At 41.0% G+C, this 72,089-nt stretch overlaps 1 long non-coding RNA gene across 1 annotated transcript; it reads left to right on the top strand.

The window, feature by feature from the left end:
- Window positions 1–25,116: 25,116 nt before the first annotated feature.
- On the top strand, window positions 25,117–42,581 carry LOC122810875. The gene is made up of 3 exons (XR_006366138.1): window positions 25,117–25,126; window positions 38,258–38,264; window positions 42,438–42,581. It is a non-coding gene; the product is annotated as an uncharacterized LOC122810875 (long non-coding RNA).
- Window positions 42,582–72,089: the final 29,508 nt, after the last annotated feature.

The following is a 72,089-nucleotide window of genomic DNA, read 5'->3' as shown; positions in this document are numbered from 1 at the left end:
TATTTATTTATTTTTTGTATTATTTATATGTAGTACGTTTCAAGTGCAGCTATCTATATGTAGCACTTTTCTAGTGTAGCTATCTATATGTAGCACTTTTCTAGTGCAGCTATCTATATGTAGTACTTTTCTAGTGCAGCTATCTATATCTATATGTAGAATTAAAAGAAAGCTAACAGTACTTGTCATAATTAAGAGAGGAAAAAGTCATACCAAATTCAGGATTCATATTTGTTTTTCCAGAAACATGGAAAAGCAGTGTCCATGGACTTGGAGCCTTCAGAAGAATGCAGGAGCTTCCTCGAGAAATATGAGAACTAGAGATGGTAGTGGACTAGACGGTAGGCGAAATGGGCACAGCAGGCCTGAACAGGAGGCAGTAAGAGACCAGTAAGCAGGATGGGGTAGGCAAGGGTAGTGGTCAAGGGAGGCAAGAGAACTTGGACAGAATTTGTAAAAGAAATGTAGGTCACAAGTAATACAAGTAATAAGAAATATGGTGCTGTGTCACATGTAGGGGAGGGAAGCTTGGCATGCAGCCAAGAAAGTACAAGAGAGAAGCCAAAGCTAAAGAAAAACTGTAGACAACACTGACTAAAGATGAAGGGCAGACACAGCCAGAGAAGGTCATGCATAAAAATGAAAGCTGGAATGGGAGCACCCCACCACATGGGGGCACCAGAGATAAAAGTGAAAGAGCAGTGGAAGGACCTTATAAGGAAGGGTGCACTAAGGGGCCTGAAAGGGATTGCATGTATTACAGGTGAGGTAACCAGGACAAAAAGCAACGACAGACAGGTGTAGTGGAACTTTTGGGGGACTGCTGAAAAAAAGAGAACTAGGAGGGGAATATATCAAGAGGTCAACAAGACATTAAGTGAATGCTTATACTATGAAGTAAATTTGTTAAAACAGCTTTCAGGATCAGTGGAGGTTTCTCTTTTTTCCACTGTTTTGTTACTTCAGGGTAACTATACACAAGTTTTGGTGGTGTGAAGGCTTCACCCCTATATGAGATACAGGGAGACTTGCTCCAAGAAAAAAAAGTCTTGCGTTTAAGTTCACGGATAGTAGTTCCAGTGGCTTAGTTTTGGAAGATCAGCAGTTGCTTAAACTGCTGTCAGTCTAGTAATATGAATCTTTCTAGGTACAGGAGGCAGGAGATGTGATTTGAGAGAAGAGGGCTTTTCTGACTGCAGCGAATCACAAACATAGTTAAGGGCCTTGCATAGTGGAAACTATGTTACAATGAAACCACTTTAGAGGCTCAAACAGAAAGGCAGTGTACAGGTGACAAAGCTGGTCACCAAAATGGAGGAGTACACGTGATGTATATATATATATATATATATATATATATATATATATATATATATATATATATATATATATATATATATATATATATATATATATATATAGGTTCATAGGTAGGTACTAGGCTATCAGCCCAAGGGCCTAAGTAAGCCTAGCCAACAAGGCTCCATGGCTTATGCCACCCAAGAAAGTTAGCTTCCTGTGCCCCTGTCGAGCAGAGCCACAGAAGTGATCCCCGGGGTGTGTTTCCTATTTCCCATCCACTCATCAAGATTTTTCTTGAAGAGTGCTAATGAGGAACTTTGCTTGACATAGATAGGTAGCTTGTTCCAGAGTATAGGAAGTCTCTGGGACAGGAATCCACACCTCCAGCATGTGCTGTTTATTGTGGTGACAAGGTTTAGGTCCCTAGAGCATGTAGTTTGGAGGGAATGGGATTTCTTCAGGTGTAGCATCTCCAACAGCTCTGGGTTTAACATAGCTTTATATGTTAGGCAGAGATCTCCTCGGAGTAGGCGATATGCTACAGAGTAAAGCTGGGGGTTTTTGAGGCGGTCAGTGTAGGGCACCTGTTTGAGGCCAGTAATCCACTTTGTAAGGTACTTCTGTGGCCTTTCCAGCTGCTGCAGATGTCTTGTGAGGTATATTTCATAAAGGGGTATTGTACTCTATAATGGGTCTAATGAGTGCTGAGTAGAGGGGAGCAATGATCTCTTTTTTCCTGGATGAGAACCCTTTTGTGATGAGGTGTGCCACATAGAAGAATTTCCTGACTAATGTGGCGATGTGATTATCAAAGGAGAGACTACTGTCCACCTGGGTCCAAAGGTCTATCATCACACATTTGGCATTAAGTAGGCTGCCGTTTATGTGGTAATGCACAGGTAAAGAGTTTTTACAAAAGGGGATGACAATGCACTTTTTGGCATTGAGCTTGAGGCCATGCCTCTGACAACAGGCATCTGTCTCAGTGAAGCCCTTCTGTAGGATGTCCACATCATTTGAGGACTCGACTACGGCTCCTAGTTTGCAGTCATCTGCGAACTTCGTTAGCCAGAGGTCTTCTGTGTTAGCTTGTACTTCAGAGAAGTAGATACCAAACAGGAGAGGTCCCAGGACTGAACCCTGTGGTACTCCACTTGTCACTGGTTTGAAGTCAGATTTGGAGTCTGTAACTTGTACAGTGTGGGTTGGTCAGTGAGCCAGTTGGCAACTCATCTTATGACGTAGGGATTTATACTCAGTTTAGTGAGTTTAGCTATAATCCCAGAATATGGGATGGTGTCGAAAGCCCTGGCATGGTCAAGATAGGCTGTGTGAACCACCTTACCCTCGTCTATGGCTTTGGTGACTGCCTCAAAGAAGGTGATCAGGTTCATAAGGCATGATCTGCCTTTCACAAACCCGAACTGGGTGGGGTCCAGAGTCTGTAGGTTGCCAATGTCTTTGTTTATGAATTCCATGATGATAAGTTCCATGGCTTTGCAGACCAGGCTCGTCAGGCTAATAGGGCAATAGTTCCCAGGATCAGTGGTGGCTCCCCCTTTGTCTAGTGGGACAACGGTTGCTGTGCGCCATTCAGTGGGCACAAAGCCTGACATGAGACTATGATTGAACATGGTGCTTAGGTGGGGAGCCAGTTCGTTCTGAAGTTCATGTAAAACGCAGCCTGGGATGTTGTCTGGTCCCATGGATGCTGTGTTTTTAGTTTTAGGGAGTGCAGCGTTTACCTGCATAGATGTGATTACAGGGAAACTGCATTTTTTCTGTATAGATATGGGCCCTTTAGGGGGTGAGAGGGGGGTAAAGTTAGCACTGAACCTATCTGTTAGCATGTTGGCAATATCAGCTGGTTCTGTAATTTTCATGCCATTGTGCTGTAACTCAGAGCAGATCTAGCTGTTGTCATTGAGATTCTTGACATAGCTATAGAATGCTTTGTGGATGCCCTTAGAATCAGTGGCGATTTTGTTTTCATACCTAGCTTTGGAGGATCTTATAAGGGATCTCAGCTTCTTATTGAGGCTGACCAGGGAGCTCCTCCACTAATGGGATTTTACTCTCTTTTGCAACAGTTTCTACCTTCTGTTGTAGAGTTTGTTTATGGCAGAGGTCCACCAAATTGGCTTCCTTTTTTGGAGGATAGCTTCTTGGTTCTGTTTGGGATAGCACAATCCATGCACTTGTGTAAGTGCTTATAGAGTGCATTTATGTAGGATTCAGCAGTCGTAACTGTAATGTCCATCTGCATGAGTGTAATGAAGTTTGCCACTTCTATCTTAAAAAGCATGAAGTTGGCGTTGGAGACATTTTTTACCATGGTTTCCTTAATGGTGGGTGGGGCGGGATGCGGATATCTAGGGTGATTAGTTTATGGTCAGATCTGGCCAACGAGGAACTGACCAGGTGTGGAACACCGGTCACTCATGTTGGTAATGACTAGGTCTAGGATACTGTTGCTCCTGGTGGGGGTGTGGATAAGCTGATCTAGGGCACTGGAATTTATGTATTCCAGAAAGCATTGAGTGAATGAGTTGGTACAGGGGTAGTTTTCCCAGTTAATGGTGGGGTAGTTGAAATCGCCCATTATTAAGGTGTTTGGTTGAACCCTAATATTTTCCAGTATATCAAGAAAAGAGGAGTGGGAATCCTGGGGCATGGTGGGGGATCTGTAGCAAGCTACAATTTGGATTGCAGTTTTGCCCAGAGTTAGTTGAACTTGGATAACCTCGGATGCATTATGCTGCGCAACTAGCCTGGAGGTGTGGATATCCTTAATGAATATGGACACAATTCTGCCTTTGGTGTTCTGGTCCAAGTTAGATGGCCAAAAAGTGTGGTATGAGTTATAGCCTGATAATGCAGGGGTACTCTCTAGAGCCCTGTACCAGGTCTCAGTCACTGCACAGATATCGATGTTCACCATTTTAAGGAGTGCCTCGAGTAAGTGCATTTTGAGATTTACACTTCTAGCATTGAGTAGCATTACCCTAAGTTTTTGCTTGCCTGTTCCTGTTACAGTGGTGAATTTGTCATTTGAACCTTGCCTAAAAAAGGCACTATAGTGGTAGCAAGACCCTTAGTCAGTATCTGGAATCCCATGTGCAACAGGTGCAGGCCATCTCTGGCAAAGCATTGTGGTCTGTCGACCATGTCGTCCCAGGCAGACAGATACTGGATCCCTTTAGAATGACATCAGAAGCTTAGCTAATTGTTGAAGTCAACAATTGGCTAAGCTTCAACAATTGGCTAAGCCAATTGTTGAAGTCAATCATTCTGTCCTTGTATTGCGGTATCATTCTGGGCGATGGCAGGATGTTACTCAGGGCTAGGGTCATACCTGCCTGGGCTACAAGATCAGACAGCTCTTCCATGTTTCTTTTCATGTAGTCCAGGGAGGTACATCTCAGTTCATTCACACCAACATGAACAATGACAGAGTCACATTTGTACTTGTTGTGGAGTGACCTGAGTGCGTGGGTTATGTGGCGGATCCTGGCACCTGACAGGAACCTTCTCCTTGTTTAGCCTGGTGAGTGGGACATCAGTGTTCCTGACTATAGAGTCACCTCTGTGTAGTAAGTTGGGTACGTTGTTTTGCCTTATGGGCTGTGGTTTATTGGCACACCAAGTCTGTGGGCTATGTGTCATTTGGGTTGTGTTGGGGGGTGGAGGTTGCTTGCGTTTCTGCTTTGGAGGTCTGTGTTGCTTGAGCAGATTATTATTGAGAGCCTCTGCAAATGTTTTTGTGTTTCTATGTGTGGATTTTGATGGTGTAGGTTGAGAGGGACTATGTGATGAGTGTGGTGTGGTGCAAGTGTTTACCTTCTCCTCTTGACTGTCAAGTTCAGTCTTGGCTGGAGAGAGCTTTACCTCCAGTTTGGCTAGATAAGTGCATCTCTCACAGGTTGTGGTGTTGGGTGGTAGGAGGAGAGGGTTGTCTGTGTACATGAGGCAGTTGCTACATTGCCCCAAGATGCCCAGATTCATCAAATAGACAGGAGAGAACACAGGGAGCTGACCCTTGGACATGCCTGATTAAAAAACTATTTTCCTCTAGACAAGCGATTAAAATGAGTATAAGAGCTGTTTTTCTCTAAGCAAGTGAGGAAAGTAAGTACAAAAGCTGTTTTCCTCTAGGTAAAGAGGAATGTTGAGTGCTGTAGTAATTTGTAGCTTATTTAGTGCTAACAAGTTCTGAACAAGTGCTGAGCACGAATAAGCAAATTCAAGTGCTAAAACTAATAATACCTGGATCTTGTGGTAGATAGGCTACCTAGTGCTTACCACTCCCACTGATAAGCTAGAATGCTTCCCTCAAACAAAGAAAGGCTTGGGGGGGTGGGGGGGCTCAGAAGCTTACAAGCAGTCCTGGATACAGCAAATCTGTATCTGGACTAGACTATTTACAGGAAGGGTGGGAAGCAAACGCAGGCTTTTAAACCAGAAAGTTGAAAGAGATGGAAAACTCCCCAAACGGCCAATAAACTACCACTCTTGTGGTAGATAGGCTACCTAGTGCTTACCACTCCCACTGATAAGCTAGAAGGCTTCCCTCCAACACAGAAAGGCTTGGGGGGCTCAGAAGCTTACAAGCAGTCCTGGATACAGCAAATTTGTATCTGGACTAGACTAGTTACAGGAAAGGTGGGAAACAAGCGCAAACACAGGCTTTTAAACCAGAAGGTTGAAAGAGATGGAAAAACTGCCCAAATGGCCAATAAACTACAATTTCAGGGCCAGAAACCACGCTCGTGGTAGATAGGCTACCTAGTGCTTACCACTCCCACTGATAAGCTAGAAGGCTTCCCTCCAACACAGAAAGGCTTGTGGGGCTCAGAAGCCTACAAACAGTCCTGGAAACAGCAAATCTTTATCTGGACTAGAATAGTTACAGGAAAGGTGTGAAACAACTGCAAACGCGGGCTTTTAAACCAGGAAATTGAAAGAGACAGAAAAACTGCCAAATGGCCAATAAACTACAATTTCTGGGCCAGACAACACTCTTGAGGTAGATAGGCTACCTAGTGCTTACCACTCCCACTGATAAGGTAGAAGGCTTCCCTCCAACACAGAAAGGCTTGGGGGGGCTCAGAAGCTTGCAAACAGTCCTGGATACAGCAAATCTGTTATCTGGACTAGACTAATTACAGGAAAGGCAGGAAACAAGCTTAGAATTTATATATATTGGGCTGAAGGAGGGTCTCTGTGTTCATCAGTTGCAGTGACTAACATTGAGCAGCTTCCCTGCCCCCCGGAGAGGTGGTTACTGACTTGAAACTGTAGTTTTATTGGCCACTAGGGGTCATTTCCATAACTCCTTCATCTTCCTCTCTTAAAACCTAGTTGCCTCGTGGTTTGAGCGTCTTTTCAGGCTTGTTGGCTGTTGGTGAAGCACCCTCCAAGAGGAAAAAACGCTGAGAGAAGAAGGGAGCCACTTTTGAGATTTTAAGTATTTTTCTCTGTTTATTTGCTAAGTTTTTCTGCATAGCTGCCTAGCTTGAGCATTTTCTGGCTTGTTAAACTTGATTTCTGTATTAGTAGCTGTATTTAGAGCACAACCAAAAGCTGTTTGCTGAATTTCCTGTTTGCACTTAATTTTAAATCGTTTTTTCTTAAAACTTGCATATTTTCTGTCCTTGACCTAGCACTCTTGTGTGGGGTCATTTACTGCACTGTTATAACTTGATATTACTTGTGAACCTCTGCTATCTCTGTAAAAACAAAACAACAAAAAATCTTGCTTTTTTCCCACTTTTTCTGAGAGTTAAAAATGTTCAGTTACAGGCTTGCTGTTCCTGAACTGTTTGAAAGTTTCTGTGAGGCCATTTCTGCTTGGGCTGAAGGAGGGTCTCTGTGTTCATCAGTGGCAGTGACTAACATTGAGCAGCTTCCCTGCCCTCGGAGAGGTGGTTACTGACTTGAAACTGTAGTTTTATTGGCCACTAGGGGTCATTTCCATAACTCCTTCATCTTCCTCTCTTAAAACCTAGTTGCCTCGTGGTTTGAGCGTCTTTTCAGGCTTGTTGGCTGTTGGTGAAGCACCCTCCAAGAGGAAAAAACGCTGAGAGAAGAAGGGAGCCACTTTTGAGATTTTAAGTATCTTTTCTCTGTTTATTTGCTAAGTTTTTCTGCATAGCTGCCTAGCTTGAGAATTTTCTGGCTTGTTAAACTTGATTTCTGTATTAGTAGCTGTATTTAGAGCACAACCAAAAGCTGTTTGCTGAATTTCCTGTTTGCACTTAATTTTAAATCGTTTTTCTTAAAACTTGCATATTTTCTGTCCTTGACCTAGCACTCTTGTGTGGGGTCATTTACTGCACTGTTATAACTTGATATTACTTGTGAACCTCTGCTATCTCTGTAAAAACAAAACAACAAAAAAATCTTGCTTTTTCCCACTTTTCTGAGAGTTAAAAAGTTCAGTTACAGGCTTGCTGTTCCTGAACTGTTTGAAAGTTTCTGTGAGGCCATTTTGCTTGGGCTGAAGGAGGGTCTCTGTGTTCATCAGTGGCAGTGACTAACATTGAGCAGCTTCCCTGCCCCGGAGAGGTGGTTACTGACTTGAAACTGTAGTTTTATTGGCCACTAGGGTCATTTCCATAACTCCTTCATCTTCCTCTCTTAAAACCTAGTTGCCTCGTGGTTTGAGCGTCTTTTCAGGCTTGTTGGCTGTTGGTGAAGCACCCTCCAAGAGGAAAAACGCTGAGAGAAGAAGGAGCCACTTTTGAGATTTTAAGTATTTTTTCTCTGTTTATTTGCTAAGTTTTTCTGCATAGCTGCCTAGCTTGAGCATTTTCTGGCTTGTTAAACTTGATTTCTGTATTAGTAGCTGTATTTAGAGCACAACCAAAAGCTGTTTGCTGAATTTCCTGTTTGCACTTAATTTTAAATCGTTTTTTCTTAAAACTTGCATATTTTCTGTCCTTGACCTAGCACTCTTGTGTGGGGTCATTTACTGCACTGTTATAACTTGATATTACTTGTGAACCTCTGCTATCTCTGTAAAAAACAAAAACAACAACAAAAATCTTGCTTTTTCCCACTTTTCTGAGAGTTAAAAAAGTTCAGTTACAGGCTTGCTGTTCCTGAACTGTTTGAAAGTTTCTGTGAGGCCATTTTTGCTTGGGCTGAAGTAGGGTCTCTGTGTTCATCATTGGCAGTGACTAACATTGAGCAGCTTCCCTGCCCCGGAGAGGTGGTTACTGACTTGAAACTGTAGTTTTATTGGCCACTAGGGTCATTTCCATAACTCCTTCATTTGTCCTCAGAGGAGTGGTTTAAGGTTATAACTTGTAGTTTATTGGCCATTTTGGGTCATTTCCTGTCTTTTCCAGCCCCTGCTATAAAGCACGCTTTAGCGATTTAGCCGATTTAGCGCTGAGTTGCTACCGTTGCACACTAGGGCAGCAGCGCCAGAGGTTAAGCAGGTTTAAACTATTCGGGCTACCTAAAGTCCACTCTTCAAATTTTCCCTTAAAACTACCTTCCTCGAACTATACTACTGATCTAATCAGCTTATCCTATAATTAAAAAGATCATCTCTACTTGACTCCAAGTAGACTATTCTCTATCTGTTAAACGTAGCACTTGCTCCTACAGTACTTATTACCTTGATACGGCACTCTTGTCATAGATTGTACCCCACAAAGGCAACCCCCCATTTCTCGGTCACCCACGTCCCCGGAATCTTTTTAAAGTTTTTTGTCTATTCCTTCTAGCATGTCGAGGGATCAGTTGCTAGTGTCCTCTCCTGCTCAGCTGGTTAACCTGGGAATATTGAGGCAATGTTACAATTGCCTCATGTACACAGACAACCCTCTCCTCCTCCCACAAAACACAAATACATGCGAGAGATGCAACTATACGGCCAAACTGGAGGCTGAGCTCTCTCAACATAGGACTGGCAAGACCAGTCAGGAGGAGAAGGTTACCACACACACTATAGACCCAGTCTCACATAGTACCATTACAACCTCAAATCATACACATAAACACACAAAGACATACTCGGAGGCTCTGATCAAAAATCTACCAAAACAGCAGAGGCCACCAAAGCAGACACCCAAACAACCACCACCTCAGAACACAACACCTGCAACACATAGACCTCACAGTCAGAGTGTCAAACAGTCACAGCCCTTAAGGCCAAACACAATGCCAGACACACTAGTCATTGGTGACTCCATAGTCAGACACACTGACGTCCGCTCACCAGACTGAGTAAGGAGAAGGTCACAGTAAGCTGCCTGTCGGGCGCTAGAATCCGCCACATAACGCAAGCACTCAGGTCTCTCAACAGCAGGTACAAATATGACTCAGTCATTGTCCACGCTGGTGTAAACGACCTGAGACGCACCTCCTTGGACTACATGAAAAGAGACATTGAGGAGCTCTCTGATTATGTAGCCCAGGCAGGTATGACCCTGACCTTGAGCAGTATCCTACCTTCACCAAGAATTATGCCACAATACAGAGATAAGATGATCAGCTTTAACAATTGGCTTAAACACTGGTGTCATTCAAAGGGGATCCAGTGTCTGTCTGCCTGGGATGACATGCTGGACAAGCCACGCTGCTGCAAGGGACGGCTTGCACCTGTCACCCTGGGATTCCGGATATTGGCAAAGGCTCTTGCCACCCCATAGTGCCTTTTTAGGCAAGGCTCAAATTCTAAACCTACCACCCTAGAACACAAAAAGGAAAAAACTTAGGGTAATGCTGATCAATGCCAGAAGTCTAAATCTCAAAATGCACGCACTCGAGGCCCTTCTCAGTATGGAGAACATCGATGTCTGTGCTGTGACAGAAACCTGGTTCAAGGCTCCTGAGAGCACCCCAGCTATCAGGTTTTACCTCATATCATGCCCGCCCCAAAATCCGGACAATACCAAGAAAGGAGGGGGTATCCATATTCATCAAGGACACCCACACCTCAAGACTGGTGGCAACGCACGATGCATCGGAGACCATCCAGGTGCAATTAACCATAGGCAAGACTGCTCTGCAAATTGTAGCATGTTACAGGCCACCCTCACAAACTCAGGAACCTCACATGGCCTTCCTGAAAACACTAGAGGGATAAATGTATCACCAAACACCATCATACTAGGTGACTTCAATTACCCTAATATAGACTGGGAACACTACTCAAGCCCAAACACCCTAGCCCAAAAGTTCCTGGAATTCATAAACTCAAATGCCATGGAACAACTAGTCACCATCCCCACAAGAGGAGATAACATACTTGATCTCATCATCACGAACATGGGAGCACAATGTTCAACACCGGAGGTGTACCCCTCACTGGTGAGATCAGACCACAAACTAATCTCGCTGGAGGTCCTCATCCCACCCCCACCTGAAATAAAAAAGACCACAGTAAAGAACTTCTCAAAAGCCGACTTCACACTTCTAAAGACTAGTGTGGTCTCCTTTAAGGCCCCGAGCCGGCAGAAAACAGTACTCAAGCCGCTGAATCACTTACAAATGCCTTCTACCAGCACCTGCAGGACTGCATGGATACGGCAATCCCAAGCAAAACAAAGACTCTTTGTACCAAAGGCAAGTGTCCAGTCTGGTGGACCCCAGCCATAAACAAACTCTACAACAAAAGGAGGAAGCTACTACAAGATAGAGCAAAATCCTTAAAAGGTAAGACACCCTTGATCACTATAAGTAAAAACTAAGAGCTCTCATAAAATCATCCAAAGCAAATTTCGAGAGAAAAATAGCTAAAGACTCAAAAGACAATCATAAGGCCTTCTTTAGCTATGTTAGAAACCTGGGAGGAAACTCCCAGATATGCTCAGAGCTAGTTCAAAATGATGTGAAGATTACTGATCCTACAGACATTGCCAACATACTGGCTGACAGGTTCAGTGCAAACTTCTCCCCTCCCCAAAAAGGAGAGATATCTATACCAAACGATTGCTGTCCCCAAACATCTCCAACGCCCAAGTGAGAACTGCTCTCTCCAAAGCAAAAAACACAGCATCCATGGGACCTGATGGTGTCCCCGGCTGTGTGCTCCATGAACTCAATGAGGAATTAAACCCACAGCTAGGACAGCTGTTTAATCAAAGTCTTACCTCTGGATACGTGCCCAGGAGTGGCGCACTGCAACTGTGGTACCACTTCACAAAGGCGGTGCCTCCACCGACCCTGGAAATTACCGGCCCATTAGCTTGACAAGCCTTATCTGCAAAGCCATGGAGAGGATCATAATGGACCTCATAAATAAAGACATAGGGAATTTGCAGACTTTGGATCCAACCCAGTTTGGCTTTGTCAAAGGCAGATCATGCCTTTTAAACTTGGTTGACTTTTTGAAACAGTCACCAAAGCCATTGATGAGGGAAAGGCAGTCCATACAGCCTACCTCGATCTGGCTAAGGCCTTCGATACAATACCCCACTCGGGTATCATTGAAAAACTCATCAGCTTAAATGTCAACCCATACATCACAAAATGGGTTGCAAACTGGCTGAGTGACAGAACCCACAGGGTCAGAGTTGCTGGCGCCATGTCAGACTCAAAGCCTGTCACAAGTGGTGTCCCACAGGGCTCAGTCCTGGGCCCACTCTTGTTTGGCATCTACTTTTCCGAAGTACAAGCAAACACAGGAGGGTTATGGCTGACAAAGTTTGCAGATGACTGCAAACTGGGCGCCATAGTAGAAAACACATCTGATACAGATATCCTTCAGAAGGGTCTCACAGAAATGGATAACTGGTGCCAGAGCCACGGCCTAAAGTTAAATGCCAAAAAATGCATAGTCATACCCTTCGGGAAAAACAAGGTTACCCCTAGCTACCAAATAGGTGGCAATCCACTGAGCACAGAAGAAGTTATCAGGGACCTGGGGACCCAGGTTGATAGTAGTCTGTCATTCGACACCCATGTAGCTAAAGTAGTTAGGAAGACCTTCTACATTGCCCACCTTATCATGAAGGGATTCTCATTTAGATCAAGGGAGGTCATAGTCTCCTTTACTCATCACTCATCAGGCCAATGATTGAGTACAATGCCCCATTCGAATGTATCTGACCCGACACTTGCAGCAGCTGGAGAGGCCACAAAGTTCCTCACCAAAAGGATAAAGGGTCTCAAAATCTGTCCTATGCTGCCCGACTGAAAGAACTCCAGCTCTATTCAGTCGCTACGCTGCTCAGAGGTGACCTTTGCCTAACATACAAGGCCATGTCAAACCCAGATTTGATGAATATGCTTCACCTCAAAAATCTAGATCCATCAGAGCCACAAGGCGGAGACTTAAACCTTGACACGGCTATTAATAGGACGTGCTGGAGGGATAGATTCATCACCCAAAGACTCCCTATGCTGTGGAACAAAATCCCGGTACATGTGAGGCAGAGTACCTCGCTGGCCTTGTTCAAGAGAAATCTTGACCAATGGATGGGAGATCACAGATATACCCCAGGGATAACCTCAGTGTCACTGCTCGACAGAGGCACAGCAAAATAATGGGTATAGTTCCCCATACTAAAGGGGTGGCGTAAGCCACAAAACGATGGGCTAGGCTTGTAAATGCCCTCGGGCAGATAGCCTAGTATGAACCTATGAACCTATGAACCTATATATATATATATATATATATATATACATATACATATATACATATACACACACACACACACACACACACACACACATATACATGTGACTATATATATAGGTTCATAGGTTCATACTAGGCTATCTGCCCTAGGGCATTTATAAGCCTAGCCAGAGTGTGTTTGGCTTTCGCCACCCATTTTAAATTAATTTTGCTATGCCCTTTTTCGAGGTTAGTATACTGTGCCTCTGTCTAACAGTGACACAGAAGTGATACCCGGGGTAAACTTACGATCTCCCATCCACTCATCAAGATTCCTCTTGAAGAGAGTCAATGAGGGACTCTGCCTAACCTGGACTGGGATTTTATTCCAGAGTGAAGGGAGCCTCTGGGTTATGAATCTGTCCCTCCAGCATGTCCTATTTATTTCAGTGCTGAGGTTCAAGTCTCTCGAGCGCGTAGCTCGATGGGATTTGGATTTTCTGAGGTGCAGCATGTCCATTAATTCCGGGTTGGACATGGCTTTATACGTCAGGCGCAGATCGCCTCTGACCAGGTGGTATGCCACTGAGTAGAGCTGGAGTTTCTTTAACCGGGCAGCATATGGCATCTGTTTGAGCCCTTTGATCCTCTTGGTGACGTACTTTTGGGGTCTTTCCAGTTGCTGCAGGTGTCTGGTAAGGTACATCCCAAAAGGAGCATTGTACTCAATTATGGGCCTGATGAGGGATGAGTAAAGAGGCACGATGACCTCCCCTGATCTAGATGTGAATCCCTTCATGATTAGGTGGGCTATATAAAATGTTTTTCTAACCACTTTGGCCACGTGGTTGTCAAATGAGAGATTGCTATCAACTTGGGTCCCCAGGTCCCTAATTACTTCTTCTGTACTTAATGGATTACCACCTATGTGGTAATTTGTGGTCACTTTGTTTTTGCCAAAGGGGATGACTATACAGTTTTTGGCATTTAGCTTGAGGCCATGGCTCTGGCACCAGTTGTCTGTTTCTATGAGGCCCTATTGGAGGATGCTTGTGTCGGCTGGAGAGTCGATTATGGCGCCCAGTTTGCAGTCATCTGCAAACTTGGTCAGCCACAGTCCTTCCGTGTTGGCCTGTACCTCCGAGAAATATATACCGAACAAGAGAGGTCCCAGGACTGAGCCTTGTGGGACGCCACTTGTAACTGGTTTGGAGTCTGACATGGCTCCAGCAATTCTAACCATGTGTGTTCTGTCCTTGAGCCAGTTTGCAACCCATCTAGTGACATAGGGGTTTATATTTAAGCTGGTGAGCTTATCTATAATGCCCGAGTGGGGTATTGTATCGAAGGCTTTTGCGTTGTCCAGGTAGGCTGTGTGGACCACCTTCCCCTCGTCAATGGCCTTGGTGACTGTTTCAAAGAAATCGACCAACTTTAAGAGGCAGGATCTGCCCTTAACAAAGCCGAACTGGGTAGGATTCAGTGTCTGTAGGTCCCCAATATCTTTATTTATGAGGTCCATGATGATCCTTTCCATAGCTTTGCAGACCAAGCTAGTCAGGCTTATGGGGCGATAGTTTCCAGGATCCGCTGAGGCACCACCTTTCTGGAGAGGGACCACTGTTGCTGTATGCCACTCTTTGGGTACATATCCTGTAGTAAGGCTGAGACTGAACAGTAGTTTTATGTTTGGGTTTAGCTCTTCTTGGAGTTCATGTAGGACGCAGCCCGGGACACTGTCTGGTCCCATTGATGCTGTGTTTTTTGCTTTGGAGAGGGCGGTTCTTACCTGAGCATCTGAGATGTCAGGGGGGCAGCACTCTGCTGGGATAGATATTTGCCCTTTTTGGTGGGGAGGAGGGGAAGAAGTTTGAGCTGAACCTGTCAGCTAAGATGTTGGCAATGTCTGTGGGTTCGATGTATTTTTTGTCATTTTGGAGTAATTCTGAGCATATCTGGGAATTCCCACCCAGGTTCCTAACATAACTAAAGAAAGCCTTGTGATTATCCTTAGTGTCCTGTGCAATTTTTCTCTCGAAGCTGGCCTTAGACGATTTTATGAGTGCCCGTAGTTTTTTGCTAATACTGATCAGAGATTCCTTCCCTTTTTGGGATTTTGCTCTATCATGTAGTAGCTTCCTCCTTCTATTGTATACTTTGTTTATGGCTGGGGTCCACCAGACAGGACGTCTGCCTTTGGAGGATTGGGTCTTGGTTTTATTTGGGATAGCATGATCCATGCATTCCTGAAGGTGTTCATAGAATGCGTTTATAAAGGATTCTGCGGTCTGGGACGTATTTTCCACAGGCTCGGGGGCTTTGAAGGATTCCACCTCGATTTTAAGGAGTGTGAAATTTGCTTTAGAGAAGTTTTTCACTGTGGTTTTCTGGGCAGGGGGTGGGGTTGTGATGTGACTATCCAGTGAGATTAGTTTATGGTCTGATCTTACCAGTGAGGGATACACTTCTGGTCTGGAGCATAGAGTCCCCATGTTGGTGATGATCAGGTCCAGTACGTTTTCCCCTCTTGTGGGAGTGGTAACAAGTTGTTCCATAGCATTTGAGTTTATAAATTCTAGGAACCTTTGGGCTAGGGTGTTGGAGCTAGAATAATGCTCCCAGTCTATGTTAGGGTAGTTGAAGTCGCCCAATATAATGGTGTTTGGAGATACCTTCATATTTTCCAGTGTTCTCAGGAAGGCCGAGTGGGGTTCCTGGGTTTGGGAGGGTGGTCTGTAGCAGGCTATAAACTGGAAGGCAGTTTTACCCACTGTTAGTTGCACATGGATAGTCTCTGATGCTTCGTGCTGTGCCACCAACCTGGAGGTGTGGGTATCTTTTACGAATATTGATACTCCCCCTCCTTTTGTGGTTCGGTCCAAGTTTTGGGGCCGAAAAGCATGGTATGAGGTATAACCTGGTAGTGCTGGGGTGCTCTCGGGAGCCTTGAACCCGGTTTCTGTTACTGCACAGATATCGATGTTCTCCATGCTAAGGAGAGTTTCGAGTGCATGCATCTTGAGGTTTAGACTTCTGGCGTTGAGTAGCATTACTCTTAGTTTCTTATCCCTTGTGATACCTATGGAGGTGGGTTTGTCTTTTGAGCCTTGCTTAAAAAAGGCACTATGGGGGAAGCAAGAGCCTTTTCCAATACCCAAAAGCCCAGGGGTGACAGGTGCAAGCCGTCCCTAGCGAAGCATCGTGGCTTGTCGACCATGTCATCCCAGGCTGACAGGCATTGGATCCCCTTTGAATGACACCAATACTTAAGCCAATTGTTGAAATTGATCATCTTGTCTTCATATTGTGGCATCATTCTTGGTGAGGGTAAGATGCTACTCAAGGTCAGTGTCATACCGGCCTGGGCTACATGCTCAGAGAGTTCCTCTATGTCTCTTCATGTAGTCCAGGGAGGTACGTCTCAGGTCATTCACACCAGCATGGACAATGACCGAGTCATATTTGTACTTGCCTTGGAGTGACCTGAGTGCTTGTGTTATGTGGCGGATCCTAGCGCCCGACAGGCAGCTCACCGTGACCTTCTCCTTGTTCAGCCTGGTGAGCGGGACGTCAGTGTGCCTGACGATAGAGTCACCTATTACAAGTGTATCAGGTGTGTTGTTTAGCCTTAAGGGCTGTGACTGTTCGGCACACTGGCTTTGTGAGCTATGTGTTGCACATGTTTTGTTTTGGGGTAGCGGTTGCTTGGGTGTCTGCTTTGGAGGTCTCTGCTGCTTAGTCAGATTTTTATTTAGAGCCTCCGAGTATGTTTTTGTGTGTTTATGTGTTTGGTTTTCTGTCGTGGTAGGTCTATATGAGACTGGAATTGTAGTGAGTGTGGTTTCCTTCTCCTCCTGACTGGTTACGCCAGTACTGAGTTGAGAGAGCTTAGCCTCCAGTTTGGCTATATGGTTGCATCTCTCACATGTGTTGGAATTTGTTGGGAGGAGGAGAGGGTTGTCTGTGTACATGAGGCAGTTGTAACACTGCCTCAAGATTCCCAGATTCACCAGCTGGACCGGAGAGGAGATTGACAACTGACCTTTGGACATGCTAGAATAGTATTGGGAATTCCTTTATAATTGAAAAAGGGCCAGTGGGGAACAAGGTACTCAAGGGGAGTTTGTGAGGGTGTAGTGCTTTTAATTTTTTAGTGCTGACTTATATAATTGCTTTAGTGAGCAAGTGCCAGGTAACTTAAATGCAATGTGTTACAGGTAACTTAAAATGACAAACAGTAACTTTCTTTCAAGTGAAACAAGGAAATAAGTACAGTAAGCAATGCAGATATCACTAGGGATCCACAGAAGCGCTGAAAAGCTGTGTTTTAGGTGGAATTAGCGTTTCAGGGAAATAACAAGCAAACAAGCATACAAACAAAGCTAGATTCAGCAGGCCTGGATCTAGTCTATGCTACAGCAAACAAGGTGTACCAATTTCAGTAAGAAACAGTTCAAATATGCAGGCACTATAAGCCTTTAACCAGAAATTCCCAGCTCAGAAGGGCAGAGTCCAGCCTCTCCTCCCACAAGAGTGCAGACCACGAACCTTCTTAATGTAAAATAACTGGCCTGAAGCCCAAATGCTTAAACCAGAACTAATACACTTTTAGAATAACAGACACTGAGCCCTCAATCAGCAGTTCCCAACTTAGAAGGATGTAAACTACCTGTCCTGCCACCACAGTGCAGGCCACAAACCTTCCTAATGTAAAACAACTGGTCTGAAGCCCAAGTGCTTAATCCAAAAGACTTAGAATGATAGCTACACTTTAATCAAGTTACTACCAAGCAGTAATAAATACAATTGAATACTTTAAAGAATGCCTGGATTAGTGCTCAAGTTATACAAACAAAGCTAGATTCAGCAGGCCTGGATCTAGTCTATGCTACAGCAAGCAAGGTGTACCAATTTCAGTAAGAAGCAGTTCAAATATGCAGGCACTATGAGCCTTTAACCAGAAATTCCCAGCTCAGAAGGGCAGAGTCCAGCCTCTCCTCCCACAAGAGTGCAGACCACGAACCCTCAATGTAAAATAACTGGCCTGAAGCCCAAGTGCTTACACCAGAATTAATACACTTTTAGAATAACAGACACTGAGCCCTCAATCAGCAGTTCCCAACTTAGAAGGATGTAAGCTACCTGTTCTGCCACTACACTGCAGACCACAAACCTTCTTAATGTAAAAAAACTGGTTTGAAGCCCAAGTGCTTAAACTAAAAGGCTTAGAATGAGTTACACCAAGCAGTAATAAATACAATTGAGTACTATTAAGATGACGCAAAAGCAAAATAAAGTAGGAGGAAACACAAATACAGTAAAAGCAGATAAATTTTTTTTTTGAGTGAGCAAATGAGATGGGCCCAGGAGTTACAGGACAGAAACAAGTGCAAATGCAGGCCTTCAAATCAGAAAGTTGAGAGAGATGGAAGAACGCCCAAATGGCCAATAACTACAAATTCTGGGCCAGAACCACTCCTTATGTGGTAGACAGGTTACCTAAAGCTTACCACTCCCATTGATAAGCTAGAAGGCTTCCCTCCAACACAGAAAGGCCTGGGGGGCACAGAAGCTTACAAACAGTCCTGGATACAGCAAATCTGTATCTGGAACACTAATTACAGGAAAGGTAGGAAATAGGCTTACAATTTTTTTTTCAAAAAAGAAGCAAAAACAGTAGTAAAAACAATTCACATGCAGTGCAAGCTGGCACACGAGTATGTAGCAATATTAGTCCACACACAGTTTGATATAAACAAATGACCTTTCAGAAGACAGAATTAAAAGTATTAGCCATTAGGGCCTGGAGAGGTGGCAGAGATATGTCAGGAGAAGAGAGGAGGTTGAAAATTGCATTTTTACATGTGCCACCTGTGCCAGCAATCAGCACAGTAAAGACAGGGAAGATTAGGAAACAAAGTGAGAGGCTGTAACAGTGCACAAGGAAGAAGGGCTTAGGACTGTTAGGAATATGGGCCTGATGTCGAGCAGTATGATTAGGCAAATGGCAAGGAGAGATTCCATATTTACCTAGTAAGGATAGTGGTGCTTACAGCTGGATAAGAAAAATACAGCTGAATGACCATATCTTCAAAGTAATAGAAAAAGGAGCTGTGAGTGGTGTGGGAACTCAAGGAGAAAGGAAAAAACATCAGAGCAACCAAGATGGCTGACTCAGAGCATGGCTTGTATTACACAATGCAGGCAGTATGGTTAGGAAGATGGCTAAGCTGCAAGCCGTGATGGAGGTGGAGACTATACATTGCTCGTGTCAGTCACATGAGAGTTAGAAGAGCTGGGTGGACATTTTGGTGCGTAGGCACAGGTTGCTCAGGATGTCAGAGAAGGGCAGGATGGATGTAGAGTAGCAATAAATATAAAAGAGCAAATTAAATGAGGAAGAGAAGGGGAAGAACACTGCCACATGAAAGAAACATGGGGAACCCTGCCACATGAAAGAAACATGGGGAACCCTGCCACATGAAAGAAACATGGGGACATTCATAGGTAGAACTAGGGTAAGCATCGTGGTAGTGAAGTTACAGGAAGGAGCATGTTGATGGCTGATAAAGCATATTTGCCCCAGGTACATCAAAGTAAGAAGATGAGAGACTACAAGCAAGAATGAAGTATAGTATGAGGAAGAGGGGCACAGTCATGGTTAGTAAATGAATGTTTCAGGATTAGAGTGGAGATTCGGGACTTCATGGTAGATGGAGAACAGGAGCCATCTGTGACAAACTACTTATTGGCTAAACCAACTCATGCAGAGCTACAACAAAAAGGACAGAATTCTGGATGAAGCCTTATTTAAGGCAGAGGGTGTCACACACATCCAGGTGAAGGGACCATTTAGAGTGGGTAGGAGTGTAAAGAATACAAGGACAAAAAATGTTAGTGTTGGATTCTAAGGAATTGATTTTGATAATCTAGGTGTCTGGATAAAAGCTTAATTAAGAAATTGGTGGCAAACTGAAGGAATAAAACTATGGGAATAGGTCATAGAAGCAGTATTCAGGGCTGTGGACATTGGGTTGCGGATAAGACAAAAACAGAAGGCCAGTGTGGCTGTACAAAAAGGTAACACTAATAATTAAGACAAAAGACAAGTTACACAAGAAGTGGAAGAGAAAATTTGGAGTTATAGAAGAAGTGTGCTATAACAAAACAAGCAGAGCAACAACAAAGGATCGGGTGGGAGAAAAGGAACTAGCCAGACGTGAGCCGATGGCAGTCGAAGGGGATGGGATGGAATGAAGACAAAAGGGAGGAACAGACCCGGATTCTATGACAAAGATGGGAAATAAATACTGAATGAATATTCAGGAGCTACAAAGGAAATCTATGGAGAGGAGGGCGATGCGATGGAGGGGAGGAATGGCAGAAGTGGTACAGCATGGAACACAGCTGGCTGGAAAATAAATAGTTTCCTTAGGAAGGATAGAAGCATAAGGCATAGGTCACAATATCTTACCTCACAAATTGGGGACAAAGGCCAAACAATAGGAGGAGATTTTAAATATTGCTCTTAGAAAGTTGATAGAATAACAGGTTTTGCATTAGCTTGCATTTTCTGAAAGATATGAAGACAGAAACTCAAATGCCTGCCATTATTTAATGAGAGCAGTCCTCAAGAGTTTGCCAGAAAGCCACAAATTTTAAGAAACAGACCAAAAGTATGAAGCAAAAGTCAGAAATTAATGTGGAATTCTGGACAGTTGAAAGGTATGAGACAAGAACTAGATGGGCTGTCTCCCGTGGTTTTCAGCAATCTAGCTAGGATCCTGTCAGACCTGCTAACATTTTTTTAACAGATGACTAGCAATCTGGAAGCTTCTGCAGAGTGGAAAGCAACAATTATGTTACACTTGTACAGGGATGGGAGTGAGGCAGAAAGTAACCTCTAGGGAACTCCACGCCCCTTAGCTTAAAAGTGGCGGCAGGAAATGATAGAGAAAACAAGAGAATAGATTGTTGCTTTTCTTGAGGAGAATAATCTTCAGGACAGAGAACAACATGAATTCAAGGGCAGCAGATCAGTTGTTCAAACCTTATCCAGTTGTATGTCTGGGTTACAGGAAATCACAACTGAGGAGTATTAGTAGGTGTGGTTTACATGGATTTTTACAAGGTCTTTAACTTGTTCCTGTACAGGTGGATGGTAGGATAGCTGGAAAGGATGCTAGTACGGTCAAGAAGGAATTAAGACAGTTGTAAGAGCTGAATGGTAGGAAACCAGAGTGCCACAGTGACAGGGACAATGTCAAAAATAAGAAAAATGAAAAGTGCAGTACTGCACGAGTCAGTAATAAGTACTGCCCCCTTCAGCATGCTTGTTTCAATGAAATACTCAAGTAATGCAACAGCAAATGCATAATTATACTTATCTTTAAATACATCTGCTGCAGGTTTCCACCAGTCCACTCTAATGCAAAGGGAGTGAAACTTTGTTAAGAATCACTCTAGTATATGACAGAGGCCAGTTAGTCCCAGGGTAAATTTTGGAGTACTCATCCTGTCATCCAAAATTTTTTTTAAGGATTATAATGCACTGAAATGCTTAACCTGAAGGAAACATGGTACAACAGTACCATGTATAGTGTAGTAAGGTGTATTAAAGTATAGTATAGCATAATGTAGTATAGTATGGTAGGTCATAGTATAGTAAGCTATATTGCACTGTTGTACTTTGCAGCACTGTCAATCTACACTGCACTTAATAAAATCCCAAGCACAGGAACATCTACTACACAATGGTGCACCACGATAGAACAGAATTTGTAAACTGTTGAGACCTACCCTAACCCATATTCATGAAGCAATGTACCGATACAGTGCACGGGATGTACGTACACATCTGTGTACACATTCTACAAATACTGAGGATTGGTTTGTCCACTGTTATGGAAAACTGATGCAGTAAGACTTGTTTCAAAGATGATCTTCATAATGATCCTAGTAAGTACAGACAAATCAGACTTACCTGTATATTGCGGATCTTTTTTATATGAATCCTTTTGGATAAAATTTGTTTAATATTTAAAAAGTCTATCTGCATGGATGCATTACTTTTATATGTTTTTCCAGCCCAGTGGGTTTTATAACTATCTTCATGAAGCTTAAGATCTCAGCTTAGGATCGTTAATTATTTATATTAATCTTTCTACAGCATTTGACAATATATCTGATACAATTGCTTCAAATAAATTACATAAAGTGAGACTGAACATGTATCTGTTAAATTGGTTAAATCATTGGCTTGGTGACATAATGCTTAGAGTCACCATTAAAGGTCAGTCATCTAAATGGAGAAATATTAGCAAAGTACCAATGGGCTCACTTCCTAGACTTGCCCTATTTAATATTTATTTTCGGAGCTAAAATTGACAAGCTGGTTTTATAAACATCCTGATTACTCTCTATGGCACTCTTAACAGTTAATACTTCTTTATTATTCCCATCTTTGTACCATTTCAAAACGAACAAAACTGAAACAAACAAGTGAAAAAAATGTAGCGACCAGAATGGACGAAAAAGCCTTATTTATTCTGTTAAGCACTTTTCATTTACATAAAATAGTAAACTTCCTCTGACAATTTATAAAAAGAAATACATTCTTTATATACTTTAAAACAAAATACCCGCTCCTTTCGGTACAGGAAATGATGCAATGCTCCATAAAAACTTACTTGCAGCCTAAAAAAACTACCTTATTACCAAAAATTACAGTTTATGTTTAATTAATTAAACAATTATTTATGAAAAAATACACCTTATTCTTTAAACAAAATAAAAAATAGTATATATCATAAATACTAAATAACCAACTATAAACCATAATTTAACTTATTATAAATTGATTAAAATTAAATTAAATTCTATATACTCATTAAGCTAAGCAAAGATTCAACCATACCCAGCAACCTGAAATCAATTGTACTGCCTGAACTAGAAACAGGAACATGGTACATATAAACCTTGATTCATCTATTTAATGCCTTTAATCTAAGAACACTATTAATTGTATAATAATCATTCAATCCTGGCCGAGCATATGAATATAAACAAACGTAAACATTAACATTTTTTTAAGAAAATTAAATTTTAAGATTCTGTTTGGGGATGGACAAAATGGCAACAGTAATAAATCCCATAATGATCTGTACATTAGTAGTACATTCAATCCTGCCTCTACATCCGGTTTTGGCATTTTATGAAAAAATATGCGAATTGGATATCAGACATGCATTAACTAGGAAGAATAAGTATAATAAAGACAATCTAACAATTAATAACAGGGATATTCTGGCATTTTGAGGCAACAAAATGTCAGAATAATGAAACCGGATAAGGGAGGGGGACTGGTGGTTATGGATGTATTTGATTATAATGATAGAATTCATGCTATATTAGATACAGAGACATATGAAGAAGTAAAAATAAGCCGAATGTTGCATATAGGAGAATTAATACAATGTTGAATGACATGTTTTTAGAAAATAGGATTTGACATGGTCACGTATAATTATTTAAATATGATTTCTCCTACTATCTTCGGAGCTCCTAAAATACACAAGAATTAAATCCTCAGTTACGGCCCATAGTTGATGGGCTTAATTCCATTACCTACGCATGTGCGAAGTTTTCAGATAGCAGGTTAAAAAAAGTATTTAGAAAATCAATCCCAAATTTGTAGAGGCATTTTCTTGAGTTAATAAATAAAAGTACATATTCTGAGAAGGTCTTAATTTTAACTGTGAATATTAAAGATCTATTTTCATTGATTCCGCAGCAGGAAGGTATTCAAACAATTGAGTCACACCTTCAACAGCAAGGTGCATCGCAGTTTGATATCAATTTATATATAGACCTTTTTGGTATAGTATTAAAAATAACTACATCAGGTTCAACAGTAATTATTACCTTCAGAAGGTGGTAGTTGCCATGGGCTCACCTTGTGACACTATATTTGCTAATATAGTAATGGCAGTTTGGGAGGCAAATATGTGCTGAATAGTAATTATGGTGACCACTTCAGTTTATATTTGCGTTACCTTGATGATATTTTTATTTTATGGAAAGGTGATGAACAGGCCCTTCACAATTGTTTGAGTACATCAATGGTACAATGACCCATTTAAAATTTATGTATGAGGTCAGTGACCAAAAAATAAATTATTTGCATGTGAATCTAAGTAAGGATAGGGATAATAGCAGATTTACGGCAAAGATCCATAGAAAACCAACATATTCAAATTCGTTCTTGCACTTTACTAGTGCGCTCTCCATAGCAAACAAAAGAGCAATGGTTAATGGGCAGTTTGTCCGCGCCACAAGGATGATGAGCCTGGACACTGATTTTGAGATAGAATATGAGGGGCTTATAGATATGTTCACCAAGAGAGGATATCAGGAGCACATGCTCTATGAGCTGTATGATGAAGTAAGGTTTAAAAGAACAAACGGGCATTTTTTACCTATTCTTAACTATAAAATGAGTAAGCATATGTTAGGAAGGAGAGATAATGGTTAGGATTGCTCGGTTACATTTACAACAACTTTCAGCACATATTTTTATGAGATAAAAGCCATCATGTTGAAGAACTAGACATTCATTGATGACCATGTACAAATTAGAAATAAAACAGGTAATGGATTAAAAATGGTAGCACGGAGAGGTATGAATTTAAAGAATCTAATGGAAATTTGTAATAAAAAGAGGTCAAATTGCAAAGGGGGTATGAGAAGATGTGTGATGTGTAATTATTGCAACTACGTTCACCAAGGCCAATTTTCTGAAGTAAAAGGAAGAAAATATGAAATACATGGTAACCACAATTGCAGCTCAAAGTGGGTAGTTTATGTGGCTATGTGCAAAATGTGTTCAGCATATTATATAGGGAAGACGACCAGAACCTTAAAGGAAAGGATCTATGAGCATATGTATGCAATTTGAAAATGTGTACTTACTAATGTGCTGCCTAAACATGTGCATGAGTACAACCACCAGGTCATATTTTGTGTTATTCATTAATGAACAAGATAGGGGTGGACCTTGGGCTTTGCAGCTTGAAAAGGCTGAATTAATTTGGCAATTATGTTTATATTCATATGCTTGGCCATGACTGGATGATCATTGTAAAATTAATAGTGTTCTTGGATTAAAGGCATTAAACAGATGAATCAAGGATTATATGTACCATGTTCCTATTTCTAGTTCAGCCAATACAGTTGATTTCAGGTTGCTGGGTATAGTTTAATTTTTGCTTAGCTTAATGGGTACATAGAATTTAATTTAATTTTAATCAATTTATAATAAGTTAAATGGTGGTTTATAGTTGGTTATTTAATATTTATGATATACACCATTTTTATTGGTTTAAAGAATAAGGTGTATTTTTTCATAAATTAACCTAAACTGTAATTTATGGTAATAATAAGGTAGTTTTTTAGGGGCTGCAAGTACGTTTTTATGGAGCATTGCGTCTTTCCTGTTCCGAAAGAAGGGAGCGTTTTGTTTTAAAGTATATAAAGGACGTATTTTTATAAATTGTCTGAGGAAGTTTACTATTTTATGTAAATGAAAAGCGCTCAACAGTATAGTGAATAAATAAGGCTTTTTCATCTTTGTACCATAGAAGGATGGAGTCCTGAGAATGAGCCAGATGACCCAGGTTTGATTACCATCTCAGGCACTGGATGAGCCAGACAGCAGTGGGGTGTGTCAGTGAGCAACTCACACTAGAGTGTTGTAAATCAGCCTCACATACACACACAAAAGATTCCAAGGCCGGTTGCAATGGTGGATTGAAAGAGCTGGGCTTCTTATACTTCTTACACTGGGTAGAATCACTGGGAAACAAAGGAACTGGCTGATATCAATGGTGGATGAAGGCGTTAGAAAACTTGTAGGGAAGCAACCTACTTTTTATTTTAAGAATGCAAAAAATTTAAAGCAAAGGTTGTGTTCTAAGAATAATTTTTTGATTAAGCCACGTGATCCGTTAGTAAGGAATGGTACTCATCCCTGTCGTGGCTGTAAAGCTTGCAGTTTTATTTCTGAGATTCCTTATTTTGTGCATCCTACCTCTAACATCAAGTATGAACTTCAGTTCTATGCAGACTGTAAAAGTAGCCACTTAGTATATTTTGCAACCTGTAAGAATTGCCCTTGTTTTTATGTGGGGATGACCATCCAGAGTTTGAATGAGAGGGAACATATAGGTGAAATCAGAAGAGATGTTAGCACTAATGCTCCGAACAAACACAGTCTTATGCTGGTCATAGTTTTTTATTTAAGGTATTACAGTTAACATACAAGAATGTTAGAGGTGGTCATATGAAAAATAAGACAGAAAATAATGAATTGAAATGGATTATGACTCTGCAGGCTGACAGAGGCTATATGGCCTGAATGAAACTACATCACTTGCCTCTTTTTTGAAAGCACGCAAGGATAGGCATTAATTTGTTGGTATAACAATTTGTTGCTATGATGATTAATTGTTTTATTGATGTCACCTGTTTTTTAAGTAGAGAATTGTATTTAAGTGTGCTTTTTATGGTTATGTTGGTCTGAAGACGTGATTATGCACAAAAGTGCTTACCATGTTTAATAATTAATTTTATTTTTAGTTCAGCTGTGCAGGTCACATTGGTTTCTTATTTTTACGCTATAAGGATGATGTTAGGCTGGTACACTTGATCTTGGGACTGGCCCACTCCTTGCTACCTGGCTCTTGTCCCTTAGGAGGGACATGTTTGATGGCTTAGAATGGGGGAAAGAATGGGCCATAAGACTCTCACCATGAGAGGAAAAAGGTCAAACATTTGCACTGTACAGGGACACTGTTGAGTTGAACGGCAGGAAAGAATGGGTCATAAAACTCTCATCCTGCTGCAGAGGGGGGCATGTGTGCCCTAGGATAAGAGCCCTGTTTGGTGAACTTGCCCTTAGTATGCAATTCTAGTCCCTCGGGAATAAAAAATGCGCTTAGTGGGAGAAAGTCAAGGAACCACTGATGAAGCATAGACAGGAAGGAAATAAAATATCTAAAAATAATGAAAAGTCAGCAAAGGCACGCTTTGATCCAGCTTACATTTATGAAAGTTATGAAATTACAAAGATATTAAACAGGTCAATCATGAAGATTTGAAGATTTTGATGAGAGAAATATGAAGTTAGAGTAAAATGTCCTCCATAGTGCAGAGAGCAGAAGATGTAATTTCAACAATCAAAGACTGTAATATCGATAAACATGTATTTTATTGGCCCTGTTTAAGCCCTTAATGAGACCCATTCTGGAATACAATAACAGTTTTTTTATCATTATAATGTGCAACTTTCTGAACTACAACAAGTACAGAAGAATTTGACCATGAAATTTAAAGATGTTACTCATTCAGAATATCATACTAGCTTGTTGTTATACTGTGCTTATATTTTATCAGATACAGGATTGTAAGGGGTATGTGAAGATTTGGGAAAGATGGGCGAAGGCTGTCAGCCTAGTCAAATATAATTTGATACATAATTCTATCATTTGTAAATATAAATGTAAAATACAGGCTTGTTTCTTAAATGAAAAAAAACACTGTAAAATGTGAACTTCAATATTGTAGCAACATTGCCATCTGCTGTAAGGAAAACTAAGCCAAGCATTTCATATGTTCTTTTGAAGTTAAAATTATGTCTTGTATACCCTTTTGATCTAAATAGTGGTGCCGAAGAGGCTAACTGAACACATTTATATTGTCTTAACTTAAGGAATAATTACTAGAGTGTACATGTGAAATGTCTTTTATTGTTGTAGTTTCCTGAGCAGGTGGTAGGTTGTTAAATAATGTAGCCTTTTGGCGTGATAACTCCAGACTAAGTGTCAAATTGATGTAATGTGTAAACTGGGAAAACTTAAGTGTCAAAATGATGTAATCTGGGAGGGCCCAGCAGAAATGTCTTAATGATTTTAAAAACTATTGTTGAGAGAGAGACTGTAAGCATTTTGATCCTGATATCCAACCTTCAGCACTGCCTTAGGCTCTCTTTATGTAAGTAGTATCTTAAAAGTATGTTTTCTGGTCGAAATAGCTAGGACTATAAAGATTACACAAGTGTTTTTTTCTGTTATATCAGAACTTTCCTACTGTATTGTTTTAAATTTCTATGTGATCTCCGAACTCTTAGATATCACTGTGGTGTAGTAGTATTGTCTTGTGTTTTTAATTATTTATTATTAAATATTTTAAAACATTTTACCTCTGGCTGGTTTGTGTAGAGATATGTAAGCTCTAAAGTACATTGCATATTTATAGAATTTATTGTACAAGGCCACTTTAATAAGCCTTACGACTGTTTAGTCACATTACCAATTGGATAATAATATTGCACAGTAATAACTGGACACCTGTTAAAGGGCCTTTGGGTAGCCGATAAGTATTAGCTGGTGGCAGCAGGAATAACTACCATATAGTCTGGGTAAAGGGGCACAGCCGGAGAATCTGTGTCAGCCTTTCCCAGGAGTGTCTGTGAAGTTGTATAAATACTTATCTCAAAGTGTGTGTGGTGTGTCAGCTACCTGGGCAGGGAAACGAAGCACTGGTGGGACAGAGAGAGTACTGGAGGTTAGATTGCCATCTAGGCTGAGATCTGGACCCTTTAGCTGTGCCTGTGGGGAGTCTTATTGGGGACCAGGGGAGCAAGGAAGCAATCAGCCCCAGACTGACTGTGATCTCTGTGTGCACTTAAGGGAAACTGTACTTTACTGTGCATATTTGTTATCCTTTCCTCTTGTATGAGATGCCCTCCCTGGTGTTAGTAGTGAGGATTGAGGCTCCTTGATTGCTGGGCCAGGGCACGGCCGTCACAGGGTGCATCATGTAATGTTTTTCATGCCATTAAGACCTCTACAGTATTGGAACTTTACTTCCTAGAATAAGATAACCAAATCCATAAATGAAACAGAACGCAAGCCCTCATTAAAAATACCTCAGTACTATAGCACCACATGGAAATCATTTCAAGCATAACTTGTATGGCTGGAAAATCTGCTACCATTACAATTCAGAACAGTATCATCTTTAAATCTCAAACCTGCATTAGATGTATGCATGGAAAATGCTAAACGTGCTAAAGCACACTTTCAAAAATGACCTCAGAATGAATCATATTAAGAACTGTGCAAGTCTGATGGTACAATCAACAGGATGACCCTCAACAGATGAGACAGATGCAGTAGTAGCGAACTGTAAGGGGGAAGTGCCTAAGGAAGGATTTGGAAAAGCTGATGAACAGAATGAACAGTGTCTGTCAAGATTCAGTGCAGACAAATACAAAATACTTCACCTGGGCCACAGCAAGCCTGGAATGATGTATTAGCTTGGGAAGACTGTTAAAAGAGCGAACGACTTGGAAGTCAACGCAGAAAGTACAAACACTCAGGAGTCCTATAATCCCCAGCATCACAAATATTGTCAGAAACAGGCAAAATGCCTCTGGTGACTACAGCACCTAAAGTAGCAGGAGCAGTGTCACAAGCACTGAAAGAGATGTATCATACAGTAACCAATGGGTCTTGCCCTTCCAAGTGGGGTACACAAATACCTCAGAGGGAGGTTACCACAGAGATCAGTAATCACTGTCACATAACTACTAAAATGTTATAATACAAGACAAACCTACCCAACTCTAGGGAAGAGGAGCTATGCAGGACTGTTATAGGCTGTAGTTATTCATGCACTCTCAGCCAATAAGGAAGGACATCCCATTCTACCTACTAAATCCAGGCACTGGATTCGGCATTCCACTATCTAGAGCTCTGTTCAAAGTTTCTTATATTTAGTCTTGTTTTTTTATGCAGACAGATTAACTTAGCAACTGCTGTCTGACTTGGCCTTTTTTATTTTGTTTGCATGATATTCACACACCTGTATTACCATTGTTAGCCCTATGAGATTTCTAGTTCCGGTACATTTCCTTAATCCCAAGACTGAAGCACACACATCTTAAAAAGCCTGGTACAGTAAAATCTTCTCTCTATAAAAACCCTAACAGAAAAATGAAATGTATGTCCAATAGCCTGAATTTTAGCTCAGTTATAACTCTTCATCCTTATTTTTCTTGTAAATATCTAGGATGTTTTCTAATGTTCTAACTTATTTCCTTTTAAGTGGTTCTCATAAAGCCACACCAAACTCCAGTGTACTTATCATGAGATATAGTTAAATACTGGATAAATACAAAACACAATATAAACATCTAACGATAAAAAAGCATATCAGTTATCATAACTGTAACCACATTCCCAGAGTGCTTCAAATCATGCATTCACTTGAAAAGAAGAGTTACAACCATATGCAAATTTAAATAAGGTGCTTACTTGATTTAATAATTATCCAATACCATTTTCAAAGTTGCATAAAAATTTGAACCTCAAAATTCCCATAATTGAAACAGTAGTTCTATATGCCATTAGAAGAAAGTGTTTTGTGTTCTTAAGGAATAATACATATAAATATATAACACACAGGCAAAACTGATCCATGTGCAAATAAAAATTCTCAAATAGTGTAGCTGAATTAAATGAAATACTGCCAGGATCCTTCTTAATTAAGCCCCTTTGGACTGTTCGTTTAGAACTTGGCTTCCATAGTATCTACAGACATCGGTGTAATTACTTTTGCACAAACACAGAGAAACAAAGATGAAAATCTAAAAGCTGAATTCTGATTATATTGAGAAACTCTAGCATTTACATCCACCAAACTCTTGAGATTGCTGTTTGTAATCCTCAAAGACAACAAATCCTTTTGATATGTACTATATGGCATTTAAAAGGGACACAATCGCATTCTAACTCGTAACAACCATAGCTGTTGAGCATATATAAGTTTTATGTCACATATACAAGATTAATGGGGAAATATGTTTGCAGCACCTTACTATATGACATTTCTCCTTTTGATACAAAGCCTGTTTTACTTGTGTTTTAAAAGGACAACACTTCCCCAAAAATCCTAAGTCTTCTTAAAAGAAAAATAAGGAGTCTTGAGTAATCATGGACAATATGAACCTTGCATTGAACTGTGTACTCCCTGTGCCCCATTTATTTTATTTACTTATTTTAAATTTGTTTACCGGGAAAGTCCAACTGGGATAAAACCCATTTTCAGCAGAGGCCTGGGGAGAAAAGCTCCACATACAGAGATTATAAAGAAAACTTATACTTATGCAAACTGGGAGCCATTACTGAATCCCCAAATGATGTGGATATTCTACAAAAGGGGCTTACAGAAAAAGATGCTTGGTGCCAGAGCCATGGGCTCAAGCTTAATGCCAAGAAATGTATAGTTATCCCCTTTGGGAAAAACCATGTACCATGAATTACCACATAGGTGGCAGTACACTAAACACCGAAAGTGTGATGAGAGACTTAGGGACACAGGTGGACGGTGGTCTCACCTTTGATAACCACATCGGCACAACAGTCAGGAAATCCTTCTATGTGGCACACCTTATCACTAAGGGCTTTTTATCCAGAAAAAAGGAGGTCATTGTCCCACTGTACTTATCCCTTATTAGACTCATTACAGAGTACAACGTCCCATTTGGTATGTACCTCACAAGACATCTGCAACAGCTGGAAAGGCCGCAGAAATACCTCACTAAAGGAATCACAGGCCTAAAGCAGATGCCCTATGCTGACTGTCTAAAAAAACTCCAGCTATACTCGGTGGCATATCGTCTACTCAGAGGCGATCTCTGCTTAACATACACGGCCATGTCAAACCCTGAGCTGTTGGACTTGCTCCACTTAAAGAAATCCCAATCCCTCAGAGCCACACGCTCCAGGGATCTAAACCTTGTCATCACAATGAATAAAACATGCTGGAGGGATAGGTTCCTGACCCAGTAAATCCCCATATTCTGGAAAAGACTGCCCATACATGTCAAGCAGAGCGCCTCTTTGGCCCTCTTCAAAAATAACCCTGACGATTGGATGGGAGATAGGAAATTCACTCTGGGGATCATGTCAGTCGCCCTGCTAGACAGGGGTCCAGGGAAGTAAATATTGTGGGAAGAAATATCCAAGGAATTGTTATGGCTAGGCTTGTACAGGCCCTAGGGCCAATAGCCTAGTACCAACCTATGAACCTAAAATATTTTACAAAACTTATACAAGAAATTATACAAAAAAGTACAAGACTTACAGTACACCTGAAATTACATTCTATGCTATTATAGCTGATATTTGTATTATACAATTATCTGATATAATTCCTTATTGTAGTGTAGACATTGTAGTTTCTCAAAGTAAGCTGAGGAAGAGTTTGTAGGGGGGAAATCAGATAGAAAAAGATGAGGTTAGAGATTATCTAGACATCAGGGAGAGCATAGATTATGAGGTGGTCAGGGAAGAAAAAGTACGACCAGAAGCTATTAAAACTAGTTAGCCTAGAGTAGCACAGGAACAAAGCTGGGTGTTCAGATAATTTTTAAGAATCTTTTTAATTGGTTAGTATTTGTGTTGGTTCTGATGCTGTGAGGTAGTGAATTCCACCTTGTTGTTACATAATGAGAAAATAGTGAGTCCCCTGCCATATTAGTGGATTTAGACACATGTAAGAGGTGTAGAGATTTATTTATTGAGCGAAGACTTCGATTTGTGGTATGGGGCTGAAGAATATTTAGAAGGGCAGGTTTTTTTTCAGGTTGATGTACTAGTTTGTGTGCCAAGGTTAATTTGTTATAGGACAGAAGTTGTGGGAGTGCTAACCAGGAGAGTTTCTTTAAGGAGTGACAGTAGTGGGTATGATGTGGACAGTCAGTTGCAAATTTAGCTATTTTATTGTAGCATGTTTTAAGTTTAATTAAATCTGTCTTTTTAAGGTTAGTCAGAATTGGGGAAGCACACAGAAGTGTTGATACAAGATGTCAACCCTAGAGGATTTAGATATTTTTTATTTCTGTAAAGAGTACCCATTTTTTGTGAACTTTAATTGTTTGTGCTATATGTAGGCCAAATCTTAAGTTATCTGTTATTACACCAAGTAGTTTTGTTTGTGAATTGGCATTAATTTTAGTATTATTCCTAGCTGTAATGTACAAGGTGCTGGGGGGGGGGTCTTGTGGGTTGGAACATCATGAGTTTTATTTTATTGGGGTCGAGTATGAACTGATGGTTAGAGAGCCATAGCTTGGTATCTGAGAATGATTTTTGGGTTATATCATGGAGGTGTTGCAAGTTATTAGCAGCACATGTAAGTATTGTGCATCTGCATATTGGATAGTTGAAGCCAGTGGGGTAGCACTACGGAGGATGTTGAAGAGTAGCAGGCCCAAGAACTGACCCTTGAGGTACTCCTAGTGTGACGGGAAGAGGGGGGATAGCACATTAAACCATTTTACAGATTGTTGAGAGACCTGTAGATAGCTTCAAAACTACCGAAGTGCAGAGGGGCTGAGGTTCAATTTGGAGAGTGTATTTAATAGGTTGGAGTGAGAGGCTGTATCAAAGGCCTTGGACATGTCTAGAAAGATAGAATAGACTATTTTACCATTGCTTCTGAGTTGGTTGATAGTACTGGTGAAACTGAGGAGTGCAGTTGTGGTACTATGATGGGGCCTAAAACCATGTTGACGTTGCTAGCATGTTGAAGGTAAGATAATGAATCGTTTGGGGGTAGCTACATCTTTCAAGCAGTTTAGATAGTGGAGAGAGAATAGCGATCAGTCTGTAGTTGGTCAGCTCTGTGGAATTTCCACCTTTGTGTGAGGGGATAAGGTGCGTGATTTTCCATATTGCTGGGACATGTTCTTCTGCTACGGACCTGTTAATAAGAAGCGACACTGGATAAGATATGGCTTCAGCTGCTAGTTTTAAAAATTCGCCTGGTAACTTGTCAGCTGCCATTAAAGAGGGTTTGAGCTTTTTCCGTAGTTTCTTAATGGTAGCTATGGGAACAGGCTGAAAGGAGAAGTTGGAGTAAATATTGAGAGGTATGAAAGCTAGTGATAGTTCTCTGGAATTGCTTTTAATTAGAGATAGTACACTTTCAGTGAAGTATTTATTGAATTCTTCTGCAATGGTGGTTGAAGAGTGTCGTAAGTTGGGGGAAGGGGTAGTGGAATGTCTTGGGTGGAGAAAGGTATTTATGGTATTCCAAAATTTTGGGGGGTTATGCTGGTGTTTATATTGTAGGTTATAGTAGAAGTTCTTTTTATCTAGATTTATTTGGTGTTTAGCCTCGTTTCTAATTTGCTTGAATGTGATGCAGTTGATTTGGGTTTTACAGGTGAGCCATACTTGCCAAGCTTTGTCTCATGTGGCTTTAATACGAATTGACCGGGGGGGGGCAATTTGTTTAAAATTTCAAGGATGGTACCGTTGAAATAATCTACTGCAGCACCAAGGGTCTGTTTTTTTTAGTAGAGACCAGTTACATTTTTTAGGGTATTGATTAGGTCTTAGGGGTTAAAGTTTTTTTACTGCTGATTTGGCGGAAGGTTGTGAGCTTGACAGCATTGATGTTTTTTCTCAACAGACAGGTTGGCATATGGTCATGAAGGCTGTCAGGAAGCAGCCACTAATCTGAGGTTTGTTGATTAGTGTCCAAGCTAGTATAGATTGATGGTAGGAGTTTTTATCTATCCGTGTAGGAGCTTGAATGAGCTGTGTAAAGCCATAGAGGTTGATGTGATTGCTAGGGTTATGTGAATTACAAGTTGTCCAGTCTATATTAAAGTCACCCATAATGATAATTTCATGGGCTATGGAATTTGATATAGACTGGATGATGTGCTCTATAGTGGAGATGCTATTTCCGGGTGGGACAAAGGTAGCTATAATGGATATGACTTTGTTTTGGTTAAGTTGAAGTTTAGTAGGTAGGATTTCTACATTTTTGATGTGATCTATGTTAAGGCTTTGTGGTAAAAGTGTGAGACTGCCCTTAAATAAGATGGCTACCCCTCCTCCTCATTTTACCTTCCTGTCTGCTCTAACAATGTTGCAACCAGGTGGTGTAATTTTGTCAGTAATGCATGCTTTTAACCAGGTTTCCATTAAAACAGCAATATCAGAGTTATAATGGGATAGGGTAGCATGTAATTCTTGAACTTTGTTGACTATGCTTCGCAGGTTTAGATTTAGGATTATTATTTTGGAGCCTTTTCGTGATAAATTGGTTATATTTATTTACTTATTTATTGAAATTTGTTAACCGGGTTAGTCCAGCTGAGCCAGGGGCCCATTTTCAGTGGAGACCAGAGGAGAAAAACTCCAGAAAATGAATTACTACAAAAGTTACAAAGATATAATCAACAGCTAACATAAGTGTACTAGGAAATAATAGCATGACATAACATAAATCTATTAACAGGTAAGACATCTATAAATATTAAATATTAAAAAGACTGTGCGAAATTCAGTGAAATACCATACATGAGGTCATTCCAATGTACAAAGAGCCAATAGTAATACAAGAACCTATTATTACTTTTGTGGTGCATTTAAAAATAAGAAAAAGAGGGAAAAGTAACAGAAGGTGCAGGGTACCTGAGGAAATATAAATTACGTAGATAAGAAGGAAGAATAACTCAAGTGGGGGTTTGACAACGGCAAGACCATGTCTTTTGTAGATAAAGTTTAAGTTCTTGTTTAAACAGATATTTTTGAGGAGTGCTTCTTGTATTGAGATTTTTGAGAGGGACTTTTTCCCCTATATAAACAATATTGATTTTAGAGCAAATGGCCAGTATAATTGCAAAACTGAGAGAGTTATATATGCCATCAGATGTGGTTGTGATAAGTTTTATATTGGTCAAACTAAGAGAATGTTTAAGACCAGATTAATGGAACATCTGAGGGACATTAGGGTAAAAAATTAGAGAGCCCTTTAGCTCAGCATTTTTATGAATTTCATGAAGGAAAATGTGATAGTTTGTCAGCAACTATTTTAGAACAGGTTTTCATAAGTGAATTTAATGATAATTTGATTAAGAATGCACTTTTAAAGAAAGCAACTATTTTTATTTTGAAGTATGAAACCATGATTCCTAGGGGTCTGAATACAGATTGTTGCTAGAGAAGTATTGTTTATAATACTGCTTGAGATGTATTCTTATTAACTTTTAATTATTTTAATGATTTAATTGTTTAATTGTTTGATTGGTGATTGATGGAAGTAGCTGGTGCTATATAAACATTTTTGTAAATGTGATGTGTTACTCCTTGAAGGCTTACTGTGGCCGAGGCGCTAGAGAATAAAGTTTTTTTTACTGGCTTTGTTGTTTCGATTTGTGGTGTAGCAATTTGGGTCCTGCTTTGTTGTTCGTTAAAGTTTAAGTTCTTGTTTAAACAGATATTTTTGAGGAGTGCTTCTTATATTGAGATTTTTGAGAGGGAGTAGTTTCCAAGTAGGTTTCAAGCATGGGCTATGGAGTATTTATAAAGGGACTTTCCAATGTTTTTATTTTATGTCAAGGAAGTGTTTGCTTGTATTTGATATACATCTTGTATTTGAGGGAGTGGTGAGGATGTATTCTGGGGGCCTGGGTTTGGGTGAATGTCACCACTTATAATAAGTTTGGTGGCTATGGTTACTAGTGTCTGGCCAAATGCTGACATATGCTTATGAAATTTAAAAGGAGTACTTTTGGGGGTTTGGTTTAATATCGTGTAGTCTGTATGAGGTGTGATGGAGTTGTTATATTTAAGATGGATGGCGATACTAAGATGGAGTAGTCAGGTGTGGAGAATAGGCAGATGTAGTTTTGTGAAAAGTGTGACAGGAGACTATTTGTGAATGGTAGTTTAAGTGAGCAGAAGTTGTTAGAGCTAGTAATATACAATTTACTGATAGAATAAAATGGGTAGGGATTGGTTAAAGGTTAATATATGTGTAGTAATGGATGGGTGTTGTTAAGGTTAGTGTGGAAATGTGAGCTACTGTATAACTGAAAACTATAGGTGGTGCTTGACAGATAAGTGTGAGTGGTTAGGTTTGGAATAGATCTGAGGGTGAGAGGGAATGGGGCAGGGTAGGGTAGCGGAGTGAAGGCCGAGCGTTACAAGGGCAGAAAAGAGTATGCAGAGCCAAGTACTATGACTGCACAGCAAGGAACAGACAGTCACTTAGACTACCAGGTACTGTGGAAAGTATCTATGCAGTTGACAATTTTGTACAGTAGGAATTCTTAGAGAAATAGAAACCTTATGCCAGGAGTGACTATGGAGTGGGAGAAATATGGGCAAATGTATTGGGGAAGGAGAAGACTGAGTCAAACAATGATTTCAAACTAGAAAGTATTGGGTTTAAACAGATCTCTGGTGGGGTGGAGGTTACCAGTAGTGTGCACCCCTGAATACATTCTAATGAAATGTACAATCATAGAAGGGTTAAAACATTAACATGCACTGTAATGTTGCCTTTACTTTAAGTAAACTGGCCACAGACTTTTGCAGATGCAGCTCACTGGTAGAGAACAGCTATAGGGATGCCTCGCAGTGTTTGTATTAGCTGAGAACTGTAAATGTAAAAAAAAGATTACGAAAAGCTGACAAAGGGAGTGCAAGAGTAGGCAGGACATTTATCATATCTTATTTAGTTTTACTTCAACATTCAACAGCTTACAGAATAAATACACTGTGTGCACACTGTCCACCTCACAATTACAAGTCCTGACTTTTAAGATTTGAAAATGATGTTAATGAAAGTTAAATGGACAGGTTAACAGACGAGATCAGACAGGAGTCCCAGTGGACTATGATGTTTGCAGATGACATTGGGATCTGTAGTGAGAGTAGGGAACAAGTGGAGGAGACCCTGGAGAGGTGGAGATATGCTCTAGAGAGAAGAGGAATGAAGGTCAGCAGGATTAAGACAGAATACATGTGTGTGAATGAGAGGGAGGATAGAGGAATGATGAGGATGCAGGGAGAAGAGGTGGCAAAGGTGAATGAGTTTAAATACTTGGGATCAACAGTTCAGAGTAATGGTGAGTGTGGAAGAGAGGTGAAGAAGAGAGTACAGGCAGGATAGAGTGGGTGGAGAAGAATGTCAGGAGTGATTTGTGACAGACGAGTACCAGTAAGAGTGAAAGGGAAGGTCTACAAGAGGGTAGTGAGACCAGCTATGTTATATGGGTTGGAGACAGTGGCACTGACAAAATGGCAGGAGTCAGAGCTTGACGTGGCAGAGTTGAAAATGTTAAGATTTGCACTGGGTGTGACGAGGATGGACAGGATTAGGAATAAGTACATTACAGGGTCAGCCCAGGTTGGAAGGTTTGGAGACAAAGCCAGAGAGGCAAGATTACGTTGGTTTGGACATGTGCTGAGGAGGGATGCAGAGTATATTGGGAAAAAGATGCTAAGGATAAAGCTGCCAGGTAACAGGAAAAGAGGGAGGCCTAAGATAAGGTTTATGGATGTGGTGAGAGAGGACATGCAGGTGGTTGGTGTGACACAGCAAGATGCAGAGGACAGGAAGAAATGAAAACAGATGATCTGCTGTGGCGACCCCTAATGGGAGCAGCCAAAAGAAAAAGAAGAAGAATAAGAAGAAGTTAATGAAAGTTAAAGGGATGAGCCCATTCCAATCAAGCTGGTGGACTTGTTATATGAAAATTGATTCTTTAGCTCTTGCTCTCCAGTTCATTTACTTTTTTATACCAATATGTTTTGCTGAAATGTCTTATTTTTTAAACATTCCCCATGTTTAGTCACTGTTTGATCATACTCTGTTAGTACAGTACACCACAGCATAACTGTTACACACTAGCTTGCATTTCTGGCATGTCCCAGAGTGCACAATGCAACAACAATTGCCAAAATGTAATCAGTTACTCAGCCACATTCATACTTCCCAAAACCTGCAACTTAGGCTCACCATTTCAGTTAGGTATGAGGGTCTCAACACTGGCTTGGAACTCATGTGTCACAACCTGTTAGTTAATAGAAATCAATAAAACTACTGGTCTTCAAAACATTCAGGAACTGTCCTTGTCCCTGCTGGAGGTGTAAGATCAGATTTCAAAACTTCTTTTTGCCATGAGGCTGAATGCATGTTATACATTTAACTCTGGCACCTTATGGATGTATTTTCACATGGCCATCGTGGAGCACTATGACAAGTACCCCCCTCCCATATTTCCTTTTCTAAATAAATTCCCCTTTTTCATAATAAGGACTATTTTAGGAATAACTGCCCCTTTACTAGCATTGCATAAGGCTTCCTGTAGATCTGTTTCCTCGCATAAACTCAGTCTTAAATACTCTAGTTTTATATCATGGACATCATTTATGTGCTCTAGTGTTATGTCATCAGCATATATTTGTAATATAGGTTCGTAAGTAAGTACTAGGCTTGCTGCCCTTGCAGGCCATTATACGCCTAGCCAATTTCCCTCAAAGCTGAGACTCAAACCATGTACCTTCTATCTGTAAGGTCAACACCTTTATTATACCAGCTCCCAACCCCTAGTTTTATATCATCGGCATGCTTCATTAAGTGCCCTAGTTTGATATCAACATAAATGATACTTACATATTTTTGATGACACTCGGGTCATCAGTAAAAACTGAGAAGACATGGGCTCCCCATACTGATCCCTGTGGAATAGCACATTACACCATATTATACAGTAAAAACTGAGAAGACACGGGCTCCCCATACTGATCCCTGTGGAATAGCACATTACACCATATTATACAGTAAAAACTGAGAAGACACGGGCTCCCCATACTGATCCCTGTGGAATAGCACATTACACCATATTATACAGTAAAACTGAGAAGACACGGGCTCTCCATACTGATCCCTGTGGAATTGCACATTACACCATATTATACAGTAAAACTGAGAAGACACGGGCTCCCCATACTGATCCCTGTGGAATAGCACATTACACCATATTATACAGTAAAAACTGAGAAGACACAGGCTCCCCATACTGATCCCTGTGGAATAGCACATTACACCATATTATGCAGTAAAACTGAGAAGACATGGGCTCCCCATACTGATCCCTGTGGAATAGCACATTACACCATATTATACAGTAAAACTGAGAAGACACGGGCTCCCCATACTGACCCCTGTGGAATAGCACATTACACCATATTATACAGTAAAACTGAGAAGACACGGGCTCCCCATACTGATCCCTGTGGAATAGCACATTACACCATATTATACAGTAAAACTGAGAAGACATGGGCTCCCCATACTGATCCCTGTGGAATAGCACATTACACCATATTATGCAGTAAAACTGAGAAGACACGGGCTCCCCATACTGATCCCTGTGGAATAGCACATTACACCATATTATACAGTAAAAACTGAGAAGACACGGGCTCCCCATACTGATCCCTGTGGAATGGCACATTACACCATATTATACAGTAAAACTGAGAAGACACGGGCTCCCCATACTGATCCCTGTGGAACAGCACATTACACCATATTATACAGTAAAACTGAGAAGACACGGGCTTCCCCATACTGATCCCTGTGGAATAGCACATTACACCATATTATACATTAAAACTGAGAAGACACGGGCTCCCCATACTGATCCCTGTGGAACAGCACATTGCACCATATTATACAGTAAAACTGAGAAGACATGGGCTCCCCATACTGATCCCTGTGGAATAGCACATTACACCATATTATACAGTAAAACTGAGAAGACATGGGCTCCCCATACTGATCCCTGTGGAATAGCACATTACACCATATTATACAGTAAAAACTGAGAAGACACGGGCTCCCCATACTGATCCCTGTGGAATAGCACATTACACCATATTATACAGTAAAAACTGAGAAGACACGGGCTCCCCATACTGATCCCTGTGGAATAGCACATTACACCATATTATACAGTAAAATTGAGAAGACACGGGCTCCCCATACTGATCCCTGTGGAATAGCACATTACACCATATTATGCAGTAAAACTGAGAAGACACGGGCTCCCCATACTGATCCCTGTGGAACAGCACATTACACCATATTATACAGTAAAACTGAGAAGACATGGGTTCCCCATACTGATCCCTGTGGAATTGCACATTACACCATATTATACAGTAAAACTGAGAAGACACGGGCTCCCCATACTGATCCCTGTGGAATTGCACATTACACCATATTATACAGTAAAACTGAGAAGGCACGGGCTCCCCATACTGATCCCTGTGGAACAGCACATTACACCATATTATACAGTAAAAACTGAGAAGACACGGGCTCCCCATACTGATCCCTGTGGAATTGCACATTACACCATATTATACAGTAAAAACTGAGAAGACACGGGCTCCTCATACTGATCCCTGTGGAATTGCACATTACACCATATTATACAGTAAAACTGAGAAGGCACGGGCTCCCCATACTGATCCCTGTGGAATAGCACATTACACCATATTATGCAGTAAAACTGAGAAGACACGGGCTCCCCATACTGATCCCTGTGGAATAGCACATTACACCATATTATGCAGTAAAACTGAGAAGGCATGGGCTCCCCATACTGATCCCTGTGGAACAGCACATTATACCATATTATGCAGTAAAACTGAGAAGACACGGGCTCCCCATACTGATCCCTGTGGAATAGCACATTACACCATATTATACAGTAAAACTGAGAAGACACGGGCTCCCCATACTGATCCCTGTGGAATAGCACATTACACCATATTATACAGTAAAACTGAGAAGACACGGGCTCCCCATACTGATCCCTGTGGAATAGCACATTACACCATATTATACAGTAAAACTGAGAAGACACGGGCTCCCCATACTGATCCCTGTGGAATAGCACATTACACCATATTATACAGTAAAACTGAGAAGACATGGGCTCCCCATACTGATCCCTGTGGAACAGCACATTACACCATATTATGCAGTAAAACTGAGAAGGCACGGGCTCCCCATACTGATCCCTGTGGAATAGCACATTACACCATATTATACAGTAAAACTGAGAAGGCACGGGCTCCCCATACTGATCCCTGTGGAATAGCACATTACACCATATTATACAGTAAAACTGAGAAGACACGGGCTCCCCATACTGATCCCTGTGGAATAGCACATTACACCATATTATGCAGTAAAACTGAGAAGACACGGGCTCCCCATACTGATCCCTGTGGAATAGCACATTACACCATATTATACAGTAAAACTGAGAAGACACGGGCTCCCCATACTGATCCCTGTGGAATAGCACATTACACCATATTATACAGTAAAACTGAGAAGACACGGGCTCCCCATACTGATCCCTGTGGAACAGCACATTACACCATATTATACAGTAAAACTGAGAAGACACGGGCTCCCCATACTGATCCCTGTGGAACAGCACATTACACCATATTATACAGTAAAACTGAGAAGGCACGGGCTCCCCATACTGATCCCTGTGGAACAGCACATTACACCATATTATACAGTAAAACTGAGAAGACACGGGCTCCCCATACTGATCCCTGTGGAATAGCACATTACACCATATTATACAGTAAAAACTGAGAAGCATATGCTTGTCTCAAAGATTAAGCCATGCAAGTCTCAGTGCACACGGACGCTACAGTGAAACTGCGAATGGCTCATTAAATCAGTTATGGTTCCTTTGATCGCTCCACCGTTACTTGGATAACTGTGGTAATTCTAGAGCTAATACATGCTGGAACAATTACCCTATGAAGCACGACTAAAAAAGCTCCAGCTCTTCTCAGTCGCTTACCGTCTGCTCAGAGGTGACCTATGCCTGACCTATAGGGCAATGTCAAACCCTGAACTAATGGACATGCTTCACCTCAAAAAAACGAGATCACTCAGAACCACTCATTCTAGTGACTTGAACCTGTGCACAACAATAAACAGGACATACTGGAGGGATAGATTCCTGTCCCAGTGACTCCCCCTCACTCTGGAATAGAATCCCAATCCATATTCGACAGAGCTCCTCTCTGACCCTCTTCAAGAGAAATCTTGATGAGTGGATGGGTAATCGTAAGTTCTACTCTGGGATCACTTCAGGAGCCTTGTTAGACAGAGGCCCAGGTTACTAATCTAATGGGGAGGCAAAAGCCATCACTCTGTGGCTAGGCTTATAAATGCCCCTGGGCAGATAGCCTAGTACTTACCTATGAACCTATGAACCTATAAGACACGGGCTCCCCATACTGATCCCTGTGGAACAGCACATTGCACCATATTATACAGTAAAAACTGAGAAGACATGGGCTCCCCATACTGATCCCTGTGGAATAGCACATTACACCATATTATGCAGTAAAACTGAGAAGACACGGGCTCCCCATACTGATCCCTGTGGAATAGCACATTACACCATATTATACAGTAAAACTGAGAAGACACGGGCTCCCCATACTGATCCCTGTGGAATAGCACATTACACCATATTATGCAGTAAAGCTGAGAAGACACGGGCTCCCCATACTGATCCCTGTGGAATAGCACATTACACCATATTATACAGTAAAAACTGAGAAGACATGGGCTTCCCATACTGATCCCTGTGGAATAGCACATTACACCATATTATACAGTAAAACTGAGAAGACATGGGCTCCCCATACTGATCCCTGTGGAATAGCACATTACACCATATTATACAGTAAAACTGAGAAGACACGGGCTCCCCATACTGATCCCTGTGGAATAGCACATTACACCATATTATGCAGTAAAACTGAGAAGACACGGGCTCCCCATACTGATCCCTGTGGAATAGCACATTACACCATATTATACAGTAAAACTGAGAAGACACGGGCTCCCCATACTGATCCCTGTGGAATAGCACATTACACCATATTATGCAGTAAAACTGAGAAGACACGGGCTCCCCATACTGATCCCTGTGGAATAGCACATTACACCATATTATGCAGTAAAACTGAGAAGACACGGGCTCCCCATACTGATCCCTGTGGAATAGCACATTACACCATATTATGCAGTAAAACTGAGAAGACATGGGCTCCCCATACTGATCCCTGTGGAATTGCACATTACACCATATTATACAGTAAAACTGAGAAGACACGGGCTCCCCATACTGATCCCTGTGGAATAGCACATTACACCACATTATACAGTAAAACTGAGAAGACACGGGCTCCCCATACTGATCCCTGTGGAATAGCACATTACACCATATTATACAGTAAAAACTGAGAAGACACGGGCTCCCCATACTGATCCCTGTGGAATAGCACATTACACCATATTATACTGAGAAGACACGGGCTCCCCATACTGATCCTGTGGAATAGCACATTACACCATATTATACAGTAAAACTGAGAAGACACGGGCTCCCCATACTGATCCCTGTGGAATAGGACATTACACCATATTATACAGTAAAACTGAGAAGACACGGGCTCCCCATACTGATCCCTGTGGAACAGCACATTACACCATATTATACAGTAAAACTGAGAAGGCACGGGCTCCCCATACTGATCCCTGTGGAACAGCACATTATACCATATTATACAGTAAAACTGAGAAGACACGGGCTCCCCATACTGATCCCTGTGGAATAGCACATTACACCATAATATACAGTAAAAACTGAGAAGCATATGCTTGTCTCAAAGATTAAGCCATGCAAGTCTCAGTGCACACGGACGCTACAGTGAAACTGCGAATGGCTCATTAAATCAGTTATGGTTCCTTTGATCGCTCCACCGTTACTTGGATAACTGTGGTAATTCTAGAGCTAATACATGCTGGAACAATTACCCTATGAAGCACGACTAAAAAAGCTCCAGCTCTTCTCAGTCGCTTACCGTCTGCTCAGAGGTGACCTATGCCTGACCTATAGGGCAATGTCAAACCCTGAACTAATGGACATGCTTCACCTCAAAAAAATGAGATCACTCAGAACCACTCATTCTAGTGACTTGAACCTGTGCACAACAATAAACAGGACATACTGGAGGGATAGATTCCTGTCCCAGTGACTCCCCCTCACTCTGGAATAGAATCCCAATCCATATTCGACAGAGCTCCTCTCTGACCCTCTTCAAGAGAAATCTTGATGAGTGGATGGGTAATCGTAAGTTCTACTCTGGGATCACTTCAGGAGCCTTGTTAGACAGAGGCCCAGGTTACTAATCTAATGGGGAGGCAAAGCCATCACTCTGTGGCTAGGCTTATAAATGCCCCTGGGCAGATAGCCTAGTACTTACCTATGAACCTATGAACCTATAAGACACGGGCTCCCCATACTGATCCCTGTGGAACAGCACATTGCACCATATTATACAGTAAAAACTGAGAAGACATGGGCTCCCCATACTGATCCCTGTGGAATAGCACATTACACCATATTATGCAGTAAAACTGAGAAGACACGGGCTCCCCATACTGATCCCTGTGGAATAGCACATTACACCATATTATACAGTAAAACTGAGAAGACACGGGCTCCCCATACTGATCCCTGTGGAATAGCACATTACACCATATTATGCAGTAAAGCTGAGAAGACACGGGCTCCCCATACTGATCCCTGTGGAATAGCACATTACACCATATTATACAGTAAAAACTGAGAAGACATGGGCTCCCCATACTGATCCCTGTGGAATAGCACATTACACCATATTATACAGTAAAACTGAGAAGACATGGGCTCCCCATACTGATCCCTGTGGAATAGCACATTACACCATATTATACAGTAAAACTGAGAAGACATGGGCTCCCCATACTGATCCCTGTGGAATAGCACATTACACCATATTATGCAGTAAAACTGAGAAGACACGGGCTCCCCATACTGATCCCTGTGGAATAGCACATTACACCATATTATGCAGTAAAACTGAGAAGACACGGGCTCCCCATACTGATCCCTGTGGAATAGCACATTACACCATATTATGCAGTAAAACTGAGAAGACACGGGCTCCCCATACTGATCCCTGTGGAATAGCACATTACACCATATTATGCAGTAAAACTGAGAAGACACGGGCTCCCCATACTGATCCCTGTGGAATAGCACATTACACCATATTATGCAGTAAAACTGAGAAGACACGGGCTCCCCATACTGATCCCTGTGGAATAGCACATTACACCATATTATGCAGTAAAACTGAGAAGGCACGGGCTCCCCATACTGATCCCTGTGGAACAGCACATTACACCATATTATACAGTAAAACTGAGAAGGCACGGGCTCCCCATACTGATCCCTGTGGAATTGCACATTACACCATATTATACAGTAAAACTGAGAAGACATGGGCTCCCCATACTGATCCCTGTGGAATAGCACATTACACCATATTATACAGTAAAACTGAGAAGACATGGGCTCCCCATACTGATCCCTGTGGAATAGCACATTGCACCATATTATACAGTAAAACTGAGAAGACATGGGCTCCCCATACTGATCCCTGTGGAATAGCACATTGCACCATATTATACAGTAAAACTGAGAAGACATGGGCTCCCCATACTGATCCCTGTGGAATAGCACATTACACCATATTATGCAGTAAAACTGAGAAGACATGGGCTCCCCATACTGATCCCTGTGGAATAGCACATTACACCATATTATGCAGTAAAACTGAGAAGACATGGGCTCCCCATACTGATCCCTGTGGAATTGCACATTACACCATATTATGCAATAAAAACTGAGAAGACATGGGCTCCCCATACTGATCCCTGTGGAACAGCACATTACACCATATTATACAGTAAAACTGAGAAGGCACGGGCTCCCCATACTGATCCCTGTGGAATAGCACATTACACCATATTATACAGTAAAACTGAGAAGACATGGGCTCCCCATACTGATCCCTGTGGAATAGCACATTACACCATATTATACAGTAAAACTGAGAAGACATGGGCTCCCCATACTGATCCCTGTGGAATAGCACATTACACCATATTATACAGTAAAACTGAGAAGACACGGGCTCCCCATACTGATCCCTGTGGTATAGCACATTACACCATATTATGCAGTAAAACTGAGAAGACACGGGCTCCCCATACTGATCCCTGTGGAATAGCACATTACACCATATTATGCAGTAAAGCTGAGAAGACACGGGCTCCCCATACTGATCCCTGTGGAATAGCACATTACACCATATTATACAGTAAAACTGAGAAGACATGGGCTCCCCATACTGATCCCTGTGGAACAGCACATTACACCATATTATACAGTAAAACTGAGAAGGCATGGGCTCCCCATACTGATCCCTGTGGAATAGCACATTACACCACATTATACAGTAAAACTGAGAAGACACGGGCTCCCCATACTGATCCCTGTGGAACAGCACATTACACCATATTATACAGTAAAACTGGGAAGACACGGGCTTCCCCATACTGATCCCTGTGGAATAGCACATTACACCATATTATACAGTAAAACTGAGAAGACACGGGCTCCCCATACTGATCCCTGTGGAATAGCACATTACACCATATTATACAGTAAAACTGAGAAGACATGGGCTCCCCATACTGATCCCTGTGGAACAGCACATTACACCATATTATACAGTAAAACTGAGAAGGCACGGGCTCCCCATACTGATCCCTGTGGAACAGCACATTACACCATATTATACAGTAAAACTGAGAAGGCACGGGCTCCCCATACTGATCCCTGTGGAACAGCACATTACACCATATTATACAGTAAAACTGAGAAGGCACGGGCTCCCCATACTGATCCCTGTGGAACAGCACATTATACCATATTATACAGTAAAACTGAGAAGACACGGGCTCCCCATACCGATCCCTGTGGAATAGCACATTACACCATATTATACAGTAAAAACTGAGAAGCATATGCTTGTCTCAAAGATTAAGCCATGCAAGTCTCAGTGCACACGGACGCTACAGTGAAACTGCGAATGGCTCATTAAATCAGTTATGGTTCCTTTGATCGCTCCACCGTTACTTGGATAACTGTGGTAATTCTAGAGCTAATACATGCTGGAACAATTACCCTATGAAGCACGACTAAAAAAGCTCCAGCTCTTCTCAGTCGCTTACCGTCTGCTCAGAGGTGACCTATGCCTGACCTATAGGGCAATGTCAAACCCTGAACTAATGGACGTGCTTCACCTCAAAAAAACGAGATCACTCAGAACCACTCATTCTAGTGACTTGAACCTGTGCACAACAATAAACAGGACATACTGGAGGGATAGATTCCTGTCCCAGTGACTCCCCTCACTCTGGAATAGAATCCCAATCCATATTCGACAGAGCTCCTCTCTGACCCTCTTCAAGAGAAATCTTGATGAGTGGATGGGTAATCGTAAGTTCTACTCTGGGATCACTTCAGGAGCCTTGTTAGACAGAGGCCCAGGTTACTAATCTAATGGGGAGGCGAAAGCCATCACTCTGTGGCTAGGCTTATAAATGCCCCTGGGCAGATAGCCTAGTACTTACCTATGAACCTATGAACCTATAAGACACGGGCTCCCCATACTGATCCCTGTGGAATAGCACATTACACCATATTATACAGTAAAAACTGAGAAGACACGGGCTCCCCATACTGATCCCTGTGGAATAGCACATTACACCATATTATACAGTAAAACTGAGAAGACACGGGCTCCCATACTGATCCCTGTGGAATAGCACATTACACCATATTATACAGTAAAACTGAGAAGACACGGGCTCCCCATACTGATCCCTGTGGAATAGCACATTACACCATATTATGCAGTAAAACTGAGAAGACACGGGCTCCCCATACTGATCCCTGTGGAACAGCACATTACACCATATTATACAGTAAAACCGAGAAGACACGGGCTCCCCATACTGATCCCTGTGGAATAGCACATTACACCATATTATACAGTAAAAACTGAGAAGACACGGGCTCCCCATACTGATCCCTGTGGAATAGCACATTACACCATATTATACAGTAAAAACTGAGAAGACACGGGCTCCCCATACTGATCCCTGTGGAATAGCACATTACACCATATTATACAGTAAAACTGAGAAGACACGGGCTCCCCATACTGATCCCTGTGGAATAGCACATTACACCATATTATGCAGTAAAGCTGAGAAGACACGGGCTCCCCATACTGATCCCTGTGGAATAGCACATTACACCATATTATGCAGTAAAACTGAGAAGACACGGGCTCCCCATACTGATCCCTGTGGAATAGCACATTACACCATATTATGCAGTAAAACTGAGAAGACACGGGCTCCCCATACTGATCCCTGTGGAATAGCACATTACACCATATTATGCAGTAAAACTGAGAAGACACGGGCTCCCCATACTGATCCCTGTGGAATAGCACATTACACCATATTATGCAGTAAAACTGAGAAGACACGGGCTCCCCATACTGATCCCTGTGGAATAGCACATTACACCATATTATGCAGTAAAACTGAGAAGACATGGGCTCCCCATACTGATCCCTGTGGAATAGCACATTACACCATATTATGCAGTAAAACTGAGAAGACACGGGCTCCCCATACTGATCCCTGTGGAATAGCACATTACACCATATTATGCAGTAAAACTGAGAAGACATGGGCTCCCCATACTGATCCCTGTGGAATAGCACATTACACTATATCATACAGTAAAACTGAGAAGACTTGGGCTCCCCATACTGATCCCTGTGGAATAGCACATTACACTATATTATACAGTAAAACTGAGAAGACTTGGGCTCCCCATACTGATCCCTGTGGAATAGCACATTATACCATATTATACAGTAAAACTGAGAAGACTTGGGCTCCCCATACTGATCCCTGTGGAATAGCACATTACACCATATTATACTTTCTCTTAATTCTCCGAGTCTTGATGTGCATTTTCCCTTCAATAAAGCATTTAATCCAGTCTGCAATCAAATGACCAAGCCTAGTAGTTATCAGATATTAACAAATACTGCTTGAGATCAAATATGTCAGCATCTTTCAGAAAAATCTGCATTTACTAACTCAGCCTGCACTGCTACATCACTTGTGTCAAACAGTACTGTTTCTCCATAAACACCGATTTATTCTTTTGCATGCATGTTGATAAATGTCCTCTTTCCAATTTGTTCTGTAGCCATAGAGATTGTGCATTCATCCATCAGTTTAACACACCTCGGGAGACTTTTTCTAACTCTTTGTTTCAGGTCCAATGCTTTTTTTCCTTCTAGAAAGGAATTTATGCTTTCTTCTGCTGAAATGGTATTACACCAGAGGCTAGGTTATATTCATTTATTTGATTTCGTTGTTTATCTTTTCATAAGGCACCTCTCCGATCCACACTCATACTTACATTTTAAATCTTTAACATACTCAATATCATTATATTAGAAAGTGATCAGAATCAGCTTCAGACACCTTTTTCTATCAGGGGCTGAACTCAACTGCATCCACCTCGTCCCTTCTGTTTTTAGTCTTCCTTTTCAAGAATGACTGTCACATGATGGTCACCTGCTCCTATCATGGAACTAATAGTAATATTATACCTGTGGTACTCTGACCTTTGCTATTTGTAATCTGCTCCCCTGCTCAGAAACTATAAAAGCAAACCATGCTGTGATATGTGTAATACCATTTATGTATGGCCACTGCATTCTACTCTTAGATTATGATCGTTGTTTAACACTGAGATGGGATCATGGGACAACAGCCATTCTTAATCTTCTGGGGAAATTTCTACTGTTTGGATATTACAACTGTTTTGGTTAACTTAACATGAACTCGGTAAGAATGCAGGTACAAGTTGCAAAACCAATGGGATTAGTTGATAAGCAACAGTTTACTTAAATTTAAATTTTACAAAACAAGTTAAGAGAGCTGAAAATATTTACTTCAATTTTGTGAATGAACCTTGGGAAACTGTCCAAACTTTTTAAAAAATGAAACATTTAAAATGACTATCATTCTTCTTTACTACTGAATAATTCTATAATGAGCTATATATAGATACAGTAATTGGTTTGATTGGTTTGCATCCCCACGCTCCTTTCTGTGCTACAGGATGGAATAGAAATCTTCTAGATCTGTTTTTAAACCTCTGCACAAGACCTTTACCTGATCTGCCAGTATTGTACTAGGATAGCTACAGCTTTGTTGATGTTTGGTATGTGGTTTCTTGGATAATGATCCAAGTTGTAATTTTGTGGGACATGAAAGAAAACTATTTGCCCAAACTGATGACTAGGAGAGCCTCATATGTCTGCAGTTACACTTGTTATGCAATCCCGTTTATTAATTCATCTAAATATGCAATATTCCTACTAACAGAAAAACTTTTTATTTCATTCCCAGAAAAATTCAATAGGAAATGAGATGTACTGAATAATGGTGAAGTTTGAAAATAAATTCTACTTTTATTTATGTTTTCCAGTGCAGAGTCAAGGACCAGGTTATGAAAAATGTTGTGAGCATATGCAATGGTAAAAACACAAAGAAGGCAGCAGCGAGGCCACAAAAACCTAAGTTGGTGGATTATCACGGACGAAAGCGCTTACTATATTCTAAATAAAACAGTGTTTTTTGTGGCCTCGCTGCTGCCTTCTTTGTGTTTTTGCCAGTTTTCACTTTTGGAAGAGTTTGTCTTGGAGCATATGCAATGGTATCATGCAAGACACTCCAGTTCGATCCTCGGCTGGGGTGCCTTCTGTGCAGAGTCTGCATGTCCTCCCTGTTGTCGCATGGGTTTCCTCTGGGTGCTCTGGTTTCCTCCCAAATCCCAAAGACATGCTGTAAGTGGATTGGACACTCCAAATTGGCCCTAGGAGTGAGTACATGTGTGTGTGTGTGTGTGTGTGTGTGTGTGTGTGTGTGTGTGTGTGTGTGTGTGCCTTCTGTGGAAGGTTGGGTGCCGGGCTGGCAACTCGACACCATAAAACTCCACTGCCAATCATGAGCAGACAGGTGATCCGCTGTGGCGACCGCTAACCGGGAAAAGCCGAAAGAAGTAGTAAGAAACAAACGTTGCTTAATCTGGGAGAAGTCTTTTCAAAACAAGTTTGATACAAGTATATGAATCCTTGACTCTTTTCAACTATCAATTAAAAACTGCATATGTATACAGTATTTCAAGAAATTTGCATTCGTTTTTATTAAACAGACTCGCTTAGATGACCTATCCATAATGAAACTTGTTACAGTCTTCTCACAAGATTATTGTTCTTGCTCATAAGTAAGGCTTCTATTAAAATTATTCACATTTTATTTTGGACAGATTTGTATTAATATTGTGAAACAAAAAAAGTCCAATCATATTAGAACATCTTAAATCCATAGCATCTCAGTACTATATTACCAGTAGTCATATATTCTCGAGACAAAGGCTTAAAAAGATTTTGCCTGATTTGGTGCCATTGAATGGGCAGCTAATAGACACCTGGAAATCAAAATGTATTAATTTTCTGATTGACCCTGTTTGACCTAAGAATATAAAAAATCCACAAAATTGTAATAAGTAGATTTAGCACATTCTAAAGTGGAATATATTTACAAACATCATAAAACATTAATCTAAAAAAGAAAAAAAAAAGATCTCATGTCATTAAAACCCATAGTCTCTCCCAACTATCACTGGTTCAATACACAGACAAATAACTAAGAGATGCAAGGAAATAAAAGTTGTGCTCTTGAAATCCAGCTCTGCCCTGGGTATCCCAATACCATAAATAATTCACACATTGTCTTTACCTTTGTACATTGCCAAGCAGCCGTCTTTTACATACTTATTTCATGATACTTTTTTACAACGAGTTTCAACCTGTGTTGCAATTCATCCATAACTGATAGTACATCATGAGGTGAGGAAATAGTATTACTTTTCTACCTTCTAGCAACTATCATAATATCCAAATAAGCCTATACATTTTACTTAAATGCATGTATCTATGAAATTCCAGACAGACAAAAAAATCAGTATCTGTCTACAAAGTACCCCAATGTAATAGATTTTACAAATTACTTTAAAACCTTACAGTTGAGAAGACTGGCAAAAAAAATGCTCCCAGTTGCCCAGATCCACCCTCTGACATCTTTAACATAAAATATTATCTGCTGGGAACATTTTATTTACCTTTTTTGGAGTATACAAATATTTGTTTAAAACACTTTGATGCAAACGTTCTAAGCCTTCTTGACTTGGTCACATGTCTTGACAACTGGAAAATGCATTACCAGATGGATCATTCTTTATCAATGACAGTTCTGTCTTTCTCTTAATAATGCTTTGCAGCCCTCTTAATAATGCTTTGCAGCCATACTACTTATAATGTTTCTAATCTATAGCAACAGAAGTTGGCCACTGGCTTCCAAATGGAAGCACAGACTTTTGGGAGCTGAGTGTGTATCAAATCAGTCAGACCCTAACTGCTCTATGGCATAGAGGGAAAAGGCATGATGAATGCCCAGCCAGCTCATGTTTTATCATCCAGGGTGAGCATCTCCGGCAACAATCCCTGGTGAAGGCTAGTGCCATCATAATTAGAAGGCGTGTCTAAGGGGGAAATAGGGTGGTGGACACTGCTGAGCTGCTGTGGAGGCAGAGAAAACTATCACATGTCTGAATTGCATGTTGGCCCCTCGGCTGTACCACAGAGACCATTACGGAATGGGGAGTTACAGAGTACATCATAAACAAAACACCTTATGTAGTTGGCCAGATGCTCAGGACACCCTAAAGTTCTGTCTTGGCTCCAGTCCTATCGGAAAAAGTATTGGAGTTAGGAGATGGTTGGCAGAACCAGCACTGGATGTAGGAGACTGGGTAGACTGCCAAAGAATGATGTAGAAGGGGGAAACAACTCACAAAAAAAATCATACATAGAAATTTTAAAGTCCTAATAATCCCTTCCTATTCTAAACTCAGTTACTCAAGAAGGATTTATTAACCATTGGGTCCTAGGTTCAGCAATCATATGACCACCAGAACAGTACCCCAAAAAAATCACCTTTATATTTCTGCATTGCATCACCAATCTGCTCTCTTGTCTTGCTAGATACAATAGATAGCACCACCTTCAATTAACACTGCACATCAGGTGTGATCTGTTTTAGTGATGCAACAGATATCACCAACTCCAATTAACATTGCACATCAGGTGTGATTTGTTTTAGTGATACAACAGATAGCACCAACTCCAATTAACATTGCACATCAGGTGTGATCTGTTTTAGTGATACAACAGATATCACCAACTCCAATTAACGTTGCACATCAGGTGTGATTTGTTTTAGTGATACAATAGACAGCACCAACTTCAATTAACACTGGACATCAGGTGTGATCTGTTTTAGTGATACAATGGACACCACCAACTTCAATTAACACTGCACATCAAGTCTGATCTGTTTTAGTGATACAATAGATAGCACCAACTTCAATTAACACTACACATCAGGTGTGATCAGTTTTAGTGATACAACCGATAGCACCAACTTCAATTAACATTGCACATCAGGTGTGATCCATTTTAGTGATACAACAGATCACACCTGATGTGCAAAGTTAATTGAAGTTGGTGCTATCGGTTGTATCACTAAAACAGATCACACCTGATGTGCAAAGTTAATTGAAGTTGGTGCTATCTGTTTTAGTGATACAACCGATAGCACCAACTTCAATTAACACTGCACATCAGGTGTGATCCATTTTAGTGATACAACAGATAGCACCAACTTCAATTAACTTTGCACATCAGGTGTGATCTGTTTTAGTGATACAACAGATATCACCAAATTCAATTAATATTGCACATCAGGTGTGGTCTGTTTTAGTGTTTGTCGCAAGTCATTTAGTCACATATGGGGATCCCCCCAAATATCTTCACATATGCATCTGATTAAATCCGCCTTAGCTCTTGTATGACACACCAACTGCTACCAACTAGCCATATAAGACTATACATTTACTAAAGTAAATGCATTCATCTCTACAGATTCTGAATAAAGTCATTATCAACATTTCCCCACAATACTCTAGGATTTCCTTATCCCATATTCAATTTCACATCACATATTTTACATTTTCAGGAATGCCTAAAAAACATGTAACAATGGGAGTACAAAATAATGCAGTACTTGTGGCCTTTGGTCTAATTCCAATACTAACATTTTTCACCATTTAAACTCATTTTCAAGTTCTTTCATAAGTTCTTCATATGTTTTTATTATCTGATACTACTACTGAATCACTTCTGTAAGGCAGATCCCCACAAGTCCTTGTAAGTAATTCCTAAATAAAGCCAAGAATAATTTAACAACTCTGCCCTAGTACTTGCAGTAGTAACCTTATGTGCTGAAAACTTACAAAAACTGAGTACAGTATGAAATTATTTCTATAAATTTTGTCATCCTCCACAGCAAAACCTTGATGTTCTTATGTTCCAGTTTTGAACTTCATATATTTCCAACCCATACTGTCAAAAGTTCTCTAGCAAGTCTAAAGAGTCGTGAAAATCTTGCCTGATTTCTTCTTCTGCATCCAAACCTATAGAGAGTTAAAATCAAATCCAGTATTTACTGACAAAAACCCAGCGGTAACAATTCCTTAGTTAACTAACACATCTCCATCCTACTGAATGCTTCAACACCCAGGTGAACTACAATTAAGCTCGTCTTCTGAGTGAACTGCAATAATGTTTACGTTTTTAGAATATTACAAAATGTCACTTTCCATCTATCATCATCATCTTCTTTCGGCTGTACCCATTAGGGGTCGCCACAGCGGATCATCTGTTTCCATTTCTTCCTGTCCTCTGCATCATGCTCTGTCACACCAACCACCTGCATGTCCTCTCTCACCACATCCATAAACCTTATCTTAGGCCTTCCTCTTTTCATGTTACCTGGCAGCTTCATCCTTAGCATCTTTTTCCCAATATACTCAGCATCCCTCATCAGCACATGTCCAAACCAATGTAATCTTGCCCCTCTGGCTTTGTCTCCAAACCTTACAACCTGGGCTGACCCTCTAATATACTTATTCCTAATCCTGTCCACCCTCACCACACCCAGTGCAAATCTTAACATCTTTAACTCTGCCACATCCAGCTCTAACTCCTGCCTTTTTGTCAATGCCACTGTCTCCAACCCATATAACATAGCTGGTCTCACTACTCTCTTGTAGACCTTCCCTTTCACTCTTACTGGTACTCGATCTACTTTTATTCAAAAAAATGTATTAATTCTGCAAACCACAGTGCCATACACGTTGTTAAGACACACACTTTATAATTATGATTTAAAACAGAAGTTAGTATATACAGTGACTGCATCCTTTCCCCCTTTTGGCAGGACCATCAGAATGCCTGTTTCCTTGAACGTGAAAGATCCCTTTTCTGAATTACCATATTATAAACCACAACCACATGCACATACATAAATTTAGTGGCATTTTAAATAGGAATACCCCCATCCAGGCATCAGGAATACTGCCATCCAGGCATCAGCATTATATTGAGTCCTTAAAGTGGAAATTACTTCTGTTGCCATCAGGATAGTCTTAAAAAACAAAAATTAGTCATCACCACTTCTATACTCCCCCAAACATTGAGACAAACTACAAATATTAATATAAGGATTTAATAATGTGAAATATAACTTGCAATTATTGTGGAGCTTTTCTCCCCGTGCCTCCACTGAAAACAGGCTCTTCTTGGCCCAGTGGACTTCCCCGGTCATCAAACTTAAATAAAATTACAATGGAAACTTGACATTTCATGCAATGCCAGCATGACTAAAGTACGTATTGCATAGCTTTTACTATGGTATCTCTTATGAAGACTTTAATAGCCTGCCACCTTAGTACAGCATGGCTTGATGTCTAAAAACACCTTAAGAACCATTTTCCCTCAGAGTTATTTGATCTTAGACCTCTGCTAAATATTATTAATATGTAATTAGTGTCATAAGAAGCCTAAAAGCATCTCATACTTAAGACAACAGACTTCTGTTTGCAGCACTGCTTTACTTATTAATTCTAGCTGAGAAAAACATTTCAACAGACAGTTTTTTTTCATGATGATACTCCAGTCCCTGAACCCATACCATTCAACCTCATTCCATTTGGGCTGTCTCAACTCACCTCCTCTAAATTTATACCCATATATTCCCACACCCTAAAAACACCCACCTTATCACCTTACTCTGCTACCACCATTTGGTAATTCCCTGTTAGATGATTTTCCAACCAATTACAATTTTATCACTCCTCTCTAAATTATTAGAGAAGTGTATTCACAAGCAACTGCTATCAGACTTAACTCAAGGAGGACTACTCACCCTATCCAACATGGTTTCCGTACAAACCATAGCACTAACACTACACTCCTCAACTTCACAGAAATTGCCATGAAAACCAGACACAGTGGTAAACTAATTTTCTGCTTGGTTTTAGATCTGCCAAAACCCTCCTACACCATCAGCCTTGTAAACTACTTCTATTATTGCTCACTCTTGGTCTATCTTATCCCACCCCTCCAGTGTTGTAATAGCTACCTGTCTGATAGGTGTCAAGTGGCACTCTACCCTCTCCTCTTACCTCCCTGCAGTCATGTTGTAGCACAAGGCTCCCTCCTTGACCCTTTCCTCTTTAATATACTCAGCAATAATCTCCACTCAAGAAACCTCACTAATCCAGTATGCAGACGATTCCAGCATTACACACCTACAACAAATCATCCAAGATGCTGTTTTAGCTACAGAAAAATAACTCTGCAGCTACCAAGCTGTGCTCAATCCAAAGAAAACCAAATTGCTACACTTTTCCTAAAAACCTTTACCATGAAAACAATCAACTTTAAAACTGCACCCCTCCTCCCAACAACAGCATCAAAGTATCTTCCCATATAAAACTACTAGGGGCGACAGATGAAACCTAAACTTCGACCTCCATATCCTAAACTCTTATCAACAAAAACTAGGCATGCTCTACAGAGCTAAAAACTTCCTCAGCAATTCAGCTGGAAGTACTCTTGCATCAGCGTATCCCCCCCCCTCACTTCTGTACGGTGCTCATATTCTTACAAACTCGCAGGCAACACTCATTGCAAAACTTGAACAATGTTACAGAAAAACTTCCAAAATTTGCAACAAACACCCCTTTTCATAACTACTACTGTCAAAACTCTAAACTGGATAGAACTTATCTATCATCTAACCTAAATACATGTAGAATTTACCTTTACAATCATCAATCGCCCCACAAATTGTTCATCTTTGTACAAAACTCTCTTCATACACCCGTAACCAAGGTTTTAGATCCACAGACCTATATCTTCTGAATACCCACAAACCTACCAAATCATTTGGGCAAAGCCTATACTCCTACTGTGTTGCCAAATCATGGAACTCTTTTTCTGAATCTATTAGATCATACATACTACCCTAAAAGACTATTTAACCAAATAATGGGTCTGCCCCTGTATCCCTCCTGGTTAACACTTACATTACATCCATTACCTCCATCCACAGCTAATATAACGTATCTTTCCCTGTCCTACACAGTCTTATCCTTTTACTGCACTAATTTCAATTAGTCCTCCATTGTTCTAACTGCTTTTACTAATGCCTCTCCATTTACTCTTTTCCCGTCAAGCTATGTTACTGCTCTCCTATTCAGTATTACTCTCTCACCTGTATAATACCTCCTAGTTAACCTGTGTTCATGACCATCACACTTGTTCAGACCTAGCATGTTCAGTCACTATAATTAAATAGTAATATTACTTACACAGTCTATAACAGCTTATTAGATGCACACATATTTGATCTCTTTCCCTTCCTCCGCATTCATTTGGTATCACTGTATTAAATCTGATTTCAGTTGTTAATTTCATCTTTTCATCTTGTGTATATTTTCATGTCATGTACAAATCCTTATTTTATGTTATTGAGGAGCTTTTCTCCCCAGGCCTCTCCTGAAAATGGGTAACTCACCCAGTCTGACCATCCCATTGAAATGTCAATAAATAAAAAAATAAATGCAGCTGCAATATGAATTCTACATATTATTTTTTCATACACTTTCCAAACTTTTTTTCAGAGGATCACCACCCTTTAGTTTTTGCATGACCTTTTCTGCCATGACAAACCCTCCTGAGTTAACTAACAACCAGTAAAGCTACATGCTCATTCAGACTTAACGTGTAGAAACTCAGGGAATCGTCCGTTACTTGCTCATACTACTCAGTGCATGTCTCTGCATCACAAACAGTCTGATAATAGATCCTAAGCATTTCCACAGCCACTGCAGGGGCATGCAGTATTTGCTGCATTTATTTCCACTGTTCCCTTAACCATGCTGCAAAGGTCCCCTGACAGTTAAAGGACTTGCAAAATAATTACGCAGTCTCATTATAATATTTGATCTATAAACTGTTCAATGCCACTCAACTTTCCTTCTGAAATTCTCCAGCCCTCCCCCCCCAGCAACACCCTCCCTTACAGTTCATTTAGTGGCTTCCTTTTGTTATACAAATCCTCCTATCTCCTTTTCCAGAGTCTCCATAGAGCTTAGCAGCAAACTGAATATCACGGTTAAATGTATTCCATAGTTCTTGCAGTAACTTGAACAAGTCAAAGTTCTGATCTATTGTTCCATTAAAACATTTAATAATTTTTTTTCTTTCTTCAGATGCACTACAGTGAAATGCCAGTGTTTCTCCATATAATCGTTGTTCAGTAAAAGTGTATGATCAGAAAAGAAAATAGAATACGAGTTGTAAGCTCTTTCATCAATCACCAGTTCTCTATAGTTATATACATTTTATCATTTCTTGAACTATGGTGGAATGTTTAAGGATAACCATCAACTGACCTTTTAGTTAATGTCTTAACATCTATAAGGCCTATTGCTTTAGCACATCACCCATCTTTCCAGCGTAGGAAATCTAATGACTTAATATCCTCCTCACCTTAAAACTTACAGCAGTGTTCCAGCCTCCCATAAAATAGGGCTACATCTATGTTAAATGTTATCATACCCCTCATAATATGTCTTAGGTTCACTGTGCTGTCCTATGTGGCACATAACATTAAATAAGTTCCAACTGTCCTTAACCTTTCACCAAAACAACTACCCTGCTGACTGACCAGAGTTCCTCTAAAAACCAACCTGCTAAACTGACCAGGGTTCCTATTAAAAGGAACTCTGGGCCCCTAGAAATATCCCTCTTCTCAGAGTATCACCCTTTTCTTATCTGAATCGGAAATGAAGACAGGAAGCCCTTAGACCACCAACTTTTCAGTAAACAGCATGCTGGTGTGCTCCCAAGTGTGCTTTCTACAAGTCTACTACCAATGGCCATTGACTGTACACACAACCAATGATATGCTGCAAGACGATGGATTAGTCAGGCAATTCACACTACAAGAAACTGAACATTCCTACCCTCCATCCATGCATTTATTAATACCCCACACGGCCTCAAACAGTTCAACAAATGTACATTGTAACCAATATTATAAATTAATCTTCTAATTATTTCCCAGTTTTATTCAGTATTACAGAAAACGGCGTCTCCCCTCTTTTCAAAAAAAAAAAAAAATTATAGTATTAGGTATACAGTAATATGGTGTCCCAGTTTCCCTCCTGACTTGCTCTCAATTATTTATAAACATGTCATTGCAAAACTACAGTCCATTTTTCTTAGGTATAACAACCCTTATATATAATAGCAGTAAAAATTACCTCTGCCATTTCATTTTGCTTATCTGAAAAGGTTATAAAACTGTCCAATATCTCCTTAATATCCTGGAGTCGCAACAGCAATTTGTTCCATGATACAGTTTCAGCAGAGGACAACCAATTTATATAAACATGATCTGTTACTTCTACATCCTCCTCTTTCAATGAGGTTGCCTACTACATTCCATCTTCTAGGAGAAATTGGCAACTTTTCAGGCTTATTTTATCATTTACCAATTTCCATCGTGCGGACCAATTCACCCCCATCTGAAATCACCAAACAGTGTAAATTACTTCAACTACTGCACAAAAGTACTCTTTATTACATATCCAAAGGATCAATCAAGGAAGCATCTGCTCACAGCTACCATCATTACAGTTCTATCCAACAATTCTTTACTGTTACCAAGACAGGCATAAACTGCCTACTGTTACATTTCTATTCATATTTCACATCTTATAATAACTAGATTACCTTCAAATAATTGTGTGATTTCACCTCAGAAGTTTTGAAAATACCTACTCCCTGCTTCTTAAGTGAGGAATTTTCATATATTTCAAAGGATGCATGACATAAAATTTGATCACTGCAGTGAGTTATGAAATACTAACACGAGCCTGAGTATATGTTAAGTTCACAGCTTAAAATACAGAAATATGTTTTTGTTTCTTAATAAAATATAATCTCAAGTTACATTTATAATTTTTACAGAGGGTAAGCCCTCTTTACCTCAAATGCTGGGCCTATGTTGTCTTCACCCATATTACATATATTACAACAGTGAGACTATTTGGCATCTGAAAAAAAAAAAGTTTTCTGGGAAAAATCAAGTATTTTCTTTTTTCAAGTTAATGTCACCCAAGGGGCCAGTGCAGTGGCATCACCACCTCACAGCAATGGGCTCTCTGATTTGGTTCTTTGCTGGAGTGCCTTCTGTGCAGAGTCTGCTTGTCCTCCGTGCTCACATGGGTTTTCCCTGGGTGATCCAATTTACTGCCACATTCCAGTGGTGTGCAGTATGTGGATTGATGACTTCTAAATTGTCCACAGGTGTGTGTGTGTGTGTGTGTGTGTGTGTGTGTGTGTGTGTAGAGAGAGAGGCGGAAGAAAGGCCTAGCAATCTATTCTCACTCTTCCCCCACACACTGCCTAACAAACTCTCTTGATGGAGCCACTACAGGAATTGGCCATGACTAGCAAGCATAGATGGGTTATGTGGCCTAACAGTTCTAATGTACAAGTAGCTAGGCTCAACACTCCATGTGGGTAGGTGACATGAGCAGTTAGGGTGTGCAGGCACAACACTCCATGTGGGTAGGTGACATGAGCAGTTAGGGTGTGCAGGCACAACACTCCATGTGGGTAGGTGACATGAGCAGTTAGAGTGTGCAGGCACAACACTCCATGTGGGTAGGTGACATGAGCAGTTAGGGTGTGCAGGCACAACACTCCATGTGAGTAGGTGACATGAGCAGTTAGGGTGTGCAGGCACAACACTCCATGTGGGTAGGTGACATGAGCAGTTAGGGTGTGCAGGCACAACACTCCATGTGGGTAGGTGACATGAGCAGTTAGGGTTTGCAGGCACAACACTGCATGTGGGTAGGTGACATATGTTAGTTGCTCAAATTGTTACTGTTAGAATAGCCCATTGTTGCTCTCAGACCAAGTCATTATCTATCAAAAGCTATTCATATTTGCATTTCCCCTTGTACTTGTGTTAATTATTACAAGTATACTTGACTGCATCCATGCATGTGTCAATGGAGTCTGATAAATTTTATCACAATCACTATGTGGCACCTGAGAAAACAGACTCTTTTAAGCATGTGTTTTCTGACATTTGGGCCAAACTCTCTCATTCTATCAATGACAATCAAGCCTTGAAGTGAGTGATGTGCGACATATCCCACCTCCAACTGAACTACTGGTAGTAAATTAACCTACTGTTTTGCAGTATATTGTTAATATCTGCTACCTGTTCAACTATCATTCAACTGCTATTGCACTGAATTTGTGCACTAAACCAAATTATAGTTGTGTACTATTCTTGGATCTTACAGTGTTTAAGTTACACCACCTCAATGAATTTGTATGTTGTACTGAACTGCTCTGTGCCGCTCTTGAATTAAACTGTGCTACATCATTTTTTCCTTGTAGATTCTGGTACTTTCTACATCAGTGTTAGCTCATCATCGCCTCACCTACTTCATTTGCTCCACAGCACATTTTTCTCCCAAAAATACCTGGTTCAACATATCATTCCCGGACTTGGGAATTCAGCCATGTGGCAAACATGGAAGCCTGATCGACCTGTATGGCAAACATTGACACCTGATCGACCTCTATTCTTTATATTTCCAGCCTCGTTATACTTGTTATTCTGAGAACATGAAGGAGCTGCCTAATGTACTGACGAACTAGATGCTAGAGTGAGTTCTGACATCTCAAAACATGATGCCAAAACACCAGTGGCCCCAGTAAAGGGCTTTCAGAGACCTTTTGTAGCAAAGAATGATGAAAACAGGAGTCCTGCTATTCTGACCCATTGTATACAGGCAGGTAACCAACTATGAATACAGGTTACTAGGGCTTCATTTACCTTCAGATCCCAGCTGTGAATACATGTTACTAGGGCTTCATTTACCTTTAGATCCCAGCTGTGAATACATGTTACTAGGGCTTCATTTACCTTCAGATCCCAGTTGTGAATACAGGTTACTAGGCCTTCATTTACCTTCAAATCCCAGCTGTGAATACAGGTTACTAGGGCTTCATTTACCTTCAGATCTGAATTGTGAATACAGGTTACTAGGGCTTCATTTACCTTCAGATCTGAGTTGTGAATACAGGTTACTAGGGCTTAATTTACCTTCAGATCCCAGCTGTGAATACAGGTTACTAGGGCTTCATTTACCTTCAGATCCCAGCTGTGAATACATGTTGCTAGGGCTTCATTTACCTTCAGATCCCAGCTGTGAATACAGGTTACTAGGGCTTCATTTACCTTCAGATCCCAGCTGTGAATACATGTTACTAGGGCTTCATTTACCTTCAAAATCCCAGCTATGAACACAGGTTACTAGGGCTTCATTTACCTTCAGATCCCAGCTGTGAATACATGTTACTAGGGCTTCATTTACCTTCAGATCCCAGCTGTGAACACAGGTTACTAGGGCTTCATTTACCTTCAGATCCCAGCTGTGAATATGTGTTACTAGGGCTTCATTTACCTTCAGATCCCAGCTGTGAATATGTGTTACTAGGGCTTCATTTACCTTCAGATCCCAGCTGTGAATACGTGTCACTAGGGCTTCATTTACCTTCAGATCCCAGCTGTGAATACATGTCACTAGGGCTTCATTTACCTTCAGATCCCAGCTGTGAATACATGTCACAAGGGCTTCATTTACCTTCAGATCCCAGCTGTGAATACAGGTCACTAGGGCTTCATTTACCTTCAGATCCCAGCTGTGAACACAGGTCACTAGGGCTTCATTTACCTTCAGATCCCAGCTGTGAATACAGGTTACTAGGGCTTCATTTACCTTCAGATCCCAGCTGTGAATACATGTTACTAGGGCTTCATTTACCTTCAGATCCCAGCTGTGAATACAGGTTACTAGGGCTTCATTTACCTTCAGATCCCAGCTGTGAATACATGTTACTAGGGATTCATTTACCTTCAAAATCCCAGCTGTGAACACAGGTTACTAGGGCTTCATTTACCTTCAGATCCCAGCTGTGAATACAGGTTACTAGGGCTTCATTTACCTTCAGATCCCAGCTGTGAACACAGGTTACTAGGGCTTCATTTACCTTCAGATCCCAGCTGTGAATGTGTTACTAGGGCTTCATTTACCTTCAGATCCCAGCTGTGAATATGTGTTACTAGGGCTTCATTTACCTTCAGATCTCAGCTGTGAATATGTGTTACTAGGGCTTCATTTACCTTCAGATCCCAGCTGTGAATACATGTCACTAGGGCTTCATTTACCTTCAGATCCCAGCTGTGAATACATGTCACTAGGGCTTCATTTACCTTCAGATCCCAGCTGTGAATACATGTCACTAGGGCTTCATTTACCTTCAGATCCCAGCTGTGAATACATGTCACTAGGGCTTCATTTACCTTCAGATCCCAGCTGTGAATACATGTCACTAGGGCTTCATTTACCTTCAGATCCCAGCCGTGAATACATGTCACTAGGGCTTCATTTACCTTCAGATCCCAGCTGTGAATACAGGTTACTAGGGCTTCATTTACCTTCAGATCCCAGCTGTGAACACAGGTTACTAGGGCTTCATTTACCTTCAAATCCCAGCTGTGAATACAGGTTACTAGGGCTTCATTTACCTTCAGATTTGAGCTGTGAATACAGGTTACTAGGGCTTAATTTACCTCCAGATCCCAGTTGTGAATACAGATTACTAGGCCTTCATTTACCTTCAAATCTCAGCTGTGAATACAGGTTACTAGGGCTTCCATTACAGGTGGTTTGTGTATTCATCCCAAGCCATGCTCCCTGCACTTGCCCAACTATAGCCTATAGATGGGGTATGCAATGGACATCTTTGCTGCATGACCCCTTTTCTTTTGCATGGGCTGACACCAGCAGGACATCCTACCCACTCACACATAAGATGCACCAAGTGTAAGATTCCCCAGTTTCCACCAAAGAAATCCAGTCCAACACGTAGCATGTGCCCCTGGGCATTCATGCTTCCTCTAACACAATACGGAGAAATATCTCCCCTGTCTGCCATTGAGCTCTTGATCACTAAATGATGTCAGGTTGCACGGGCCATAGTCCGGGCTCCATCACTCTATGCCATCAATGCAGGCTAAAAATGGTGTTTCTGCAAAAAAAAAAAAAAAAAAAAAGAAAACTTTTGTGTAACTAATGCCAACACTTCAAACAGCTTTTACCAGAGAAAAAGTAAGACAAAATATAAAATAAAAATGTCCTTCTGTCTGAGCATTCTGATTTTGAACGTCAAGAATCAGCTCAGACTAGGCCCTTAGTCTGTGCAACTTATTAAAGGGTGACTAATTCTCAGCTTTCAAAATATTGTCTGACATTACTAAGGCAGTGTGCCTCGTGGGATCAATAAAAGGCAATAGAGTTTGCTTTCAAAGTCTTTGTCAGATGCTGACAAGTAACTCTGCTTCCCCAGCAAATCTCTCAGGGGAACTCTTAAAATATTTGAACAGAAATGTCCGACATTTCAATTCCCTTACTGCAGAGAAAGTGCACATTTTCTCAGAGCTACATCTTAAAAGATGGCAGTAATTTAATGGATTATAATATTAACTGCAGTGTGATTTGTGTTTGGTACCATGCTTTTGAAATCCCTTGTATAATTTACACCGAGTATAAATGCTTTGCTTCTAAATCAGAGATTTTATTTCCAAGTAGTCTTTCTCTGACTGTAAAGTTTTAAACTTTTTGTGACAGTTCTTTGACCTGCACACATTCCATACTTTTTGTAGCTTTTTTAAAGTTACTGAACTGTAGCTTTCTTGTCAGCTGACAAGGATTTTCACTCCCGCCAACTATTCTGTCAGCAATTCGAATTTTTAATTATTAACTTAGCCTAGCCTAGAGGGTAGTTGTCAGTGCTTAATCCAGGAGTCTTGTTCACCAAGCAGAGTTACAACACAAATGAGTCGAGAGATTTAACAAACAGCAAGTTATAACCCAGTGCACCATTGTTCTGTATGCACACAGCAGTATAAGACAAGATTTAATTCACTCAGTACTGTTGTCATGCTGACAAATTCACCTTTTCAGTGTAGATTTCATACCTTGAATCATCAGCAATATCAAGTATTTCCCCTGGGTTTGCCCTAAAATTGAGTAAGCAGTAGTCCACTGTCAAAATGTGATGTGACTACAGAATTAAACATCAGGTAAGAACAAAGCACAAACAAGTGGTGAAGATGGTAGTCTTGAGAGCACTTCGGTAGCTAATCCAGACACACCCAATGACAGAAGTTCAGATGAAGCACCATTTGCTCACACACTTAGAACAAATCTTGGGTGAGTGTTCTATGCATTATTAGAGTCAAGGCAAACTTTCCAAATAGGTGCACCAATCTGTCAAGGGTGTGACTTACATACTCTTCCGTTTGTCCTTTTCACGGACAGGATGGAAAGAATATCAAGCTTTAGTACCTGAAGTATGTAAATCAGCCAGTTGGAGGATGTGAGGACAGCATATCTGCTCTTTACAGAGAATTTTTCCTCATAGTTTGGAGCAGTGAGGGCTGCACCTCTGATCTTTACAGATAACCTTCTGTTTTTGCAGTTTGTGGAAAATGTGGACTGCAACTTTGCTGTCTGCAGGTGTTTTCTCTGTTTCAGGACACTGATTTCCACCACGCCCTGCAGTAGTTGTTAGCAGAGTGTGAAGTGCGCGGGATGACATTAAGGATTCCCAAAAGGAGGTCAGGCTGCTTACCTGGATTAGTGTGAATTGCTTATAGCTTTAGTAAGATAAGCAGGGAAAAGCTACAGCAGATGGAGGTGTTCACAGCTGTAAGTACAGGGGATCAGGTAGGTGGATTCAGGAATTGTACCATCTGGGTGGTGAAACAAGAGTAAAGTCATACAATGAATCTCTCAGTGTAGCTGTCAGTCTGCTTCCAACATCTTATGTGACCATTTGTTTTAGCAGGTGGCAAAAAGGATGGCTGGCATTAGTACAAAAGAGGTTCCTTCATGGAATAACTGGACTTCCTGTCTGGAAACATCTGGAGATCCCACAGGATCTAGCAGAGAGTTGTAGGTTCTGCTCAGTTTGCTAGTACTATAGCACTCACTGATGCTATCAACAAACTGGATGCCCAGATAAAGTCACCTCCTCGACTTCGGATCAGCCATCATAATCTGTTTATGTGTTTGAGACATGGATGCCAACAATTCTCTGGAGAGGTGAATCTAGGCATCCTTGTCAAGAATGATAACCAATGAACCAAAACTCAATTTAAGGTTATGATCGGTGAGGGTGCCTAGAGAGGAGTTGTGGTATTGTATGAGGAAGTCGGGAGTGTCAGAGAAGTATGTAAGAGTGGTACAGGATATGCACGAGGGTAGTGTGACAGCGGTGAGGTCTGCGGTGGGAGTGACGGATGCGTTTAAGGTGGAGGTGGGATTACATCAAGGATCAGCTCTCAGCCCTTTCTTATTTGCAATGGTGATGGATAGGTTGACAGATGAGATCAGACAGGAGTCCCCGTGGACTATGATGTTTGCAGATGACATTGTGATCTGTAGTGAGAGTAGGGAACAGGTGGAGGAGACCCTGGAGAGGTGGAGATATGCTCTAGAGAGAAGACGAATGAAGGTCAGCAGGACTAAGACAGACTATATGTATGTAAATGAGAGGGAGGATTGAGGCATGGTGAGGATGCAGGGAGTAGAGGTGGCGAAGGTAGATGACTTTAAATACTTAGGATCAACAGTTCACAGTAATGGTGAGTGTAGAAGAGAGGTGAAGAAGAGACAGGTAGGGAGTGGGTGGAGAAGAGTGTCAAGAGTGATTTGTGACAGAAGAGTACCAGTAAGAGTGAAAGGGAAGGTCTACAAGAGGGTAGTGAGACCAGCTATGTTATATGAGTTGGAGACAGTGGCATTGACAAAAAGGCAGGAGTCAGAGCTGGACGTGGCAGAGTTAAAGATGTTAAGATTTGCACTGGGTGTGACGAGGGTGGACAGGATTAGGAATAAGTATATTAGAGGGTCAGCTCAGGTTGGAAGGTTTAGAGAGAAAGCCAGAGAGGCAAGATTACGTTGGTTTGGACATGTGCTGAGGAGGGATGCACAGTATATTGGGAAAAAGATGCTAAGGATGAAGCTGCCAGGTAACCGGAAAAGAGGAAGGCCTAAGATAAGGTTTATGGATGTGGTGAGAGAGGACATGCAGGTGGTTAGTGTGACAGAGCAGGATTCAGAGGACAGGAAGAAATGGAAAAAGATAATCCGCTGTGGCAATCCCTAAATGAAGCAGCCAAAAGAAGAAGAAGATCTGTGACCAGATCATAATTTTTTGTAGTGCACGGAGCTTTATCTGCTCCATATACTACTAGTTACAGAAAAAAATGCCAAGTAAAAACACATTATTCTGATAGGCGACCTGATCATAATCCTCTATATTATTGATGTTAATTGGTGTTTTTATTTAGTGGTATGTTTCTGTATTGTTTTACGCAAATGATGGCCTTCAAAGCTGTAAACCACTTAGGGGGGTGCACTATCAGAAAGGCTGTATGACCCTTTCCATTATGTTTGCACTCACTTTTCATGGATCTCAGCAGTTTAGATTTTCGCCTCATTTGTTTGGTCTGTTCCTCAAAGTCCATGCTTAACAAATCATGGAGGATGGAAGTCTCTGAATACTGACATACATTTGAGTTTCTGAGTGTACCCTTTTACAGACAAAAAAAACCCCACACTTTCGGTGAACACATTCTGTTACTCCAGCTACTAAGTTTGCAAGAGGAAGGGACAGTTATCCCCTTCAGACAGCAGTACTGCCACTGTCATCTACTGGTCAGTACTGTCAGATCTGACTGCCTAGCGCTAGACCTGACCTTAACAACTTTAGAAGGGGGTGCTTAGCATTTGTTCAGGTCAGGTCTCGCACAACTTTAACACTTGACTGATTTGTCTTTTCTGAACTTCGAAGTGTAATCACCAAGCTCCATGCACTACAAAACAATTAAATAAAATAATCAATTCAAGCTACTTCATTAAGCTCATTACAGGCCAATGTACTAAATTTCAGAATGAAAATAGTTTTAACACCTGTTGTCTAGCATATTCCTTTTTACCATTGGTATTAGAATATTGGTTTAAAACAGCATTTGTAAACCTTTCCTATCCCACTTATGACGCACTACAAAATGTTATACAACTGGATTGTTCATTTTAGTATTCCTAATGTCAAATAAATGTTCTTGTAATATATCTTAAAATTTTCATCTAGTCTGTCCAACATAAATTAAACCACACACACACATAATTAGTGAGCATGAATAACCTTCTTTTAATAATTATTTAAAGCCATATGATCATTATGACTTCTATTTTTTTTTTATAAGAAACACAAAGTATAAGGCAAAATTAAAATTAGATACAGAAATGGCTAGAAAAATGTACAACACACAATTGGGCATCAGTGCAGGCAAGAAACATTTGCACTGTCGTGAGGCCATATCAATATAAGAAACCATGGTGGACCTGTCAGATGCAAAGCAGATCACTTCCATGTTATGACACCACAAGTGGCACATGGGTTTTGAGCATGACCATACCCTGAAGGCAGGCTTGCTAATATCCTTCCAGAAGCTGCATGCATCTGCCTTCAAGGACACAAAGAATGCATATCAGTTTTCCAGACAGATATACTGATGTAAAGGGCCTGCGTACTACTTGGAAGAAGGTACATTTCTCTCACTACTAGAAAAGACAGCAGTCTTAGTGTTGAAGACCGTGCATATTTCTGTGCAGAAGATGGTGCATATTTCTGTCACCATTACATGAGAAAAAGAGTGAGCTGTCTCTTATTGCTTGTATGACTGTACGATTCTATCACTACTATATCAGTAGCAAGGTGCATATCTGTTAGCACTGGGAAAAAGGAAGGCAGGAAGGATATCTGCTAATATTTGAAAGAGTTCATGTTTCTATCACTACTGCACTGGATAGCAGGCCATATGTCTGTTAGCAGTAGGAAAAGTGCATGCTTCTATCACTACTGCATTGGATAGCAGGCCACATGTCTGTTAGCAGTGGGAAAAGTGCATGTTTCTATCACTACTGCACTGGATAGCAGGCCACATGTCTGTTAGCAGTAGGAAAAGTGCATGCTTCTATCACTACTGCATTGGATAGCAGGCCACATGTCTGTTAGCAGTAGGAAAAGTGCACACGCTTCTATCACTACTGCACGTGACAGCAGTATAGATGCTTATAAGTGCTGGGAAGAGTGCATGTTTCTATCACTATTGCACGTGACAGTATGACAGATGTCTGTAACTGCTAGGAAAGAAACATGCTTTTATCACTGCTACACAGCACAGCAAAACACCTGTAAGTGCTGGCAAAGGTGCATGCATGTTTTTCTCATGATAGCATAATGCCAGTAAGTATAGGGCAGGGCACACGCTTCTATCACTACTACACTGGACAGCAGGGTAAATGACTATTAGTGCTGGAAAATGCACATTTGTATGTCAACAGGACTCATGTCTCTGTCACTGCAGGGCAATGTAAATGAAGGCTTTTATCAGTGCTAGCCAGGGTAGCAGCATATTTCCATCATTCTTGGACAACCGATAGGTCTGCATTATCAGGAGGCAGAGTGGCACAGAGCATGTTTAAGTCACTACATGGCAAGCTGCATACCTACGTCACAGCTAGACGGGCAGGGTGCATCTGTACATGACTGCTAAATACGTGGAAAATGGCAAGTATCCAACACTTCATTGTTTCTGCGATTACATAACTCCATCACAGCTAGCCAGAATGGCTTGCAGCTGAAAAAAAAATGAACAATCACTAAACCCCTTATTACTATCTTCAACCTCTTTCTCACCTCAGGCACTGTCTCACCAGCATTCAAGCACACTGTTATAGTCCCTGAGCTTAAAGTCACTTCTCCTAATGTGTTGAAGACTTGCAGACCTATATCTACCCTGTGCTCTATTATCAAAATACTTTTAAACAAACAACAACTTACAAACTTTAACAGCTATGGCCTCTTATGTGATGTACAGTATTGCTTTCACAATGCCTTTACCACCTTTACTGTTTATTGCAGCCTGAATGAGGAACTTGTATATTTTATTTTATTTAACATTTGTTGACCGGAAATGTCCAACTGGGACAGAGCCTATTTTCAGCAGAGGCCTAGGGAGAAATGCTCCAGATGCACTTCTTTAGAATGTGGGAGGAAACCAACGTGAATGCAGGGAGGATGTGCAGACCCCACACAGAAGGCACCACAGCCCAGAATCAAATCTTCTTGCTGTGAGCTGATGTTAACCGCTGCACCACTAAGCCACCCACATGTATCTTTGTTGACATGACAAAGGGTTTTGAAACAGTCATACCCTTCTCAACAAATGCAACAGAACTCAACTTTGGAGATAAGGCACACTGGTGGTTTTCCACCTGTCTACAAGACAGCCTTCCAAGTCCATGTCTCATCCTCTACTGTTGGTAAACATATTACAGGTGCACTGCAGGGTTGTGCTAGGTCCTCTTCTCTTTTCTCTCTCTTTATTAATGATCTTCCCCTAGGATTACCAAACCTTAAATTAATAATGTATGCAGATGATATGCTGCTCCTGCAATCTAGTACTAGCTACTCTGACCCGCAAACAAAGTTACAGAACAGTTTCACTCAGTTATTCACCAGGTCCA

This window comes from Protopterus annectens, chromosome 9.part0 (assembly GCF_019279795.1).
Source record: "Protopterus annectens isolate FY-2018-M chromosome 9.part0, PAN1.0, whole genome shotgun sequence".
Taxonomy (NCBI): Eukaryota; Metazoa; Chordata; order Ceratodontiformes; family Protopteridae; genus Protopterus; species Protopterus annectens.
This window is presented reverse-complemented; position numbering and strand designations above follow the sequence as displayed.